Below are 62,416 nucleotides of genomic sequence, written 5' to 3'. Positions count from 1 at the left end.
ACACAAGCTTGGTCCCTGCATGTATGGACTGAAGCGCTGGGTTAGAAATCACAGTTCAGGCTCTGCACTTGACTGCGCCACCTGAATAAGTCACTTAATCTCTCTGAGCTTCATCTGCAAGATGGGGATAATGCCTGCCTTTTTCACTTCATTGATGTCTATCAGGTTCAAATGCAGTGATAAGTATGAAAGTGCTTTGTAAATTGTAGTAGTGTGGTTCACAGGAAAGAAAGAGAGCTCTCTTCTCATGCAGTCATCACAGGTTGGCTAAGGACATAATTTGGACATTAACTTGTTTTCTACAATGATGACGTGTGAGCCCACGTAGATGGACTTTGTGCTACGCATTGTTTTCCCCAGTTTTGCAAATGGATTTGTCCTCACCTCTGTATGCCCACCCACCCTCCCAACTCCCCTGCCCCTTCTGATCTGGGGTGGAGACTACAGGAAGTGCACCAACCCGTGGGTGAACAGTGAGGGACTGTGTTTACATTTTATGTGGGTCAAGGTTAAATGTGTTTTAGAGATAGAGGTGTGTGGGTGTGTTTCTGCACAACTGGGCAGAGCAGGTGAGAACATGACGTTGAAGGCAGTGGTGTCCTTAGAGAAGTCAAGCTCCCGGAGGGTATCTTTGCCTGGAGACTGGATACCTAGCCACTGGGACAGAGGCGGGGAAGCAGACAGTATCAACAGAAGTGCTGGGGGTGGAACCATTGATAAGAAGCCCAAATAACTGTCTTTGGTGGGCAAGCCAGTTTATTAATATAGAAATATTCAGAGATTTTCGTGTCTGCTGCTCCCTCAATCCACTTTTCCCTTTTATTGGTAATCAATTTATCTACTCCAAGTATATGGCAATCTCTTGACAAGGATGAGTAAGAGAGACTCATAGCAGTAGGTTCCAAACTCTTGGCTTTTTCAGAGTTACCTCACTGAACTATCCTCACAGTCCCAAGAGGTTAAGTGTGTTACCCCATTTTACAGATGGGGAAACTGGGCTTACAAATGCTAAGTAACATGTTCAAAGTCAGCCAAGAGGTAAGTGATTATATGTATCTACATTCAAACACAGATTTTCTAGTACCTTTTCCCCTGCACTGCTGTGTGTGTGTGTGTGTGTGTGTGTGTGTGCTTAAGATTTTTTATTTATGTATTTGACAGAGAGAGAGAGATCACAAGTAGGCAGGGAGGCAGGCACAGAGAGAGGGGGGAAGCAGGCTCCCTGCTGCGCAGACAGCCCAATGCCATGCGGGGCTCTATTCCAGGACCCTGGGGATCATGACCTGAGCCTAAGGCAGAGGCTTAACCCACTGAGCCACCCAGGCACCCCCACTGCTGTGTTTTTAAAGTGCCTCCTGCCCCCTACTTTCACAAATCTAATACTGAGTGTTTGTTTGTTGGGGTGAGGGAGCTTTGGGCTGCTTTTCTGCAAGAAAACACCTATATACAGAATTTCCAAGAGGGGAAGGGACCTTGGGGGCATTTAACCCAATTTACTTTGCAGATAGACATCTGAGGCCCAGAGAGGGAAAGTGATTTCTCCCTGGCTCTCTGGATTTTGGTGTCTCAGACTAGTGTTTTCCATTCCGACTCTTGCCCTGCACTCACTCTGGGGGAGCCAAGGTGCCTTTGCCTAGTAATACCTTTGCCAAAAAAAATTCTTCGACAAATATTTACTAGTGCCTACCTATCTGCCGGGAACCCTTAAAGGTGCTATGAATGGGATGAAGAGGAAACACTACTCTTCTGGAGCTAACGTGGTGAATGCAGGAGGTGGACCATAATCCGGTAAGAGGTATCTAAATAAGATAATTTCAGATGCTTGCAAGAAATAAAGAGGTAATGAAGGTAGGGAAGTGCTACAGATGGAGTCAGGAAAAGGCTGACCATCTGGAACCTGCCTGGTGCTGATCCTTTAATTCTCACAACCACCCTTAGAGGCTAGGGTCAGATCTCCGCTTTGCTGACAAGGAAGCTGACGTTCAGAGGGGTAAAGAGTGGCAGTCCGGTCCCAAACTCCTAAGCTCCACTTCCTACCAGCTCCCGTTGAGCGGCCACTGCCACCTTCGGGCCCTGGATGATGAAACCCCGGGCGAGGACTGCACCATCTCTCAGCCGTCTCCTCGCAGGTGCTCGGTAGTGGGTGGAGAGGGGGGAGGGGTCGTGGAGGGAGGGATGCGCTTCCAGACACACTGCAAAAAGCTCAGATTCGTAGGAGGCTGAAAGAACATTCCCTGGCCCAAACCCCCGCCCAGCTCCCCAGCCCCAGAGCGGGGGACAAAGAGCCTGCCCAGCCCCCGGCAGAGTCTGAAGACCGTTCCCGCCTCCGGCCCGGCCCCCTATCTGGCCAGCGCGGAGCACTATGGGACTTGTAGTTCAACCACTTTCCAAGTCGGCTCTGGAAGCGGACTGGGGAACTACAAGGCCCAGGAGCCAGTGGGCAGGCCCGGGGCGGACCCGCCGGCTGTGGGTGTGCGAGCGCCGGGGGCCGGGCGGTGCGGTCTCTGGGTGCTGAAATGCGGCTGCTGGCGCCGAAGCCCGGGGCCGGTTTCAGGCGCGCGCGGTAGCTGGGCGCAGCTAGGGGTGGCCAGGCGGCGGCAGCAGGCACGTTTCATTCGTGCATTGGGCGCAGCTTTTGCAAAACTGCTTTGGTTCTGCGGTAGCGCGGTGAAGGGTTCGAGTCGCCGGGGGATGGGCACCCGGCCCCGGAGCCAAGGTGGCTCCGCTCGCTGAAAGGGCCCTTTGGCTGGGCTTGGGGGTTGGGGCACTGGTGCCCGCCTTGGACTGTGCGCGACATGTTTGTTCTTTTTCTTTTAGTGTCAAGGTTCTCCTGGGCGGGCGCGCGATGCAGCGGGCAGCGGCACTGGTCCGGCGGGGCTGCTGCCCCCGGACCCCGGGCCCGTGGAGTCGTAGTCAGAGCAGCGCGGCCGCCGAGGCCTCGGCAGTGCTCAAGGTGCGGCCCGAGCGGAGCCGGCGCGAGCGCATCCTTACGCTTGAGTCCATGAACCCGCAGGTGAAGGCTGTGGAGTATGCGGTGCGGGGACCCATCGTGCTCAAGGCCGGCGAGATCGAGCTCGAGCTGCAGCGGGTGAGCGCGGGCGCCTGGGGCCGCGGGGCGGGAGGGCCCAGGGAGGCTAGGGTCGCCGAAACTGTCAGGGGTTGGGGAGAGGGAGAAGAGTAGTTGTTCAAGGCTGGGGTCCGCCCGCTGGGGCTTCCTCTCACTCCGGTGGCCAGCTCCTTCGTTCAGCCAAGGTTGGCTAAAACAAGAATGCCCTCCTCCTATCCCTTCACCCGCTGGTGCCCGCCCGGCACCTGGCACAAAGTAAGGCCCTCAGATACGGTTCACTTGTTGAATTGAATTCATCAATTATAATTGAGCGACCAGTAGTGCCAGGCACTGCACGTTATGTGGCTGTCCTACCCGTGGCGGAACCTAGGTCCGTGGGGAGAGGTTAACAACAACCAGTAAAGAAAGAGACAAGAGAATTTCAGATAGTGAATAAGTGCTTTGGAGAAAATAAAATGGAGGAATGGTGTAAGGGGGTGCTGGATGGGAGTGTTGGGAAGGATGGCATGTTAGGTAGGAGGAGAGGGAGGAAGGTTTTTTTCTTTCTGAGACCTTTTTGGTCGTTCTGCCGGTAAGGATTCCATGACAAGAGGGGAGGTGTGGAGGGGGGTCCTGAAGGATTCCTGCCTCACTGAAACCTTGATTGGCCACACATTTTGGTCTCTGGGGATACATTCCTCCCCAGTGGGTCGTCAAAGTCTTGAGCCTTTGGAGCCTTGGTGGGATGGCCCTGGACTTTCTTTGTCTTGGGTGGCTGGCTGACTGCGATCTTGGCTTTCGTTTGTAGTTGCATATAAAAGTGACTGCATGCCCAGGAGTGATTTCCTACAACCAGGGTGACTGGGTGTGTGTAAGAGATACCTCTGTAAGAAACCAATTCTAACCTGAGTGGAATTCAGGAGGCCGAGTGAAGAGAGGCAGTGTAAAAAAAAAAAAAAAAAAAAAAAAAAAAAAAAAAAAAAAAAAAAAAGCACACACTGCTAAGATTTCTAAGATCTGATGAAACAGCTGCTTGCTTAAGATAGTTCTAACCCAGAATGCGGGTGGGGGAGGGTTCCTTGATCTTGTGCTCTCAGAGGCTCTAGAACTGGGTGACTCTGGGGCGAGTTGATCACTTAGTGTCCCATGAGTGTATGGGAGGAAGCAGTGGTGGGATGCCCAGTTCTCCTGACTGAAAATAGTGAGCTGAACTAGTCAGAGTCCAGTGTCTCCCTCTGACTCCTTTCACGGCTAAGTTTAAGGTTTGGCTCACAGAAGGCTGGCTCGGCTTTTGTGCTTTCCTGGCCCGAGGTGTGAGGTGGGCCAGAGACAGAAAACACAAGTTTTGCCACTCTGCTCTGTGTGACTGGCCGACTGGAGTTGCCTGTCCTTGAGACAACAGTTTTCCCTGTTAAAGCAAAGCTGAGATTAAATTGTTCCGGGCTTATCACTTAAGCTAATTCCTCTGGTTTCAGAGCTGGTAAAGGCTCCAGGGATTCTCTCCACCTTTTGCTAAATAGCAGCTTGGGTGTGGGCTCCATGAAGTACGAGGATGATTAGGACAGAAAGGTGTCCTGTCTTTGTCTTCAGGAGGCTGACTGCACACCTATGGACCTGAGCCTCTCCCCACCACTTTTTTTAAGGACTGGTGGGATTTTTTAGCAGGCAGAGAAAAATGTGAGAGCATTCCAGGTGGGAGCTGTGAGCAAGGATGGAGGGTTGGGAAGTTCTGGCATTTGGGTCAGGGGTTGGTGCTGTTTGAAGAGCAGCGCTATGGCAGGAGGTTACAGGAGATGAATGAGACAGAAAAGGTGGGCTGGAGTTTGGGGGCTGGGCTCAGGACTTTCTGGTGCAAAGTGGGGGTTTTGGTGTGAAGTGGGGAACCATGAAGGGGTTCCAGTAGGGCACAGTTCCATGATTGTGGTGAACAAATTTCTTGATCATTTAAGCTGGAAGCACTGTGTGATTTCTGGGAGGGACGATGATGCACATTCCCATAGCCTACTCCTAAGTAAGTTGAGTTTTGTGTACACCTCCTTTCTGGTGCTTTCATTCAAACTTAACGCCTTCTTGTTTTATTCTCACATTGTCCCAGTCTAGCTGCTAGAGACATAGCTCAGCCAAGCCAGCATAGCCTCCCTTAAACCTTTCATTTTGGGAGACCCCCTGTATCTACTTTGCTAGCTTACACAGTGCCCCTTCTGAGAGAACCATATTTTTCCCAGTCTTTTTTTTTTTTTTTTTTTTCGTTTTTTGGCTTGGCTCTGCACAGCTTCATTTTTTTTCTACCTCTGTTCTGAACTGCAGTGATCAAAATGGGACTGATGTTATAAAGAGTTTGATTGGGTAGAGATGGGACGGGTGAGGATTTATAGGGTGACTTGGGGTGAATCTATCATCTCTTGGCTTTGGTCTTCCCTAAAAGGAGAAAGGTGGCTTGGTGGGCCCAGAGATCCGCCCCCCCCCCCCAATTCCCTGCCCTGACTTTTGTATCTCTTGTCCATCTGAAGGGGTCCTGGCTTTTATGCTGCCTTTTGGAATTATTTCACCAGGTGCTCTGCAGATAGTACTCACTGTTTGGCTGGACACGTGGTTCTGGTGTTTGACTTTGAGGTGGCTTGCGGGGCAAGTCCCATCCACCTTCCATCAGTGATAGGAGTGGAGAGTGCTCAGGAAGGCCTGAGGGAGGGAGGAGAAGTTGGTTAAGTGGGTGTGAAAGGGGCCATTCAACTCCAGTTCTGTCTGTGTGCTCTCAGAGAGGCCCTGTTTCTCCCTGACAGCAGCTCCAAGCTCCAAATGGGGAGAAACTATTAGCTTTTCAGATCCTGGTGTTCACTGGGAGCAGCACTTAAAAATAAGCTGCAATTAGTAGGAGTTTTGAAAAGATCTGTCAGTTCTTCCTCAACCTACTACTTTTTTCCTTTATTGCAGGAGGGGAGGAAGTTGGCACGAGTAGAGACAGGAATGGCTCTACTTCTGTTTGTAAAGTACACATAGTTGGAGCGAAACATTCATAAACAGAGGGAAAAACTGATTGTGACTGTTAAAATCAGTGTGTGCTGCATCTACATTGGTAAAAATGGAAGGTGCTATATAGCACATAGTTATAGTTACCTGAGAACTAAGAAACCCTGGTTGTGCCAAGCACAGGTGGTGAAATCTCATGGTCATTTTCTTCAACGTTCAATTTAAAACAAATTGGTAGTGCTGGCTTCTGATAGAACAAACCCTCCCCCACCCACCTTGTCCAGGTCACCATGGACCTACATCCTGGGCTTTGCTTTACATGCTGTAGGCCTCAGAGAAGTCTTTCAGAGCACCTTGTGCTCAGTTTCTGCCTCTGCAAAATGGGCCAATTTATTTCCTCTAAAGACTAGTTTGAGATGAGAACAGCTAGAAGTCAGAACTCTTAAGAGCTGGGGTGCCTGGGTGGCTCAGTGGGTTAAAGCCTCTGCTTTGGCTCAGGTCATGATCTCAGGGTCCTGGGATCGAGCCCTACATTGGACTCTCTGCTCAGCAGGGAGCCTGCTTCCTCCTCTCTCTCTGCCTGCCTCTCTGACTACTTGTAATCTCTGTCTGTCAAATAAATAAATAAAATCTAAAAAAAAAAACAACAACAACCCAAAACAAAAAACCTCTTAAGAGCCTTTTTCTCAAACTAATGAGAGTTGCTTGAGGAGAAGCACCAAGGAATGCCCTTTCCTTGCCTTCATGCTGAGCCTCTCTGGGTCTGGGAGTGCATTCTGCAGTATGTGCTCTGTCTTGCCTGGGCCTTAGCCTTGCTGTCATGAATTATTCTATTTGGAGCTCATCAGCTATCATTCCTGCTTCTTCCCTGTGAGTCTCTGTTCTCTTGGTGACCTTCCCACAGACCCCTGGAGTTCAGGGTTTCCCATCCCATGTGGACCTTGAGTACACAGACCCAAGAAAATAAATGCTCAGTGTTCCCAGACTTCTTGTCAGTGGGCCCTGAATTGGTTGAGCAGTGCAAGGGGCAGGCATGGGAAAGGCACATCAAGGGCTCTGTTCCAGGGAATAACTGTCCTACCCAGCCTTTCCCCCTACATGTCACATGAAATGACAGGAGCCATCCCTTGCTTAAGAAAACTGCCTTGGGCCTGTTGGAATCAGCTTTCGTCCCATCAACCTTCATAATGATGTTGGGCCTGTGAACTGGGAAGGCCATTGATAGTCTTTTTCCTTCTTGCTAACACCCTCTGAAATAGGTCGTCTCTTGAGCCAGAGGGCCTATTCCCATATCCCTACTTAAGCTGAACGGAGGGGAAGGAGTTCTCTGGGTCGGACATTATCTCAACTGCCTGCCCCCCACCCCCCCACCCCCCACCCCCCACCCCGTCCCCAAGCCTAGGGAGGCAGCACTGGGTGGGATGTAAGCAGGTGGATTATCTAGATGTGCTCCTGGATACTGTGAGAGGGAACGGGAATGCTATCTGCTGACCTGATGGCTCCTGGGGCTGGGCCGAGGCAAGGTCACTATTGGGTGTGCCGATCAGACCTGGATAAGTCACTGTGGGCAGGAGTCAGTCCCTGGCTCCTTGTTATTTCCCATCCTGTGTGGACCTTCAGTGCTTTTTTGGTGAGAGTCTGCTCTAGAACAGTCTCCTTTATACGGGGGCCTTTGGCTGGGCAGGCTGATCTGCTGCCCATTCAAGGGAGCCAGCTCATCCCCATCCCCACCCCCAGCTCATCCATCACAGCAAAATGTCTGGGGTCTGTGGGCACCTAGACCCAAGAAAAGAGATGCGCAGTGTTCCCAGGCTTCTTGTCAGCAGGCCCTGAACTGGGGGAGCAGTGCAGGGGGCGGGCATGGGAAAGGCACATCCAGGGCTCTGTTCCAGGCATATTCTCTCCCTGCATTGGGCTGGCTGAGGGCCCACAGCTGTGTGTTGGTTCCTGGCCCTCGACTGTGACGGATTTTATCCCTACCAAAGAATGAACTGTGCCCATACCATGGAAATTACCTGTGCTCAGCTGGCCAGGCCTAGGGGGCTGTGGCAATTCACATGCTGACAGAGGGACCCGTGCCAGGAGCTCAGGCCAGTGCCAATGGGGGTGAGTCAGTCCTACCCCTTTGTATACCATGGCCTGGCCCCTCCTCCACCCCCCAGCCTCCTGCCTGTGGGGTGAGCCCTGAGGCCACATGCCTCTCAGTCTGTCTCCAGGGTCCTGCTCTCACCCCTGTCCTAGCCCTGGAGCAGAGGGTGGTGCCACCCATGGGCCTTAGCCCTCAGGACACTTAAGCTGGGACCTCTTCGCATACTGACCAGCCCTGAAGAGCTGTGCAGAAGGGACACAGGGATTTAAAAGGCCTCTTTCCCCCCATAGGCGTTTAGAGACTTACCAAGCCCTGTTTATGAAGGTCCATGGCCAGTTCTGAGACACCCTCCCCAGCTGGCTCTGTCCCCCACCCCATGCCTTCTTGCTCCAGAATAGCCAGATAAATGGAAGGGTCTTGGAGGTGGCAGATGAGGTGGCAGAGAGATAAAAGCTACTTTTGTCCCTTAAGATCACTGTTTTTTACTTAAGGTGTATATTATTGATTTTGAAAAGGCAAAGTTTTCTAAAGGTGATTTAATTCACACATTGTGGGAGTTGGAGAAAAGACAAGGGTCAGAACCTTAGAAAACAGGGAGGCAAACCCTAAGAGACACTTAACTCTAGGAAACAAACTGAGGGTTGCTTCAGGGGGATAAGGTAACTGGGAGATGGGCATGAAGGAGAGCATTTGATGGAATGAGCACTGGGTGTTATATGCAACTGATGAATCACTAAATTCTACCCCTGAAACCGTAATACAATATATGTTAGCAAAATTGAATTTTTTATTTTATTTATTTATTTTTAAGATTTTATTTACTTTATTTGACTTTATTTGACAGACAGAGATCACAAGTAGGTAGAGAGGCAGGCAGAGAGAGAGAGGAGGAAGCAGGCTCCCCACCGAGCAGAGAGCCCGATGTGGGGCTTGATCCCAGGACCCCAGGATCATGACCTGAGCCGAAGGCAAAGGCTTTAACCCACTGAGCTGCCCAAGCACCCTGAATTTATTTTTTTTAAAGATTATATTTATTTGATAGATCACAAGTAGGTAGAGAGGCAGGCCGGAGAGAGGGGAAAGCAGGCTCCCTGCTGAGCAGAGAGCCCAATGCTGGACTCGATCCCAAGACCCTGAGATCATGACCTGAGCTGAAAGTAGAGGCTCAACCCGCTGAGCCACCCAGGTGCCCCAGCAAAATTGAATTTAAATAAAAATACATAGAATTTGTATTTTTAAAATTTAAATTTAACATGTCCTTGAGGAAAGGGCAGCTGGAGATGGGAAGGTGGCCAGGCTTTCCATCCAGGCCACCTCTTGGTCCTGCCTCCTCCTTGCCCCACAGCCGCCTTTCTCTGCCACGACCCTCCCAACCTCGTTCTTGGTCCGGCTTTGTAAGATGATGATGTTTGTACTCTGCCAAGTGCTTTCGTACTGTTTGTCTCAGCCACCCTGGGGGCGGGGGGGAGGGCGGTCATTGAACTTGCTGCTGATTCTTAACGCTTCTAGTGGCACATTCTGGACTTGGGAGCTCTGTGGAATCCCCGTATTTCCAGATCCCCAAAACCTCCGTCCAGAGTGCATTTTCTCATTCTCAGCAGCCGGGAGTCCTTTAGTCACCCCACCCCTGTCCCGCATGACGTTGAAGTTGGCAGGTCTCTGAGTCCCTCCTCTCTGGGACCTCCTTCCTGTGTTGAACACATTGCTCGGGCGGTGACTGAGAGTTCTGCAGCCATTCTTTGCATCTTTGGTGCTTTTTTTTTTTTTTTTTGTGAAAATCAGCCCACATTCTTTATTCTGCAAAACCAGGTTGCAAGGGAACAAGCCTAGAGATCCCTGCTGATTGGGGGTCTTCTGGAGGGGAGGGTGGCTCTGGTGCCCTGGCCATTTATTTAGGCTGTTGAGATGGAGCCGTGCTTGGGGGCAAGTTGTGGGGGCCTTTCCCTAATGTTTGGGGGCCTCTGCTACTGACCCCTGCCTCCCACCACTTTTGCCCCAAGGTCCTCTTTTTAGGCATCCTTCCCAGGCCAAGTTGGCTGGCAGGCCCTGGACCTGCAGCTGCCTCGGGGTGCTTGGTAGCCAAGGAGAACTCCTGCAGCCTTCTTAGAAAGTGGGTGGTGGTGAGCATAATGGTTGAGAAGAGTGATCTTGGAGTCTGGCTTCAAATCCCACTACTTGCATTTATCAATTATGTGATCTCGGACAAGTTGCTTAGCCTTTTGAAGCCTCGTTTTCCTCATTTGTAAAATGAGATTAATACTAGTTCTTCATGCGGTGGTGGTTAAGGTTAAATGGGGCGAGCCATGTCAAGGGCTTGGCACTATGCCTGACACCTGGTAAGGCTCAAAATAGGAGTGTTTATTAATATCCTGTGGGGGCATTGCTTGGCGAATCCAGGATCTCTGAGTCTCCAAGTAACCACCTGTTGCCTTTTCTCTGCTCAGGGTATCAAAAAACCATTCACTGAAGTTATCCGTGCCAACATCGGGGACGCCCAGGCCATGGGCCAGCAGCCAATAACCTTCCTCCGACAGGTAAGCTGGCGCTCAGGAGCAGAGGCTGCTGGGAGAGCAGGGATCGGGAGCTGGGGTGGGCCAGCCAGCTCCTATCATTCCTGCTTCCTCCCCTGTCTAGCCCCCTCGGGACACAGCAGGCGCCAGAGTCCCACAGGGGGGTGCCATGGAGAGTTCTGCACCCCTCCGGTGCCTGATGTGCCCTGGGCCTCTCCCTCAGTCTCCTCCCCTTCCAAAGTTGTCTAGAATGTCTAGACTCACTTTGGGGTTACTCTTGCGTATGAGGCTCCCAGGGATACCCTTCCATAGTCTGTGGTCTCGGATACTGAGATCAGAGCTTGGTTCATAAGCGTGTCAGAGAAGCAGCTTGGAGAGGTAGAGGCCCAGTGGGCTGGGAGGTGATACGTGGGGGTCCAGATACTTTCATCCCAAGTGAGACACCCCGAGTTTGAGCGTTGACTCTGCCACTTACCAGCTGGGTGGCTTTGAGTAAGGGCAAGTCACCAGAGCATTGCCTTGGAGGACAGCTGGGGGCCTCAGTGTGACATTGAGTATGAAGTGCTGACCCCTGGCCCACAGGAGAGTGTGCGGTTGGTAACCACTGTCAGTGCTGCTCTCCTGCTTGCCTTGCTGATGTGACCCATCTTGCTCCTGAGATCTCCAGGAGGTGGGGTTTAGTGTTTCCGTTTGGGCACCAACTGCAAGGATGCTGCATGGGCTAAAATTGTGGGATCGGTGGGCTGGCGGGAGAAAAAAATGCCAAGGGCCTCCTGAATAGAGGGAGAGACCAGCGTTGGCGAAAGCTGCATCCTATGGAGCAAAATGTGGTCCTTACATGGTTAAGGTTCGCAGGCTTGGGCAAGCAGGGCAGCTGAGCCCCGGAGGCCCCCGCCCTTTACGCCTGCTGCAGGGGCTGGCGTGGCGGGGGTGACCCTGCCCTATTCTCTGGTGGAGGGGTGCAGGGACCTGACTTAGCTTGGGGAGCTCACACAGGGTCTGGGGAAGAGAACCGAGGCTGGCATTGAGCCGAGGAATGTCACTGGGGCTCCCCTCCCGTGGCCACTGCTGGTGAGCTCAGGAGCATACCAGCAGCTTGTGAACAAATGAGGCCCCAAACTGGGCCCGAAGCTGGGGAAATGGATCAGACCAAACAGAGCAGCTCTGGTGGGGAAGCGGAGGCAGAAGGCTGGACCGCCCTGAGTGTCCTAGAGTCACACAGCTCTGGAGGAGAGAGTAGAAGCGGTTCCCCACACGTGCCTGGGGCTCTGGGCATGAAGAGGCTCCTGTTGACTCAGCCTCCTCTGGCTGGCTGACTTGTTCCCAAATCCGGCTCCGGCTCTGGCTGTGGCAAACCCAGCCTCTCCTACCTGGTGCTGGCATCCTGCAGCCTTCACACGTCTCTCCTCTTCACAAGTGCCCGTGGGAGGAGGGCAGGCCGGGTCCCTGCCCGTTGTACGCATGAACAAGTGAGGCACCAGGAAGCCAGCTCCCACCTGAAGTCACCCAGCTGGTGTCAGAGCCATGAGCCCTCGCTTCCCCTCAGGGCTCTTGGCACAGCTTTTGGGCTGCCAGCTTAGACTTGCCCGGTGAGCTGGGGTTTACTGGCACTTTTGCAAACACTTCCTTGCTTAATCCTCTTAATTTGTGAGGTTAGGGTGATTTTCTCTGTTATAGAGATGGGGAAACTGACCCGGCCTTTGGCCAGGAAAGGGGATGACGGTGAGAGAGGGGGCAGGGGTTGAGAGTGTGGGGGAGGACACTCAGTCTGTGCTTTAGGAAGGGGTCTGTGCTCCTTTCATTTGGGGTTCACCTGTTTGCTCAGCCCTGGCCCCTGCTCAGGAGCCCCCTGGATCTTGTGGCCTTGGGTGTGTGAACTGCCGAACTCTTTGGAAGAGTTAGGGCCAGGGACTGAGGGGCAGGCTCTTCTGTTCCCCGGCTCCTCTTCTGGCAGCTCTCCCTTTGGGTCCCAAGCCCAGGTCATGATGTATCCCACCTTTCAGCATCTCCTGCTGCAAAGAGCCCAGCATGCTCCTCCCCAGCCACCCCAAGCTCCCCGCAGGCTGGAGCCCTCGTGGAGAGGCATGTACCGGAGTTGTGGTCATCACAGTGTCCATGCTCAGGGTCCTCACGGCCCTCCTGGGGCTCTGGGGTTGGGGGTGCTGGGAGCCCAGCCCGCGCCTCTCTACCCCCAGGTGATGGCACTGTGCACCTACCCAAACCTGTTGGACAGCCCCAGCTTCCCAGAAGATGCTAAGAAGCGAGCCCGGCGGATCCTACAGGCTTGTGGCGGGAACAGCCTGGGTGAGCACCCTCCCCCCTGCCCCCCATAGTCAGGTCCCGGAGGGCATGAGATGAACATGTGTTCTGAGCGTGGGCTTGGGCCCTGGCCCCAAAGGAAGAGTTATCCATGTGAGTGTGTGAATGTGTACGGGATGGTAACACGCAGAGTAAATGAAAAACAGTCTTCCTCTTCGTGTCTGCTCTGTTAACCTCCTGTTAGCTGAGCAGTGAGGTAAATGCCATCTTTTGGAGGATCAGGGCACTTGAGCTGCAGGAGCCTCCCTTGGCCTGGAGTTTGGTTTCACACCTGGGAGCCAGCTTGAGTAATTGACCCTTCTGTCAGCAGAGCGTTGGTGTGTTTGTTTTAAAGTTTTATTTTTTTAGAGAGCATGAGCAGGGGCAAGGGGAGAGAATCTTCAAGCTGACTCCCCAGAACCCTGAGGTCATGTTCTTGGCCAAAGTAAAGAATCAGGGTAACCTGAGTCACCCAGACACCCCTCAGAGCAGAGGGTTTAACCCAGTGATGGGCCTCAGTGACGGGCTGGGTAAAGTGCGGTGCCTGGCTTTGTCCAGTCTTCTTGTCTGTCACCGCTATGGCAAGAGGTGACCAGTTATTGGGGAAGGGGAGTGCTGTGAGGTGCCTGTGAATCCTGTGTGATGGCTTCCTTCTTTCTGACAGTGCTGTCCACCCTCCCATTCCTTGTGTTCCCACCTCCCTGGCCTTTGGTCCCCTTTGCTGGAAGCCCACGCCCAGCCATCTGCCTCCTTAAGAGGGGAGCACTCCATGGAGGGAGGTCCTGGAATTTGGCCCCTGCAGATGTGAAAATGATACTCTCCCTCCCTTTGCTGTTGAGATGGATTTCCAGTCTCTGGGCCTCTGGCTCTTTGTTCTCATCTCCTGTTCTTTGTTCTGTTTGCCTTTGCCCCATTCCTTTGCCCCATGCCTACAGAGGGATCCAACTTTCCTCACCCCAGGAAAAATAGTTGTTCTGAGAGTTTTTTTAGGACACGTGCCTGAATGCTCTGGAACGTGGGAGAGGGATTCTTGTAGCTTGCTCAGCAGAGGGTCAGCTACCTTCCGCTTCTCTGCCACTCCCCTATCCCTCCCCTCCCTTTTTCTGCTCTTTCCCTTTAATGAGAGCCCTGTGCTTACTTTCCTTGCTGTGGTTATCCCTCCATGCTCTGCCCGAGTCTGGTCACTGTCCTTCAGGGTGTCCCTCTCAGGAAGGGACCAACTCCCCTTGCTTTCCTGCCTGCCAGACTGGGGAGGGTGTGGGCTAGCACCTCGTATGGCAAGGCCGAAACCACAAGCTGTCAGAGAACAACCCAGCAGGCCGAAGGCTCAGCCTGCAGGCTCCTCTCCTCCTGTGCCCTCTGCCCAGTCCACAGGACAAAGGCGCCAAGACCCTGTGGCCATGGGCCTAAGATTCCTGGAAGCTGTGAGGAGAGGCAGGGGAGGGAGTGTTTGTCGTCTGCATGCCTGATGGGAATCCGTCTGACGCCGCGGGGAGGGGGGTTCTCTGTTCCCGGTAGGAAGCTTCGAGTTTTTGCAACTTTGTCAGCCAGGGCTTTGGAAAGGAGTTGGGGAGGCCACTTGGGGTGTTGGCAGCAAGAGGAAAGTTGGCCTGCGTGTGGGGTTTTGGGGACTTGCACTGAGTTCTGAGGACCCTATGAGGATAGGTGAGGTGGGTACTCCCTGAGCCTCTCTCCTCCTCCTTGAGCTAGGAAGTACTCTACTCAGCTCCTGGGCTTTTGAAGGAGGTGGATGTATGTGCTAAAGCCCCTTGTCAGGTGTGGAGAGGCCCTGTCCTTGGGGGTCACCACCAGTCCCTGCCCATTGCAAGAGGTAGGGCAGTGTCATCCTGGGGGAGGTGTTCTGTCAACTAAGCCTACCAGCCCACAGAAGTAAGGGAAATAGAAAATGTCAGTGTGCCCAGGACAGCCCTGACCCAGGTCGGGATTATTAAATACATAACAAGGTCTTAGAGCTCATCTGGATGTGTTTTAATTGTGCCCTTTAAAATGACTTTTTTTGGGCGCCTGGGTGGCTCTTCCTTCGGGTTAAGGTTAAGCCGTTTAAGTTAAGCCTCTTCCGTCGGCTCAGGTCATGATCTCAGGGTCCTGGGATCGAGCCCCACATGGGGCTCTCTGCAGCAGGGGGCCTGCTTTCCCCTCTCTCTCTCTGCCTCTCTGCCTACTTGTGATTTCTCTGTCAAATAAATAAATAAAATCCTTAAAAAAATAAAATGACTTTTTTAAAATTTAAGATTGATTTATTTATATGAGAAAGAGCATGCACAAGTATGGGGAGGGGCAAAGGAAGAAGGAGAGATAATCTCATGCAGACTGGGTATTTTTTGTGCACAGAGCTGGACTTGGACCTCAGTCTCACAACCCTGAGATTATGACCTGAGCCAAAATCAGGAGTCAGATGCTCAACCAGCTGACCCACCCAGCCGTCCCTAAAATTCTTCGTAGAGTTCCTCATTTTCTATTTGAGGAGTAATTCAGTTCTCAGGTTGTATCTTGGATCTTAATAGGATTAAGGTGGAATCTAGACGTCCAGGGAGGTGCAGGTCCTTATCTAGCCCTCCCGGAGCACCGGAGCATCGCTCTAGGCCCTGAGGGACACTGGTGAACCAGGTGGATGGAATTTCTATGCTCACAAAAGTTCATGATCAGATTTGGGAGAAACAAACATTAAAAAGAATTCACACAAAAACTAATTTCTAGTTTTCATGAGTTCTTAGAGAAAAAGCAGAAGAGCTATGCTATGGGTCTGTAACTAGGGATTCTAATGTAGAGGGAGGGTTTAAGCAGCAAATATGATTCAAATTCATGGGGATGGTGAGTAATAGAGAACCTGCGAATGCATGCCAGACAGAAGAACTGTTTTGTGCCAAGGCCCTGAGGTTTGAGAACTGAGTGTGATCAAGTGAAGAGGTCTGGATGGGGCAGTGTGATGGAGCTGGGAAGTTGGGCGGTGGTGATGATGGAGGTTTGTAGGCCCTGGGAGGCAGGTTGCCATCTGTCTGAGGGCAGTGGGTCCTAAGCAGGGGTGTAGTGGGGTGGGCCAGGCAGGGGGATAGGTGTTCTAGCAGAGATGCACAGAAGAAATAGGTAATGGCCCCTGCCCTCAAGGAACATACATTCAGCATGGGGAGGCAGGCTTCATGTGTCTACAGTAAATAACTGGAGAAAATGCAGGTCAGGAGAGAGGCTCAGTATGGGTGGGTATCTTCATGACAGGCCCCGAGAGAGACTAGAGTTGTGCTTTGACAGACCAGTGTGGTTTGGAGCATAACAGAAAGGCTGAAGGAAAGGGTGGAAGGTGGGTGAGCTAGAGGCAAGAAAAAGGGAAGGCTTGGCTGGTGTGGGAATGGACAGGCCCCATGGACTAGAAGCGAGGGCATTGAGAGAAGGCAGAGGGAAAGGTTTCTGAGTATGGGAGCTCAGAAATAATCAAGTCAGTCACTCCGTAGAAGAGGGATTCTCTAATACCAGCATTTGTACCTCTCCATTATTTTAATTTGCAGAATATTTCAGATGCATTAGAATACTCCAAATAATGTAACAAGAGACCTTGAACCCACCACCGAGACTTGATTCATGTTCATGTTTGCCCGTGGGACCTTAGAGAATTAGTCTAAGCTCCCCTCCCTTCCCTCTCCATTTTAGCAGCTGGTCAGAAGGGAAGGCTGAGCCCAGTGATGCACAGACGTTGAGACAAATGAGGGCTTCCAGGGTACAGGGCCTAGACTGATACTCACTGAAGCCCTAAGCCTCCTGGTGTTGGGTTTGTAGTAGTCTTAGAAGGAATAGGCTGGATCTCTTTAAATGTGGCATAAAATTCAAACAGTGTCAAAGGATATAGAGTGAAAAGTTGGCCTCCCAGCTTTGACCCCTGGCCTCCCCTTCACTTCCCCAGAGAGCTCACCCTCACCACTTTGGGACTCCTACCAGATGTGCCTGCACAAGTATATATACTCAAATTCTTCCTAAAAATAGTGGCCTGACATTAAAACAAACAAACAAACAAACACAACACTCTTTATAGAGATATTAACAAACCTATAATAAAATGAACCAATATTAGTGTACAGCTTGGATAGTTTTTGCACATGTACACACCTGTGTAACCCTCACCAGATCATGACACAGAACTTGTGCAGTGCTGCAGAAGGCTCTTGCCTTCCCACAGGCTTCGTGGGAGCCTGTGCGGGCAGCAGTGATAAAGACACAGCAAGTCTAGCAGTAGCGATTTACATGTTAACAGAATGTGTATAAACCCCAGGAGGGTGGATAAAACAGGTATGGGCACATTTGAATGATTGGAAGCCAGGACCTGGAGTAATGCTTGACGTCTAACAGCTTCTCTGTGAATACTGAGTGTGTGAATGGGTAGGTGGGTAGACTGGTGGATGGGCAGGTAGACGAATGCATAGATAGCAGATGAGTGGATGGGTGGATGGATAGGTGGTTAAGCAGTGTGCCATGATTCCACAACCTAGAATAGTGGGAGTTGGGTCCTAAAACCCCTCCCACCCCCCTGTCCCCACCCCAGGTAATTACATGGGTGTCGCCAACTCCATAGAGCCAGTCATCCTGCCTCTAGTGACTATCTTGCTTGCTGTCTTACAGGGTCTTACAGTGCTAGCCAGGGCGTCAATTGCATCCGTGAAGACGTGGCTGCCTACATCACCAGGAGAGATGGCGGTGTGCCTGCAGACCCGGACAACATTTACCTGACCACAGGAGCCAGTGATGGCATTTCTGTACGTGTGAGGGTGGCTCGCTCTCCAGTGTTTACCCCGTGAAGAATAGCCTTCCTAGTTAAGGACAAGGATGTGAGCCTGTGCCAGAAGGGAGAAACAGGCCTGGGAGGAGGGGTTGGCTCTCTGCAGGTCCAGCTGGAGAGGAGCCATGGGCACTCGAGGGTGCCTGTCTTTCTGGTGGCATTGGCCTTTCTCTCGCTTAGTTCCTACTGGTGTTCCTCCTCTGCAAGGTGCTGTACCAGGTGCTTGGGAGACCGTGGGAACCGAACACACTTGGCCTCTGCTTACACCCTAGTGCCTGATCAGACCAGCATTGATATCACATAAATAAATGTCATATCACAAGCTTTCAGTTTCTCTTCTGGGTGAAGAGGACAGAGTGCCCCAGGAGGAGCAGCAGGGGGTGGGGGTGGTTGTGGGGAGCAGAAAGGTTTCTTCTCAAAGGATGACTGAGCAGAGATCTGGGGGATATGTAGGCATGAACGGGGAGGCAGGGGACAGAGTGTGTTCTGAACAGAAGGTCAACATGTGCAGAGGCTGTGAGCTGGAAAGAGGCTGTGCATTTGCAGAAGGAGAGTCAGAGTGAATGAGCACATGTAGCAAGGGCCAGAGTTTCCAGACGTGGTCTAGAGAGGCAGCCGGGGCCTGAGTCCTACAGGGCCTTAGTGGTCATGCTGAGGATTTAGGTCATTGTCCTAAGAACAATGTCCATTGAAGCATTTGAAGGTGGGGGGAGAGACAGATGGATAGGGGATAATTAGATTTATGTTAAGTTTTAACTTCGGCTGGAAAGGGGATGATGGATGTGAGGGAGTGTTTAGGAGATGAGGGAGGAGGTGGCTTGGGCTGGGGATCAGCTGTGGGCGGGGTGAAGAGGGACTGTTGTCAAAGTGTGCTTAGCAGAAGGGCTCTGAAGTCCCCAGTCTGAGGGAGCTGTGGTCTTGGAATCCTCTGAAGCATGCTCCTTCCTAAGCCTCATCAGTGCTGGTGCCTTCAATTCCTTTATTTTTTCTCCTCAGGGAGTGTGTGCAGACCCTTCCTTTGATGGGGTCATCTTGGTCTTTTGACCTCCAAGGCTCTTGGTTCTCCTGTTCGTTGAGTGCTTTAATCCTTTCAGATGCATTCAGCTCTTACTGGAGCCCAGGAAACGGGCCCAGCAACATTAAATGCTCTGCCGTCTTTAAGTCAGCCTCTTGTGACAGTTGGGGTTCCAGTGTTGGGGCTCAGGTCTCCAACCGTCACATCTTCCACTGTGTTGTGCTGTCAAGGCCTCTCAATTCCCAGAGAAGCCCACATACACGCAGAGGTCCTAGAGCAGCCGAAGGAGGTTTCCTCAGGATTTTGTGAAAAGAATCAAGTTGTTGAGCTTCTGAGTCCAGTGGCATTCTTGCAGCGAGGAACTGGCCTGTGTGTAAGGTGGGAACTCTTCCAGAACAGGGTTTGCAGTCAGTTATTGCCACCTCCACCCGTATCCCCATGGGGTTCAGGTGGCCTGGTTTCTCAGGAGTCCTGCAAACCTTGAGCCACACGGCCCTGGAAACAACCAGGTTGAAGCGCCACCTGGTGGTAGTACATAGGTATTTTATCCTGATTCGACAATCCCTTCCTTGTTCAGGGTCTGCCCAGCGGTGGGCACCAGTAATTACTAACAAGACAGATTGCTAGCCCTCCTCCCTTCCAGGACATACGGAATGAACTTAAGGGCAAAGACAGGGCCGGTTTGTGGACTACTGTTTCAAAAGGCCTCTTCAAAAAACATAGGCATTGAGTGTTTTAACTACCGTGTTAAGAACTTGAAAGCATTTCATTTTGCTTACTCCTCACAGCAGACCTCGTTTTAAAGATGGGGGGCAGCGAGACTCAGGGAAGTCAAGCAGCTCACATGGGGCTGCACTGAAGGCAGGCAGCGGGGTGGCTGGTAAAAGGGTTGGGGCTTCTGGGGGAGTCTTCCTGGCAGCCCCCAAAGGGTGGAGATGGGCAGTGTTCCTGGAAGCCGTGACTTTTCTGTTGCAGACAATCCTGAAGATCCTGGTGTCTGGGGGTGGCAAGTCACGGACCGGTGTGATGATCCCCATCCCACAGTACCCCCTTTACTCGGCCGTCATCTCTGAGCTCGATGCCATCCAGGTGAACTATTATCTGGATGAGGAGAACTGCTGGGCCCTAAATGTGAATGAGCTCCGGCGGGCTGTGCAGGAGGCCAAAGACCACTGTGACCCCAAGGTGCTGTGTATCATCAACCCTGGGAACCCCACAGGTCTGTGCCCCACTTCTTTGCCAGTTTCTTGGGCGGTAGGGGCAGGGCAGCTGGTGTCCTACATGTCTGGTCACTAAAGAGTTAATGTGATGTTCTCTCTGCTCCCAGCTTTCTTGCATTTGCCAAGACTCTCCTTGAGGTTAATTATGCACAGCCTGTCCCCATTAATCACAGGCCTCACTTTACCTTTACTCCTAGTTGTTTTGCTGAACCAGTCGTCAGAATGCTGGTGTGTGCGTTTTTGTTTTCTTTGACACAGCGTTACTTGTGTACTTTGAGACTTGAGGAGGAAATGCCTTGTTAAAAACGACAGCAAACAATCTGAAACACCCTGCTTCCAGAAGTCGAAAAGCACTCCTATTTTTATATATTTAAAAACAAAAACGAAAACCCCCACCAAACGCCCAGCCCTCCCTGGTTTGATCTTTCTGGGCCACTGGCTTCATTTGCCCCCACTGCTATTTGGATGCTGAGAACAAGGGCTGCTCTCTCCTCCTTTGTTGAGATAAATTGGGTCAGGGCCAAATCGCGTTGGAGTTGATTGTGGAGTCTGCTTCTTTGGAACATCAAATGATGCTTCAATCAGCTGAAAGCAGCACATGAATTCCAGAGTGCAGAAAATGGGTGCGGCTGGCTGGGACACTCATTTATGTACATCAGCTCCCTGGGGGTAGGGGCGCAGTCTAACCAGAATGCGGGAGGAAGGAAAATGACTACAGCTGGGCTCTCTATTGAGGTTGCACATTAGAATCACAAAGGGAGCTTTTAAAAAATGCCAAAGGCAGGGCTGCCTGCCAGAGTCTCTGGGCATGCACCGCCCCCCCGCGGCCCCACCCCCCATCAGTCAGTATTCCCTGTGCCTTGCATGAGAACCACTACCCTGGGACAGTGGTTCTCAGACTGTAGCTTGTTAAAAAACAAACTGCTGGACCCCTCTCCAAGGTACTCTGATGTTATCAGGCAGGGCTGCGGCTTGAGAATTTGTTTTTCTAAATGAGCTCCCAGGTGATGCTGATGCTACTGGTCCAAACTTGGGTTAGCAGGTCCTATATTTTGGGAAATACTCTGTATGCCTAGTTTCTATTAGAGGGTCGGTAACTTTGTAGCCAGGCATTTACTATATCAGCTGGCTGTCTGGGAAGAAATATTTTCATTAAAGACTTTATTATTTTAGGTAAAGGGATCATGTGAATGTATATTAATATGAGTAATTTTTAAAGAGTAACTTCATGAATGGGCAGAGGCTGGTTTTGCTCTCTGGGTTCTAAATGTGTGAAAGACCAGTCAGCTCTTGGAAGATGGGGGATGGAAAATAGAAACCTACCTGAGATAGCCGGGTATCTTGTCTGGACCACACGCTGTGACCACTTGGGCTGAAAGGTGTCAAGATGGAGTGGGATAATAAGCCAGGACTCTGAGTTTTAAGACAGAAATGTAGCTCAAGGCTGAAGGGTTTGGGTCCTAGAACTGTAAAGACCAGGGGTAAAGCAGTCCACCTGAATCAGCATCCTTGCCCTAGGAACCTCGATCCCTTCCCCAGGTCTGGGTAGGAGTCCTTCCCAGGAAGTCTCTGTCCTTGGAGTGACCTTCAGCAGCTCTAGCCCTGGTCTGCCTGCTGAGCGACCTCCCCGGAGAGCCTTGCCCAAAGTTTTAAAACAAAAATTCCAGGCCAGGTTCTCTTTGGCCCAAGTAGGTTCACCTGCCCTTCCTGAACCACTCAAATCACCAAGATTCTGGCCATGTATGTGTCCCATGCCCCTGCTGGAGTGCAGAGAGAGGCAATTCCCTGTAGAACAGCTGAGCTCTGTTACTCAAAGAACAGAAGGACCCTGGGCAGGCTCAAACAACAGATTTTCTCATTAGGTTTGGGGAATTGGCTTTGGTTTGGCTCAGCCTCTAGTGAGAGGCACCTGGAAGACCCTCTCCAGCCTTTCTGTGTCCAAGCCATCCCTTCTGTAAGGTGGCCTCATGGCTCCCCCTGCTGGGCACAGCTGTGTCCTGGTCCCTTAGACACCACCACATGTGTCTAACCAGCCGCTGGCTCTGGGGCATGTTCTGAGTGACTCCCAGGCACTGCAGAGAAACAAGCTGTCCTTGTCCTCAGGTCTGCACTGCACACCTCAGTGAAATTACTTGCATATAGTGGGTCTTTATGAGGCCCTGGTACTTACTTAGTTCCTCTTTTCACGCTCCTTGGCACTATGTGCCTGTGGTTTTGATGTTCTTGCTGCTCAGATCTCCACTTGCTTTCTTTCTTTTTTTTTTTTTTTTAAACATTTTATTTATTTATTTGACAGAGAGATCACAAGTAGGCAGAGAGGCAGGCAGAGAGAGAGAGGAGGAAGCAGGCTCCCCGCCAAGCAGAGAGCCCGATGCAGGGCTTGATCCTAGGACTCTGGGATCATGACCCGAGCCGAAGGCAGAGACTTTAACCCACTGAGCCACCCAGGCGCCCCTCTCCGCTTATAGGATACTCTGTGGGATCAGAGGCAAGCTCCGCAGGGTTGGCAGGCAGGCCCAGCCCCCCCAGGTAGCCACCACCTGTCAGTCTGTGGGAACAGTGGCTGGTTCCTTGTACAATCCAGGGCCGCTGCCTTTCCGGAATCCCAGAATGCTGAGCTTCATAGGAAGCCCGGTTTGGCATTTGTTTGGCAAGAGGAGAGTTGAACCTTTGGGAAAGGAATTGATTCATTGTTTGATAGTTCAGAGCTGAGATCGGGTTGAATCAAACCGTTCTCTCGTAAGACACAACTTTTTTCCAAACATGTTCTTAATATTCTCATACAGGGAAGACTGTAGGTATTTTTATTTTTACTTTTTAAAGATTTTATTTATTTATTTGAAAGAGATCACAAGTAGGCATAGAAGCAGTCGGGGGAGGGGTGGAAGCGGGTTCCCTGCTGAGCAGGGAGCCCGATCAGGGCTCGATCCCAGCACCCTGAGATCATGACCCAAGCTGAAGGCAGAGGCATAACCCACTGAGCCACCCAGGCACCCCAGTGTTTTTATTTTTAACAAAAATGTAACATAATCTACGTATTGCTCTGCATCAAGGTACATACATGCATATAAATAATGTGCATATTAGACACACACATACATATGCACATAGTTACAAGTAATATCCATAGGTTCACATACATGCATAGTAAGGAAGTAGCCTTCTTTGGTAAGTAGTCAGCAAGCTTGACTGTAGAGTTGTTCCCTGCAGGGTATGGGAGCAACTGTCACACTCCCACTGCCACACCAGTAGTCGGTGTCAGGAAATAGGAGAAAGTTTCAGACCATTTCCACCTTGCAGCATTTGTCCCTTCCCCACCTCAACCCGCGGTATTTCCTGTGAACTGGGAGAGGACCGTTTGGCTTTTTGTACTCATTTCTGTAACATGGGGGGGGGTTTAGTTTCCACTGTTCATGTTGAGTCAAGTCCTCCAGGGGAGACCTCGAAGGGAGGACTGCCACGTGCTCCCCGTCCTCAGTCAGCAATGCATAGCTCCCACGTGGCCCCTGACAGGAGACCCCAGAGCTGGTGCTCAGGCTGCTTCGTTCAGCACACACTCTGCAAATACTTCCTGAGCACCTGCTGAGTATTGGCTTTAAGGAAGCCGATGAGCCGCACAGACCTTGTCCTGACTCACGGAGCTTGTGTATGCCTCTTTGAGACGTTGTGGGAACTCTCCATCAGCCAGTGTGATCTCTCCATTGGCTGCTGTTGGTGTGTGGTAAGGAGTGGGGGCCGCAGAGCTGATTCACTGAACCCTTCAGGTTTGTTTGCCTGTTCTGGGCTCTAGCCCAGACAGACATTCCCCCCCATACACACACACATACCCCTCCCAAGTTGAGTGTGAAACACGTCTCCCTCCATGTGCCTGGCTTAAGTGAGTCAGACAGGTGGGGCCAACACTCGGGGTCCCTAGAGGTTGACTACGCCCTGTCAGGGGCAGTAACTAGGGAGGGTGATCCCAAAGGGTCATGTGGGAACACAGAACACCTGAGTGATTCTTGGTGGGGTTCATTCCAAGGGACAATTTAAACAGCATTACAAGCTGCATTCTGGTTTTGTTGGGGATTTTTTTTAGGTCAGGTACAAAGCAGAAAGTGCATAGAAGATGTGATTCACTTTGCCTGGGAAGAGAAGCTCTTTCTCCTGGCTGACGAGGTAAGAGTTGCTCAGCGTTCTCCTCTGTGGGGAGTGAGGCTGAGCTTTCTCTTCTAAGGGAAGGGAGCCAGACTTGACTCTTGTGTAGCCAGAGAGAACTTTCTAGGTGTTGGAGGAGTGACTCTCACCAAGGGTGAGGATGTGCCAGCCTATGAGACTGTGATCTAAATCATCTCTATATTGGTTTGGGTCTTTGGTTATAAACTTCAGAAAGTTAACCCAAACCATATTAAACTTAAAAAGGATGGTAGAGATAACAGGTATGTGTTAAGTCCCGGGGCTCAAACCCTATATCAGATTCTCTTGCCTTCCTTGTTGGCTTCACACATAACCCTGATTTCTTCCCAGCCTAGAAAGAGCATTTCCTCCTGGTGATTCCCACAAAAGTCTCAGAATCGAGCCTCATTGGTGCAGCTTGGGTCACACACCCCACGCTGAACCGGTCACTTTGGCCAGTGGTTGCAATATGCAAACTGACCAGGCCCCAGGCAAGGGGTGAGGTCTCTGCCTCTGAGACCGGGGGAGTGGTCTTCCTGAGGGCAAGTGGAGGGACTCTCTGGAGGGGAGAGTGGATGCTGGGTGGGCATACTGCTGCATTCGTGTGTCTGCGTGTGCTTCTGTGTTTACCATCCCATTTATAGCAGCCTGTTGGGGGGGAGGGGAATCTTGATTTCATGATTGCTGCTCCTCCAAACCCCAGTTGTGGAGCCGAGGCTGCCCATTCTTTTCCTGTTTTGTGAGGAAGAAACTCAGGCTTGTCAAATTCCATTTTCGTTTCTTCACTTATGCATAATTTCTGGTCAGTGGTAGCTTTTACCACATTGGTTTCATTTCTTTCCTCACTAGAGGAACACTCTGCAACCCCCAACACTCTCCAACCCCCACGTGCATACACACACTCACACTCACAGCTTATCCACTGAATGGTTGCCATGATTAGCAGATGGGTCTAAAGTTTTGTTTTGTTTTTAATTCCAGTATAGTTAACATACGGGGTTATATTAGTATCAGGTGTTAAAGATCTTCATTTCTGAAGGAGAGAAGGGGCAGCAGAGTGACCTTGGTGCGGTGTGCAGACCTCCTCCCCTTCCGCTGTGGGAAGGGGTGAGGGGAGGAAGAGAAGGAGGGCTGTGCCTAGCTTGTTGAAGGTGGAGCTGGGCTGACTCCCTGTGGGCCCACAGGGTCCCCGAAAGCCTCAGTTCCCTAAGCTCCAACATGAGTGTGGGAAGCTCATCTCCAAGGGCAGAGCAGGGTGCTTGCCTGCTGAAGGTAGACTATATGGACAGGAAGGAAGTATGCGTGGGCGTCGCTCATGTGTACAGTCTTGAAGGCTGGCGGTGAGACGGACAGAAAAAACAGAATGGTTCCAAATGAGCATGTGGGCATGATGGGCAAGAGAGCAACACATCGGCTCTTCAAGTGGGGACAGGGTCAGAGGACAGCTACATGAACTGCTTTCATTATTAGTCTTATGGAAAGAGGGTAAACATTGAGGGAGAAAACTTGCTTGGGCTGATAGGAGTCCCTGACGCCATCATAGGTCAGATGAGGGAGAAAGGTCTGGAGGTTGGGTGGAGTTGAGTGTGGGTGAATGGGAGAAATCAAATGGACACACAGCCCAAAGCCTTTCCTCCTGACGTGTTCTGGAAGGTTCCTTTGGTATGGCTCGTTTTGGAAATAGCATCAGAGGTTGGGCTTCATAGCATACTAGGCTGAGCCTGAGCACCCGTGCCCTCCCTGGTTGGCAGCCTGCATGGGCTCAGGCCTCTTGGGGAAATTGGGTGACTGTCCTTGTCCTGTCCTCTCCCCCAGGTGTACCAGGACAACGTGTACTCTCCAGACTGCAGATTCCACTCCTTTAAGAAGGTGCTTTACGAGATGGGGCCCGAGTACTCCAGCAACGTGGAGCTTGCATCCTTCCACTCTACCTCCAAGGGCTACATGGGCGAGTACGTCGGCTTCCACCACCCTCCCGCTGCCTCTGGGCCTGCCCCGTACCAGCGCTGCTCAGCCCTGCCCCACAGCCAGTGAACGCCCTTACGACAGCCTCTGCTGATCCAAGAAGCAGGAAGGAGTCAGGCCACATCTCCCCACCCGGGAGAGCCCTGTGGTGTGAGGACGGCCCTTGTGCAGAGAGGTTCTTAAAAAATAGGGTCCTGCTTGAAAGAAACTTGAGCACAGTAAATGATGCAGATGAAAGCCGGGCCTACAACAGCTTCCGGTGCTAGTGTTTTCTGCCAGCCCTGTGGCTGTGGCTCCAGCATTGAAATCTTGAGTGGCCTGGGAAGGCAGGTTAAGTGTGTGAATGCCATGAGGCCAGGGAAGCAAGCTGTCTGTGCCCCCCACCCTAGCACTGGGGGCAGAGTCTGCTTCACTCCTGTCGTGGTTCATCCAGCTAATGCTTACGGATGACCTGCTGTGAGTCCTATACTGATCTCGGCCCTGAGGGGACAGCAGCCAGCAAACACCTAGGGCCTAGTGAAGAGAGAGAGGCAGTAGACAAGTAAAGTCATGTGTCAGGTGGACAAAAACCGAAGAAATGGGAGTGCCAGGTGGTAGGGGCAGGGTCGCTGAGGAGGAAGGAGGGAGCTGTGCAGGTATCTGAGGGAGGAGCGTTCTAAGAGAGGGAACAGCGTGTGCTTTAACCCTGAGACGTGCCTGGAATGTTCAGGGAAATGGGGCTGAAAAGCAGTGCATGAGGGGGAAAGTGGCAGTTGTTGAGACCAAAGAAGTCCTGGGAGTCCAGATCACTGGGCAGGATGGGAGCCCTTGGAAGATGAGAGCAGGGTGTGAACTCACCTGACTGAACGTTTTACTAAACGCTGTCTGGTTGCTGTGTCGTAGAGGCAGGAACAGAGACTTGCAGCCAGGTGAGGTACTGTGGGCCAGGACAGAGAGGCAGGGGAGACCCTGGGTCCTGATGTGTTTGAAGGTGGAGTGGATTTGATGGAAAAGACGATTGTGAGAGAGGAGGCAAGTTTCATTCCCAAGTTTTTTATTATCCAAACAACAGGGAAGATGGAGTTGCCATCAGTGGATGAGGAAGGCTGTGGCTGAAGCAGATTTGGGGGAAAGATGGGGAGTTGTTTTTTTGATCTGTTAAATTTTCAAATGCCCATTGGATGTCCAGGTAGAGATGGATGTGTGAGTCCCCAGCTCAGGGCCAATAGCCTGCTGATTGAAGTTTGGGAGATGGGGTGAGTGCGTTGTTAGATCTCTGAGCCTGGACATCCCACAGGGAGGGAGTGTAGATAGACAGGAGGTCTAGGGACTAATCTAGGCCCTCACTGCTCAGAAGGTGGGGGAGAAAGGGGGAAACTGCAAAAGCGCTGAGAAGGGAAGACTAGGGCATTCATGCCCCCGCCCCACTGGTGGAGGAGGGTTCTTTTATGCACCAGGTGTAAGGATGGGGGAGGGGTCTCCCTTGTTAAGCTGGAAGCCAGTGGAACTGTGAAGCTGAGAAAAATATTTTGGCCAGATGGTGGGAGCTGTATGTACCTTTGGGATGACCGCCGAGCTGGCTTTATTTGATGTGGGCAGGGGTTAATTCATGCTGGTCTTCTGGTCCATGTCCTAGCAGTGCTTTATCTTTGCTAGACTCATGTGCTATGTAGCTCTTTTCCTAAAAAAGTCTGTTCTCTGTGAACTCATTTTTCACGCTCCAGTCTTTTTATCACATAACTAGCCATCTGTCCGTCTGTGTTATTGATTACCCTTTTAACAGTCTCCTGGACGTAGGCATCCTGAGTTAGGCCCTGCAGTCCTCAGATCTGCTCACCTGAGATTAGACTGCTCTTCTCAAGTGGATTTTCTGCTCGTCAGCCGAGGATTAGGCAGGAAGTTCTTTCTTTCAGCCTCTGTTAGGGCAAACCTCTCTGAGATTCCAGAATTTATCTTCTTGCTTCCAAAGACGCAGCTGAGAGCTGAGATGGGAACTTGCCTTTGCCGGGTCAGTTCTGCAGGCTGATTCCAGTGGCATTTTACTGAGTGTCTCCGTTGGGTCAGGAGCTCTGAGGCTGAGGGTGTTGGGTATACAGAGGAGGGTGAAACTAGGTTCCTGCCTCAGGGAGTCTGCATTTCTGTGGTCATTCGTCTGAACTTACCCATCACAGGCCAGAAGAGGGGGCATGGCTCTGGAAGGTGTGACTGCTTGGGCTGAGTTCGTTCTGAAAGGTTTTTTGTTTTTTTTTTTAACTCAGTGCCTATCTCCGCTCCCATTCATGTGACTTGACTCTGTATCAGTCAGGATTCTTGTGACAACTAATGGAAAGTCCACTCAAACTGACCTATACCAAAGAGGCTTTTTCTTTTTTTTTTAAATAATGTTGGCGAGAAGCCATGAGTCTTGAAGATGCCGATGGGCCTGGTCTCTGATCTCTTGCTTGGTCTCATTGTCTTTCTCCGCTCTGCTGTCCTTTGGGTTGACTTTGTTTTCAGGCAGCAGGAGGTTCCCCCAGAAGTCTTCAGGCTCTGATCATGGCCCCAGTGAATCTGGACCCGCCCCTGGAGCCAGTGTGGGCCTGAATAGTGGGCTGTTGTATTAGCTAGGCCTCAGGCGGAGCTGCTTTAACAAAGAGGCCCCTAAGTACAGGGGCTAAAACAAGGTGAAAGTGTATTTGTCTGTGACGTAATAGCCCAAAGGCAGGGGAGGTCAGGCCAGGCTGACCTTGAGGTCATTCACGGAGGCCTCTGCCTTGTCTACATGCGGCATCTCCAGACTGAGGCTGCTCCTCTAGCATCTCCATGTCTCCGGACGTGGGAAAAAAGCAAGAAAAAAGAGGGGAGAGCATGCTTTTTCCTTATAAGGAAGTGATATGGACTTTGCCCATGTCACTGGCGTTCACCTTCCATTGCCAAGAACTCAGCCACACCTGGCCACTCAGTGTTAGGCATGGGGATGCTTACAGAACCTTCTGGCTGACCGACTGCCCGTAGTTGAGGCCTCTCTGTGACTGGTGGATCCTTCTCCCTTCTTCAACCCTGCAGGTGTGGCTACAGAGGAGGCTACATGGAGGTGATCAACCTGCATCCTGAGATCAAAGGCCAGCTGGTGAAGCTGCTCTCCGTGCGGCTGTGCCCGCCAGTGTCCGGGCAGGCTGCCATGGACATCGTCGTGAACCCCCCAGTGCCTGGAGAAGAATCCTTCGAGCAGTTCCACAGGGTGAGTCGCCGTGTCCTGTGGCCCCTCTGTGTCACTGCCACAGCTGGGGTCCTGAGCATTCGCGTTGGACTCTGGGTCACCATGGCCAGCCTCTCTCCAGATGGCCTCCCGGGGGCACTCATGGCTCCTCTTGCACCTGAACCAGGTTAATTAAAACGTGTGAAGATGCTCTGAAATGGAGGACCTCTTCTTTGTCACCTGTGAGCACGTGGACACGGGCAGGCCGACACCCCGAGGGAAAGGCCTTGCGTCGTGAGAAACCTGGGCAGGGGCTTCTGTTAACTAAACCGAAAAGAAGAAATGATGGGCCTGGCATTGCTTCCAGGCCATAGGCCTGCCTTTGGCCTAACCGCTGTCCTTGCAGTTCGAAGTGATCCACTCAGATCCTTTGAGCTGCAAGAGAAAAAAACCCAGCCAGCTAGTTTAAACAAAATGTGTGGGTCATGTAACCAAAAGTCGGTTCCCAGCTGTTCCAGGCTCACATTATTTTAAAATGTGGTAAAATACATAGAATGTAAAATTTACCATTTTAACCATTTTTAGCTGAACAGTTTAGTACATAAAATCCATTTACACTGCTGTACAGCCGTCACCACTGTTGATCCCCAGAACCTTTTCCTCATCCCAAACTGAAACTCTGTCTCCATTGAACACCAACTCCCCATTTCCCTGTCCCCCCAGCCCCTGCTAACCTCAGTTCTGCTTTCTGTTTCTATGACTGGGACTCTTCTAGGTACCTCGTCTCAGAGGACCCATACAATATTTGTCTTTTTGTGACTGGTTTATGTCACTCAGCGTAATGCCCTCAAGGTACATCTGTGTCATAGCATGTGAGAATTTGCTTCCCTTTAAAGGCTGAATGATACTCCCTTGTATGTGTGGACCATGTTTCATTCACCCGCAGGCCACAGCTTCATGCCCCGGTGCAGCAACAGTCCTGGAAATGGTTCACCTCTGAGCCAGTCACTGATTTGCTTTGCCTGGGTCACATGCCCTATGCACACCACACAGATTGAGAATGGCGCCCAAATAAAGAGTTTGGGCCATCTCCTAGAAGCATGTTCTAGAGCATTCCATCCAAGGCCAAGTCCATTCACACTTCTGGGCTGGGATGGGGTTTTCTTGTTTTCAGGAAGGACCTCCTATACAGGAACAGAAGCCATGACACAACCTATGTAGGATCTACCTATTGCCTAGAACCCCCTGTACTTGGGTGCTTTGTGGGCCCTGGGGCTGTGGGCAGCCTTCGGGGCTGAGCACCCAGGGAAGAAGTTCCTGGAGATGGATGTGTTTTGCCCACCTCCCTGGTTTGCTATGTTCATGCACACACGAGCTCACTTTTCACCCTGCTGCTCCGTTGCCCCCGCATTGAAGGGACCATTTCTAGTGGCTGGAGCCATTCCACGATACCCAGAGATATTCTGACTCCTGTGTTTTCTGTGTCTCCTCAGGAGAAAGAGTCTGTGCTGGGTAATCTGGCCAAAAAGGCTAAGCTGACGGAAGACCTGTTTAACCAAGTCCCGGGAATTCATTGCAACCCCTTGCAGGGAGCTATGTACGCCTTTCCTCAGATCTTCATCCCCAGCAAAGCCGTGGAGGCAGCTCAGGTCTGCGGTGCTGGGCTGGGGCACACTTGAGTTTGCTTGGAATTGCTGGGTTGGGGGCTGTTCTTGTCTCAGGGAGCAAAAGTGCTGGCTCTGGGGACTTGGAATATTACAGACTGTTCTACCAGCTGGTGCATACAGCATAAAGATGGCAGGCTCTCGGAAGCCCAGCCCTGCAGCATGCTGTGGTAAGGGGCAGAGGTGAGGTCAGCCCCAGGCGGGCAGACCCAGCGGATCTGGGCTCTCTGAACTCCAGTGTTAAGAAGGCAGGTGCCCCACGTGTGACGTGATGCATTTAACGATGAAGAAGCCATGACAGCTTCTGCTCTGTGCAGCGACTGCCCTAGGGCAGCACGTGTCCAAACTGGAATGTGAACACAAAATCACCTGGGGGGCTTGTTACAGTGCCAGTGCTGGCGCAGGAAGTCTGCGGAGGGCCCGGGATTCTGTGTGTGCAGCATTTTCAGGCCATGCCACAGACCGTACTTTGAGGATCAAGGGACAGAGCAATATATATATTTTTAACTTTATTTTATTTTTTCAGTGTTCCAAGATTCATTGTTTGTGCACCACACCCAGTGCTCCACGCAATACATGCCCTCCTTAATGCCCACCACCAGGCTCATCCATCCCCCCTGCTTCCCCTCCCAAACCCTCAGTTTGTTTCTCAGATTCCACAGTCTCCCGTGGTTTGCAGGGTATTGCAGTATTTCTGGAAGTGTTGTCCTCATGGCCCCCAGACCTCCTCAGTACCCACTAAACATTCAGAATCTGGGCCCTCCCCCACTCAGCCCTACTGAGTCAGAATCCCAGGTGCTGGAGCCCAGGAACCCATTCAGCAGGTACCGCAGGTTGTCCAGACCAGAGGGGAGAAGCTCTGTGAACAAAGTCCCTGTGGAGCTGATCTCTGAAAGCCACCCTGGGCGCAGCGCTCGGGGCCTCGTCATCAGAGGCGTATGTGCTCAGCATATAGGAGCCGCCAAATCCTGCGGCCAGGGTGTGGGGCCCAAAGGAAAGAAAGTGTCAGTCCCGGGCGAGGAACAGAAGTACCATCGCCTGTGGCCATCCTGAAGTAGGCTTCAGCTTCCTTGTTCCTTGCACCTGCTTCCGGCCACGTCCACTGTCCTGCCTCGATCCTTGCGGGGAGGGGAGAAGGGCCCCGCTGTGGGGGAGAGCCTGCCGCTGCAGTGGTTACTTGCCTTCGGGTGTTCAGTGGTGTGTTTTACAAAGCCATACACGAACCCTGAGTTCTGCCCTGCTCCCACAGGCCCATAAAATGGCCCCCGACATGTTCTACTGTATGAAGCTCCTGGAGGAGACCGGCATCTGTGTCGTACCTGGCAGCGGCTTCGGGCAGAGGGAAGGCACCTACCACTTCAGGTACCTCTGTCTCTGCACCATGGGGCTGGTCCAAGGTTGGTCTTGGAAAACTTGGGCATCTTATGGCAGAGCACAGGCTGGCTCCAGAGATGGCAGTGTGTGCAGTTCACAGCCCTGCTGCAGACTCCCCGCCCACCCCCATTCTGCCTTGCTGCAGAGCCATGCTGAGACCTGGGTCTAGGGATTCAGGAACACTGTGGGTAGATCCCAAGGTCATCTGCTTGACCACTCTTGCCTCCCCCAGCCCGCCCCGTCTCCATCTATATTGTACCATCTGAAATACTCCTGGTAGGCTGTTTCGTTTTATCTCCCTGTCCTTTCTCAGTGGCACGCAGTAGCATACGGTGTCCAGGTGCTCAGGACCTCATCCAGAAGTCTGCAGAGATGTTGCGTCTGAAACAGTGGGATGAGTTTTGCTTACTGAGCCGCACTGCACAGTGTGTGCCGACCCTGCTGGGATGGCGGCCTGGGGAGCAGGGATTTCCCCACCAAGGCCTTTTCTATTCAGAACAGCACCTTCTCCACTCACAGTGCTCTCGGATGTCTCCTGCAGCAGATGCTAAAAAAAGAAATGTCATGAGCTTAGTTAGCACCTTGGAACCAAGACCTGACTCAGGTCGTGGGCTGTGTGCCCCGGATGGACAGACGTGTGGTTCGCCTCTCCCCCCTAGTTAGGTTCACCTTGGCAAGCTGTGACTCATTCAAGAAACAGTTAACTGGAGAGGGCTGTCTTTTGGGGATGGGGAGCATAATGGCAGTATTAGAGGAAGGAGTTAGTTACCATGGCAACTTGGGGAGTTCCTTTGGAGGGAGACTTGTGACAGAGGTTCGTTCTCTCTCTAAAATTTTAAAAGGGCCTGCCTAGCAGGAGGAACAGCTCGTTCTGTATCTGTAGGAAAATGAAGTCATTCTCTAGAGAAAGTCGTATGGACCGGTCAGAATGTCGTCCTGGCCTGCCATCACAGGTGGACATGTCAGGGAGCCTCTGCTGCCATCTTACTGCTTTTGATCCTATGTGTTACTTGGGTAGAAAGAAAACGTGTGATTTGGGGGTGGGGGTGGTTCAACAAGTTACAAGTTCTGTCCTGGGGCTGGTGCTTTCACAGCGAAGACTAGCATCCCCCTCCCACTGCTTTCCTACACCTCCTCCTCTCTACAACTCAGGTGAAGGAAGGAGCTGCTGGGTTCCTTCCTCTCCCTTTTTCCAGAGGAACTTGTGTCCAGGCTAACTGCTATCCTATTTCCTGACAGAATGACCATCCTCCCTCCGGTGGAGAAGCTGAAGACGGTTCTACAGAAGGTGAAGGACTTCCACATAAAGTTCCTAGAGAAGTATGCATGAGGACTGCTTGGGCCCAAAGGGAGACCCGCTAGTCAGGCCTTCCCCGTGATGCCCACCCACTCCAGACTGAACTTGCCTTCCCTGGCGACTCTGCCTCAGGCCTCACAAAGGTCACTGGTCGCTTTCATTGTCATTCTGCCCCAAGAGACTTCTTTCTTTGTGCCTTGATGTTGGGAGCACTTCTCTTCTGAGCAGTGTGATTGGGGATATCTCACAAGTCCTGTTTTTTTGAAGCAGCCAAAGTAGAGGGGACTTGCTCAGCACATGTGGCCGGCGTTCTCTGAATCCGTTGTTGTTCTTCTGGAAAGGTCATTGGAGTTTAAAACAACCAGGGTATGTTGGGCGAGAGATGTTTCGGATCTGAAGAAACAAGGTGTGGGGAATGTATGACAATCATGGCGAGGACTGGAAATCCTAAACTCACCACCGTGATCTGTGAAATAAAACCCTTAGTGGTGTGAAAATCTAGTTCTTCAAACAGGAGAGGCTGGAAGTCCACTGGAGGCTCAGAAAGGGCCCACCATTCTGGCCTGCAGGCAGGTGGCCTGTCTCTCAGACAAGAATGGTGAAAGTAGGAGCAGGCTGGTTACACTGGGTGCCAGAATAGGTTGTGACAGGTACTGGGGGCTACGGCCAAGGTTGACGGGTCCTGCAGGGGAAGAGTGGGTGTGAGCCAGGCTCCCAGTTGAGCCAGGTCTCCCCTTGGGAGCACACAGCAGGTAGTGAGGACTCTGCACAGAGAGCAGCAGGTAGTGAGGGCTTTGAGGGTGAAGCAGGCTTAGGCTGGGACCCCCATCTGACAGTTCTCCCTGGACTTTGGGGATGCAGTGTACAGCCCAGCAATATCCCCGTCGGGTGACAGATCTGTCTGCTGTTGTGTGGATGCATCCTGCTGCTAGCCGGAAGCCAGTCTCTACCAAGGGCTCCCTTGAGCCTTTACACACATCGCCCCCTGTTGGTGACAGCGGGGACAAGGAAACACTAAAACTCCAGATGAGGGAGGGGCATCCTCAAGGACTTGAACACAGTCAAGCCCTCGCCACCAGTCCCCTCCTGTAGTGTCTGTTGTTTCAAACTGAATTCAGCCCATTTCCTAGCTCACAATTGGCCAAAGTGCCTGGTAGCTTGGCTGCTGTGGACAAGTACATGTCATTGAATTGGAAGTTTATCAAACTATTTTAACTTAATGCCAAGTGTTTTGCCTCCACGTTTGCTGCTGGCTCCCCTCCCAGACTCTGCATACTCTCCTGGGGCATCAGTCCTTTCTCCAGCCAGGGGAGTCCTTTCTCCACCAAGCCTGCCACTTCCGTGGCATTAGCAGAGCTGGGTGGGGCGCTGACCTGCACTCCCCAAATGTCGGGGCTCTGGGAACAGCAGGCTTCTCTGAGAGCCCCTTCCCTTAGGGCCCCCTCCTACCAGTGGCCTTCCCCAGTAGGCAGTGAGGGAAGCCAAAGCCAGCTCAGGAGCCTGGGGACCCACAAAGTCCCAAACGAATCCAAGGCACCAGAGACACGAATATGAAGAGGCATGAGCTTTGAAGGCAGCCTCCTACGCTGAAATTTCTGTGCTGGGCCCATGCAGGGGAAGGCATTAGGAAACTGCAAACTGTCCCTACTTGCTAGCATTATAGTCCCTGTGAAGAAAGTAGCCACAGTCCCAAGTAACAAAGGGAATGTTTTGGAACTTTTCCTTCCTTAAAAATTGAGAAAATTGCACTTGTGCGTGTTGGATGGTACATAAAAGCAGAATGTGCCCCAGAGTTGTGAGGTTTCTGGTGGAGAGGTTACATAGTAGAAGCTAGTCTATTTTTTATATTTTTGTAACAACTGCTTTTTTCATGGGGGGACAAGGGGGCTAGTATTTGTAGTCTTAACAAGTCCAGTAGTTTTTTTATGAATCTCTTCAGATTATAAATAACACCTAAAAACTTTGCAACGTTTACAAGACTTTTTAAAAGACGCTGTATGCACTTGGTTTGCTTTTAAAATAAATAAATAAAAACGTAAGAAGGTCAGCTGGCTTAGGAGGTTAACTTCATCCAGGGGAGGAATGCTGATCGTGATATATTGGGTACCGCCAAAGAAAGTCATTTGTCATTTGGGGTCGCACTTTAAATCTATACCTGCAGAGTTTCATTGTTCACCTAGATCCACACATGGGGGATGCGGGACTGTACCTTGAGTGGCCCATCACCTCGTACCTTGAGACCCAGCTGGTGGTTGTCCCAGTGTTATGTGGTTTTGCAGGAAGAGCTGACAGGCCTGCCTGTCCCTGTTCTCTGACTTAGATTCCCATAGGCATCTCCTGACAAAGGTACTTAATGCTAGCTCTGCTGGAAATTTCTATACAATAAAGTACATGTCCAAAATGGTGACTGTGTTCAGTTTTCCTTGTAGTTCACGTCTACCTAGCAGATCCCAGTCTAAACGCAAGCAGATGTCACCAATTATACGTCTTCACTCTGTAATTTACGTTTCTAGCACTCGAATGAACATTTTCCCCCAGTTCTACAGACTTCAGTCACGGCTTCTCAATCTCCATTTCCTTCTAGATGTCAGCCCCCCACCCCCCGCCTGCTTAGGGCTTTCTCTTGTTTGAGGTGGGAAAATGTGGATTCTTTAAATGCGATGGTGTTAAAATGAATGCAGCCTTGGCTGTCCAGTGAAAGAACGATGAGCTGTGAGGCCAGTGGGGAAAGGAGGAGTCATCTATACGGGGGATTTCATTCCTTTTCCTCAGCCTCTCCCAGATCCGCATCAGTTTGGATGTGAGATTTTGAAATTCAAAACTTATTTTTCACTAAACTAAACTAAAATTTGTATGTCTTTATTAAAGAAAGATTGGGAAATGGAGAAGGAAAAAAAAAGTAGGATTCTTTCAGCTGGAAGAAATGGAACCCTTGGGGCGCCTGGGTGGCTCAGTGGGTTAAAGCCTCTGCCTTCGGCTCGGGTCATGATCTCAGGGTCCTGGGATCAAGCCCCACATCCAGCTCTCCACTCAGCAGGGAGCCTGCTTTCCCCTCTCTCTCTGCCTGCCTCTCTGCCTACTTGCAATCTCTCTCTCTCTTTCTGTCAAATAAATAAATAAAATCTTTAAAGAAAAGAAAAGAAAAGAAAAGAAAAGAAATGGAACCCTGAAGTAGGAAAGAGGAATTTATTCAAGTCATGGAGGGAAGCTGGCTTAGGTTTCCCTGTTCAGTCTGTTAAATGCAAAGACTGTCTTGTCTAGCTGCGTGTTGAAAAATTCCAGGAAGGGACGTTGGCTGCCTTGGTCCATGTGCCCTTCCCTGCATCAGTCTCTGTGGCCCTGAGGGCTTCGGCTGGCCCTGTGCTTGCTCATGGAGGTAGAAAAGGGGCTTGGAATTGCCAGCCCCATCAGAACCATAGGACAGGGGTGCCTCATTTACTATAGGTGGCTCTTTAGAGAGGGACTGGGGGAGGGAATAGTGTGTGTTGGGTGGGTTGGTTAAGGGCCAATACTGGTTGATAACCAAGGGGACTATCTTCCCTCGTCATTCATACTCTTTGGGAACGTATACATCTTGTCTGGAGACTAAACTTGGTGTAGTGTATTACATAGTTTATTAAATAGATGGGGATTAGACTATTATTTCTGGTATTGATTTGCTGTAACACACCTAGAAAGCCTTCAGCAAATGTTTGATAAGTACCCATGAGTTACAGACTCCTAGGGAATGGGGAGTTAGTAAGTTAGTAAGATGTGGTCACTGTCCTTGAAAAGCCATAGATAGAATGGCCACCAAGACAGTTCAGTACTCAATTCTATCCACCCACTGTGCTGGGCTTGAAAGCAACATGTGGGTCAGGCACAGGAGAAGGGGGTGATGCTGTTCTCTACTGATTTAAGGAACATGCCTTTGCCCACCTCTCAATGCCTTTGAGGAATGCCAGATGTCTTTTGCCTTCATCCTTCCCCCAAGTCAGGAGATACCCTTCTCCCCAAGAAAAAAGAAGATGGAACTTTCAGCCAGGTTCCCACCCAACTCTCTAAAGAGGCTCAGGTCAGCTGGAGTTTCCTACTGAGATTCTTTTCTCTCACTTAAAACAAACAAGCACAAAAGAACTTAGCATTTTTTTGTCTCCTACGCAATTTCATCTGCCTTTGCTCTGAATGCAAATACTGTGACCATCCCTTTGAAGTCCTTTTAAAGATACTAAATTTGAAGATTTTTTTTTTAAAGATTTTATTTATTTATTTGAGAGCAAGACAGTGAGAGAGAGCACGAGCAAGGAGAAGGTCAGAGGGAGAAGCAGACTCCGCATGGAGCTGGGAGCCCGATGTGGGACTCGATCCCGGGACCCCGGGATCATGACCTGAGCCGAAGGCAGTCATCCAACCAACTGAGCCACCCAGGCGTCCCTAAATTTGAAGATCTTAAAAGATTTTGAAGATTCTTAAACATCTAGAATCCTAATGGTAACTGACAAGTTCAGACCACAAAAGTATCCATTACACAAAGGTGTAAAACTCAAAAATACTCTGATTATCAAAGTAAACATTCATGTGGAAAAGCTAGAAAATGAAGAAAAGTTCAGAAAATTTGAAATCCCCTTAAGCAGAGTTAATCAAGCCTAGCATTCTGGGAGATTTCCTTACTGTCCTTTTCCCGAGAATATATATATTTTTTTAAGATTTTATTTATTTATTTGAGAGAGAGACAGTGAGAGAGAGCATGAGCGAGGAGAAGGTCAGAGAGAGAAGCAGACTCCCCGCGGAGCCGGGAGCCCGATGCGGGACTCGATCCCGGGACTCCAGGATCATGACCTGAGCCGAAGGCAGTCGTCCAACCAACTGAGCCACCCAGGCGTCCCTCCTGAGAATATTTTTAATGTGGTTGAGATGTGTATGTGTGTGTGGTTTGGATCCTAACTTTGTCCCCGTTCAGCATCATAGCATGCTAATAAAATGCCTAATGAGAAGTTTCCATGGCTACCTCATCTGCTCTACGGATTATTCCATCATTTAGTTAGCTGCACTCATAAGCATTTAGATTGCACATAATTCTTGGTTTTTAAAAATAATGATGCATAGGGATGCCTGGGTGGCTCAGTGGGTTAAAGCCTCTGCCTTCAGCTTGGGTCATGATCCCAGGGTCCTGGGATCAAGCCCTGCATCAGGCTCTCCGCTCAGTGGGGAGCCTGCTTCCCTCTCTCTCTCTGCCTGCCTCTCTGCCTACCTGTGATCTCTGTCAAATAAGTAAATAAATAAATAATCTTAAAAAAAAATAATGCTGCATAATCAGCATCCTTACCTTAAGAGGGTATCACACCTCCCTCACCCTTGTATTTAGGCTTATTGGGGAACATTCTTAGGACTGGGTGTTTGCCATAAGTTTCAAGGGCCTCACCCCCAGGCAGAGCCCAGAATGTGAGAGACCATGGAGTATACCTTACTGGTTACGGGATCACTGAGCCCCTGTTACCATCTATAAAATGGAGGTAATAAAATCCACTTATGGAGCAATAGGATAAATTATAAGCATTATATAGGGAAAAAATTGAGTGTGAGACAGAGTGTGTGAGAGTGATTTAGAATAGTTCTTGGCAAGCAGCGCTTCCCATGATTATCTCCATTTTAGAGCAGTGCTGATAGAATACATGTTTGATGATGTTGAAATTGAACGGGAAAATACGCCCTTGATATGCCAGATGCAATATGAAAATGACATTTAGAAGAAGTGAGGACCATTTGCCAAAACTTCAGAACATTCTGCTAGGCAGAGTACACTGGTTAGTTATTTTTTTTGTCAGTGGTAAGTTTGTTTTTCGGTTTTGTGGGTGTTTTTTTTGTTTGTTTGTTTGTTTGTTTGTTTGTCTTTTGGTCACAGTTTCTGAAATAGAAATGCCTTGAGTCCAGTTACACTAGAATCTTTTTTTTAAAGATTTTATTTATTTATTTGACATACAGAGATCACAAGTAGGCAGAGAGACAAAGAGAGGAGGAAGCAGGCTCCCTGCTGAGCAGAGAGCCCGATGTGGGGCTCGATCCCAGGACCCTGGGATCATGACCTGAGCCAAAGGCAAAGGCTTTAACATACTGAGCCACCCAGGCACCCCAGTTACATTAGAATCTTTATGAGATATGTCCAATTTAAAAATCACGTTTGACAACTCTAGAGTAACTTGTTTTCAGTGTGGGTCCATCTTGACTGGCTGACACCAATTAGGAACTGGGGTTACTAGACTCCTCAGTATTTAGATGGGACTGTGCTCTTCCTCACAAGACTTCTGTGGGCCTGTATTTCTTTACAGTTAAGGTAAGCTGCTATTTTCCATTGCTGACTTTAAACTTTAAAACAGGATACCCTCAGTCTTTTTGGTCAGCACCATGGGATACACATTGGGTACCAAAACCCCACTCAAGGAGATAGAGTATGTAAGTTAGGATTCTTTGGGCTCTACATGACAGAAGAAGAAGTTAAGAACGGGGTAAATCAAACCTGTATTTCTCAGCCTCCCTCGCTCCTATATGTGGGCATAAATGCCATAAAAAGTGGCCATAAATTTAATAGGACATAGTGTCAGGTGGTAGCTGCTGGAAACTTCCCTTGCAGAAGGCTACCTCACTTTTGTCCCTTTACTTCCTTGTCCTCTCCTGTAGCTGCTTGGAATGTAGCTGTAATGGGGGGCATCTAAGCCATGACAACAAGGACAACATGTCTGTGTGTAATATATACTGTGTGATATTTAGCTTTCATTGTTGCTATTGTTTTACTCCCCCCTAGTCTGAGGACACGATCTTTCGGGCTTTCAGAAATGTTTGCCTAGATGGCTTGATTGTCTCATCATAATGTTATTTACTAGGTGAGCTTAATAAGTGTTTGCAACATTCATAGATAGCTTAAAGCTTCTCATCATTCATGCTGGGTACATTGCTCAGTCATGGAGACACAGTAGTGAACAAGACATAGACCCATGATTTATAAGGTTAAACAATGACCCAGGCTGGTAAGAGAGAGGAATGAATTTGTACAACCTTTTGGAAGGAGAATTTGACACTGTCAACATTAACTATGTACATGCCGACTTTAAAATTACAGGAACCAAGACAGTATGGCATTACTGAAAGGACAGATGAAATCCAGAAATAGACTCGTACATTTATCACTGTAGCTTAAAAAAGACCACACACACACATACGTACATATATATCTTTGATACACTTGTATGGACAACATACTTCTCAGTACAAAGTATCAAGTGGAAAGAAAAGTCTCATCAACAGATGGTGTCACAGCAAAATTTGAGATGGATCAAGATGTGAGCTAAAACTATAAATCTTCTAGAAGAAAATAGAATATCTTATGCCACTTTGAGGTAGGTAAATATTTCTTAGCACAAAAAGGCAGAGATCATAAAAAAATTGATAAATTGAACCACATCAAAATTAAGTAGTCTGCTTTTAAAAGATCACCATTAAGAAATGAAAAGACAAGCCACAGAGAGAAGACATTCTCAGAACATAAATCTCATAAAGGACTTGTATCAAGAATATACAAAGAACTTCAAAATGTCAGCAACAAGACAAACAACCCAATTAAAAAACAGAGGAAAGACTTGAACAGACACTTCACAAAAGGAGATACACAAATGGCCAATGAGCACATGGGAAATGCTCGACATCATTGGTACTTGAAGGAATGCACATTAAAACTACTGAAATACCATTCGAGTGACTAAAATGAAGAGTATTGACACTACCAAATGTCGAGGAAGAGGAACAACCACAATCTTGATCATGGGAATGAAAAATATTCCCATCACTTTGGAAAACCAGTAGCTTCCTCCAGGGTTAAACACATCTACTCTCTGTCCCAGCAATTCCACTCCTAGCTAGGAATTTACCCAAGGGAAACAAAAACACTTGTCCATGAAAGCCTTGTGTAAGAAGGCTTTGTTTGGGATTCCCCTCCCTGCAATGTGACCTAAATAAAACCTCTTGCTAGGCAGAAAGCTGGGGCACCCTATAGCCCACTTCATTTGTTTCCCATCTCTCAGGAAACACTATCTTGTGTTACCTATTGTTTAATGTCTGCAAACTACTATTTGATGTGGGTTTTTTCCTCAGCTCTTTAGGTTGTTTAAGGTAGTCGGGTAAATCCAGTCCCTGTTACTCCATCATGGCCTGGAACAAAGTTCTATTTCATGTCTTCAAAGGGCCATGGGTTACACTGGTATACTCGTGTGTCTAAAACATACTGAACTGTCCGCTTACGACTTGTGTGTATTTCACTATATGTAAATTATAACTCAATAGACTTAATTGGGGTAGGGGGAATATGTATGTCCCTTGATCTAAAAATTCTACCTTCAGGAATTTATTCTAGAACATTTTCTCACAAGTGAAATATATATGTCTAGGGATGTTCTATGCAGCATTGTTGGCCATAGAAAAGGGGTGGGAAGACCTAAGTATCCATTAATAAGGAATTGGTGTGTCTCTTCAAAGGAATATAGGAATAAAGGAATATAGCAATACCATGTAACTGTTCATCCAGATGAGTATATCTACCTCTACTGACATGTGAAGTCATTCAGGATACACTATTAACCGGAAGCACCAGTTGCAATTGCCTTACATGGTATACGGTGATGGACAGTATTATCTGATCAGACTCACCTTGTCTCTATTCTTCCCTGGGAATATTCTTCCCTCCCTCAAGTAAGGGAGCTGCCTTACTCTTAAGTCTGTAAACCTCTGATCTTGGATGGGTCAGGAAGTCCATTCTGTAACATGAAACAGAGTCTAATTCTCCAAAAACTGTAATTATTAAAACAAGACCATGGAACTCAAGCCCCAAAGACAACATGAATCTTGTTTCATGGAGGAAGAGTGGTCTCATCAGAACCGACGTTCACAGAGAATCCGAAATGACAGTCCACGGCCCAAAGACTCATCTCTAACTCTGCACTCCTGATTTCTAGTATTTTGAGAGCTGGTAAATCCTCCCATTTGCCCGCGTTAGCTGGAATTCAGTTTTTATTGCTTGCAGGCAAACCACATCTTCGTACATACACAGGGGAGAAAGGAGTTACCTAGATCTGGATTGTAGATGCTTAAACTACTCAGCTTGTTTTTTAGCAAAGAGAACTGGCAGGAGGAAAGGGTATGGCCACAGCTGTCCACAGCTGTAGCCAGTTTTGTCAGAGCAGGAACTGAAGCTGGGTCTTCAGCTGTTTAAAGGTAGGTCATGTGGAATTTTTAAATTACTATTATTGAAGTATAGCTGATGTGCCACATTGTGTCAGTTTCAGGTGTACAACAGTGAGTCGACAATTCTGTTCATTACTCAATGTTCACCCCAATCAGTGTACTTACCACTTACCATCTGTAACACATAAAGTTATTATAATATTATTGACTATATTCCCAGTGTTGTACTTTCCATCCTTGTGATTTACTTATTTGATAACTGGAAGTTTGTTCTTCTTAATTCTTCTATTTCACTTATTCCCTTATCCTCTCCCCTCTGGCAACACCAGTTTGTTCTCCGTATTTATGAGTCTTTCTGTTTTTTGTTTGTTCATCTGTTTTTGAGATTCCACATATAAGTGAAATTATATGGTATTTGTCTTTCTCTGTCTGACTTAGTTCACTTAGTACAATACCCTCTAGGTCCGTCCATGTTGGTGTAAATGGCAGGACCTCGTCCTTTACCATGGCTGATGGATATTCCATTGTATATATCTCACATCTTCTTTATCCATTCGTCTATGGATGGATGCTTAGTTTGCTTCCATGTCTTGGCTATTGTAAATAATGCTGCAGTAAATATAGGGGTGCAAATATCTTTTCAAATTAGTGTTCTGTTTTCATTGGAGAAACACCCAGAAGTGGAATTACTGGATTGTGTTTTGAGCAGGGAGCAGGAACCTGAGGGGGAACCTTGAGATAGCACTGTACCTCCACCGTGTCTGTTACAGAAATCAGTCTCTCTCACTTTCTCTCTCAGTCTCTGTCTCTCAGTCTCTGCATCTCTCTCTCTCTTTTTAGAAAGATTTTATTTATTTATTTGAGAGAGAGAGAGAGAGATGAGAAGGGAGAAGGTCCGAGGGAGAAGCAGACTCCTGGCAGGCCTGGGAGCCCGATGTGGGACTCGATCCTCCAACTCCTCCATCAAAACCCGAGCCAAAGGCAGTGGCCTAACCAACTGAGCCACCTAGTCTCTGCATCTCTCTTAAAGACAAGGCATTTCCCCCCATAATGTTGTTCTGTCCTGAATACTTAGGCGGCAAATCCTTGAGAAGAATTCTGAGGAATTCTGAAGAATTGTTAAATTGGTAAAAAGTTGCAAGCTCTTATTTGTCATCAGGGTATTGTGTATCCGTCAGACTTAGTATTTAATTGCTTAATGTAATCAGTGTGTTCCGGCGGGGTGGGGAAGGAATGTGTAAATCAAATAATTTTTCAGTTTTTAAAATTGCTGCTTTTAAATAATAGATGTTATGTTTATCATAAAAATTAGAAGACATAGATTAGAAAAAAGAGAAAATTACTCATGAAAATGTGAATATAATCTGGGTAGTTCAGAATGCAGTTTGGTGTTCATTTTGTTAGGTGTGATAATGGTATTGTAAACACATAAGAAATGTCCTTTTTATATTTTTAAATTTATTTTATTTTTTAAAAGATTTTATTTATTTGAAAGAGAGTGGGGGGAGAGGCAGAGGGAGAGGGATAAGCAGACTTTGGGCTGAGTAGGGAGCCTGATGCAGGTTCAACCTGGGGCTCGATTGCAGGACCTGAGCCAAAGTCAGGATCATGACCTGAGCCAAAGTTAGATGCTTAACCAACTGAGCCACCCAGTCGCCCCAAAATGTCCTTTTTAAAGATGCATGTTGAAGTATGTAGGGATAAAATCCAAAGATATCTGATACTTGCTTTAAAATACTTCAGGAGAGAGGTCAGTTTTTAAAAAAAGAATAATTGAAGCAAGGTCAGCCAAATGTTGATAATGAATGACCTAGGACAATGGATGCAGAGCAGTTCATTATATAATTCTATTTGGGTGTATTTTTTGTAATAAAAATGTTTTTAAACATACATAAATGTGAAACACAAAGAAAACCATCATTTTCAACTTTGTGTACCTTCTATCTGAACACTTATGCAGGCATGTATTTTTATTTTATTTTATTTTTTTTAAAGATTTTTATTTATTTATTTGACAGAGAGAGATCACAACTAGGCAGAGAGGGAGGCAGACAGAGAGGAGGAAGCAGGCTCCCTGCTAAGCAGAGAGCCCAATGTGGGGCTCAATCCCAGGACCCTGGGATCATGACCTGAGCTGAAGGCAGAGGCTTTAACCCACTGAGCCACCCAGGTGCCCTGCAGGCATGTGTTTTTTTTTTTTAAAGATTTTATTTATTTATTTGATAGAGAGAGATCACAAGTAGACAGAGAGGCAGGCAGAGAGAGAGAGAGAGAGAGAGAAGCAGGCTCCCTGCTGAGCAGAGAGCCTGACGCAGGACTCGATCCCAAGACCCTGAGATCATGACCTGAGCCGAAGGCAGCGGCCTAACCCACTGAGCCACCCAGGCGCCCCCAGGCATGTGTTTTTAAAACAGTACCATACTGAAGGCATTTTCTATTACATAATTAACATCATGTCATAAAACATTCTTTAAAACATTGTGTTTTAACAACTACATATGATGCACTGAATGGATGTAACAAAATTTAATGGGGGCATTTTCGTGTAATTTCCAGTTTCTCACAATCATGAATGATCTTTCAGGGAACATTCTTGTATTGAATCTTGTTGCACAGCCATCATTTCCCTAACATAAAGGTCTCAACAGAGATTTCCAGCTGGAGAAAATGTTTAGCACCAGGGGGAGCTGGTCACCTACAGGATCCCCACAGCCAGTGTTTTTTTCTTGTTTGTTTTGTTTGTTTGTCTGTTTGTTTTTTAAAGATTTTTATTTATTTATTTGACAGAGATCACAAGTAGGCAGAGAGGCAGGCAGAGAGAGAAGGAGGGGGGAAACAGGCTCCCTGCTGAGCAGAGAGCGAGATGCGGGGCTTGATCCCAAGACCCTGGGATCATGGCCTGACCTGAAGGCTGATACTTAACCCACTGAGCCAACCAGGCAACCCTGTTTTTGTTTTTTTTTTAAAGCAAACCTTCACCCTCAAACTAAGCAGCTGAACCCATCTGCAACTTCCTATTTCAGTTCTATGTGATGAAAGTGTGAAGGTGGGTGCGGGTGTTGCCTGGGTGGCTCAGTCGTTAAGCATTTGCCTTTGGTCCAGGTCATGATCCCAGGGTCCTGGGATCAAGACCTGCATTGGGTTCCCTGCTGAGCTCCCCGCTTCTCCCTGTCCTGCTCCCCCTGCTTGTGTTCCCTCTCTCGCTGTCTCTGTCATATAAATAAATAAAATCTTAAAAAATATATATATAAAGCAGTGCCTGGGTGGCTCAGCCGATCAAGCTAAGCTTTCAGCTCAGGTCATGATCCCATAGTCCTGGGATCCACGCAAACAGTGGGCTCTCCACTCAATAGAGAGTCTGCTTCTCCCTCTCCCTCTGCCTGCAGCTCCCCCTGCTTGTGCTCTCTCTCTCTCTGTCAAACAAATAAAATCATTTAAAAAAAAAAAAGTGCCAAGGCACTTGAACGATGCCTGGTTCCCAGGAACTCTTAACAGAGGCCCTGGACATATACCAATTATATAACTATATTGATCTGGAGATCCTGTGTATTGAGGGGGTGAAATGCGTGGTGGGTGGGGTGGACATGAATACCAGAATCTAGTGAGAGGTGAACTTGAACTTGTTTCCTTCCTTATTACTTAATTGATTTTAGCCTATAGATGATTCTTTCTGGCACATTCCTGTACATTCTCATAAGCCTTGTGGTTATTTTGATACTTTTACTGGTTTTGAGGACTAAATCAGACTCGAGCAGAAGGAAACTGAGAGATGCCTTGCTGGCTTAGTTGCTGGAGCATAAGACTCCTGATTTGGGGCTTGTGGGTTTGAGTCCCACATTGGATGTAGAGATTGTTTAAAAATAAAATCTTAAAAAAAAAAAAAAAGGGAACAGATGTTTAACAACTGACTTTGCTCAGAGATTGTTGAGATCCTAATTCAGAGTGCCTCAGGCCCAGGTGCTGCCTACGAGTCCTATCCCTGATGGATACATGGTTCTCTGTCAGAAAAGGTGCTCTAAGGATGACGTCTCAACATCTCATCTGGTCAAAGATGATAGTGGAAAAGGACAAAAGCACCAAGGCCAGGAGCAGAGACAACACCGACTCCCTACCCACCCCCAACAAATGTGGACAATTGATGTTTCGCAAACCCATAAAAGAAAATGCGGTCACCTTCCATTCCTTTCTATATGGAAATGCTGGCACTGGCATTGTCTGGGTCATGTAATTTAGGTGAGCATGGCCCCATCTCAGGCTCACAGTTGGGCAGGCCCAGCATCCCTGCCCCCAGAGATGGGCTCAAGGATGGCGTATGACCCACATAGGACAATAAGTGCCCCACAAGGGACTTTTGCTGGCAGTGTGGAGAAAGAGTTGCTGCTTTGATGGGGTTGCTGACTTGGTTGTATAGCATCAGGTTGAAGGCCAAGTCCTTCTTGGAGTTTGGACTTGAATGAGAATGCCGTCTTCATCACTTATTGGCTATGTAATCTTTATGAAATTCCTTAATATCTCTGAGATTCGGTTTCCTTTTCTATAAACAGGGGCAACAATAATTTCTACCTTCCAAGGTTGGTGTGGGGTTCATATGACATAACATATGAAAACACTGGCATGTACCAATCATTCCATGATGTTGGTTGGCTGTTACGGCACCATCCACACCCTGGGATGTGGAGGCAGCAAGCTTCCATCGTGTTCAACCTGTTCCTCCACAGCACTGTTGCTCTCTCACCAAATACATATGTGTCTATGTGTATCCTTTTATACTGTGTGTATACACACACACACACACACACACACACACACACATACGTATACGTATATCAACATATATATGTCGATGAGGCGTCACCAGATGGTGACAATACACCTGGGATTTTAGAGGAAACCAGTTTCAAGTATTTGATCCTGTTGATGGAAAGCAAGTGGCAGCTTCTGGCCACAGGAGCATAGTTCCCATCCATCTACAATACAAAAGGATCATTGCTGCTCTTGTCGTGTGTTTTAAGCCCTGTCAGGAGATAGATTTAAGCTGGGCCACCTTTACATCAGGTAGGACTCAACTGGTTGCAAAGTGACAGAAAACCCAACCCAAATCAGCTCTAATCACAAGAACTGAGAATGAGGAAGGTAGTTGTTTATTGGACCAGAAGTAGGCTAACTTTTCCTGCATAGGGTCACATAGTAAATATTTTAGGTTTTATAGACTATATGGTCTCTGTTGTGACTGCTCAACCCTGCTAGTGTAGCAGAAAATCACCACATAAAATATGTAAAAGAATGAGTATGGCTACATTCCAGTAAAACTTTTTTCACAAAAACAGGTGGTAGGTTAGATATGACCCATCGGCTGTAGTTTGCTGACCGCTGGTTTTAGGGGAAAACCAGAGTATAAGTACCCAGAGGAGATAGAAAAAAAGTAGCCAAAATATAGAAAATGCCCATTATAAGCCTTTAATGCTCCTGACATAGCCTTCATTTTCTGTCCTCTTCAAGCTAACACAGGAAAACGATGTTGACTAGCTGGGCTAGGGATTAGTCTACATGGAAAGAACAGAGAGATTCTTTCTCTCTTGAGTCTACTATATCAGGAGTTCAAACTCAGGACCTGAAAGAAGGGTAGACTGCAAGCTGGGGAGCCTATGTGCTGAGGTTTTACTTCTTAATAAGCTGATTTCGTTCTTCCTTTTAAAGATTTTATTTATTTATTTGACAGAGATCACAAGTAGGCAGAGAGGCAGGCAGAGAGAGGAGGAAGCAGGCTCAATGCTGAGCAGAGAGCTCGATGCGGGGCTTGATCCCAGGTCCCTGGGATCATGACCTGAGCAGGAGGCAGAGGCTTTAACCCACTGAGACACCCAGGTGCCCCAATAAGCTGATTTCTTTTGTGCCAGTTCTAATTTCTTAGGCAGACCACTGGAACCATGATTGTCCGTGGATCAAGACTCTTGGACTTTCAGTGATAGGTTATTATGGACTCCTCCCCCTCCAGAGGGGTCTCACTGCTTCTTATGCCTGGTGTGTCTTTGTTAATTGCAATCACAAAATGCTTTAGATGTAAGTATGTAAGTATGTACTCATCAGTGTTAGCAGGACGTTAATCAGCCATTGTACACTCATGTTTTGAAATGTTTTGGTGAGATAAACATGTACACCATTGGCAAAGGCATTCTAAGGATTTTATGTGGACAATGTATTAAATAGTTTAAGGAATCTTGTGTTGAACAAGTGTAGTCATTAGTCCTCTGTGAGTAACTATGCGGAAGGACAAGGAAACTCGGTGGACAAACTCTTTGAGACCAAAGCTATTCTAATAATGAGTCAGAAGGTTTCCAAAGGAGATGTCAGAGCCGGTTAGTGGAGCACTGCTTCTCCATCCTTGAAGTCTTGGATCTTTCTCATGTCTGAAACATAAGCTGTGACAAGACCTAACCTATGGTTGAATCTCTTCTCTTTGAGAGCAAGAAAGGAAGCATCCAAAGCATAAATTCCTGTAATGAGGCCACTATAGTGGACGTCTCTAGATTGTTGGGATACTCAGGGAGGATCCAACACTGTCTTTCTGGGTACCCAGCTACCAACCCTCTAGGATCAAGCCACAGAGGACCTAGAATTTAAAGAGCTTTAGCTATAAGACATCCTTGGACCAGGATGCCTGGGTGGCTCTGTCAGTTTACCGTCTGCCTTCAGCACAGCTCACAGTCTCAGAGTCCTGGGATTGAGCCCTGCATCAGGCACCCTGCTCAGCAGGGAGTCTGTTTCGTCCTCTCCTTCTGCTGCTTCCCTGCTTATGCACTCTTCATGCTCTCTCTCAAATAAATATATATTTTTTAAAGTTTATAGAAGAAAGACATCCCTGGACCAGTGTGATGAGAAAGAGAATGGGATGAAGTGTCACCATGTCTGTCATGCACAGTGACCCATATGGACAGAGCTTGGTCATTGAGAGCGCTGGGGCAAGGTCTCAACTATGCCTTCAAAGAAATAGCTCAGCTCTCAATCTGCTTTTAGATGCCTAAGCAAGGCCAAAACCTTGGAGACTTGAGTCTAGCTGTATTTTTTTTTAACATTTCATTTATTTATTTGACAGATAGCGATCACAAGTAGGCAGAGAGGCAGGCAGAGAGAGGGGGGGAAGCAGGCTCCCTGCTGAGCAGACAGCCCCATGCGGGGCTCGATCCCAGGGCCCTGGGATCATAACCTGAGCCAAAGGCAGAAGCTTTAACCTACTGAGCCACCCAGGCGCCCCTTGAGTCTAGCTTTAATCAGTTGTCCATGAGGGAAGCCCAATTTCCACTGGTATTAGGATTAGCACATAAGGCTTGATGGGTAGGTGTTTCCCTGGAACAGTACCTATACTGTCTCAGGAAGTGGCATTCCCAGGCTTTCTCCTGACGGACTCTTGTGTCTCCTAAAGTTAAATATATGTTAAATATAGATCCCCACTTTAAATATAGATCCCTGTTTTATGGATTTTGGTTCTACAGGGAACTACATCACAGATTTCAGGACTGAAAATTATGCCTTAATAAAGTAAAAAAGTAAGTAATCATAACTTATTTGGCGAGGAAGATATTTCAGCATGAGATCTTTGGTACTGAAGAAGCTGAGAAACTCATTTTGGTTCTATCCTCCAATTCTAACAGGGATCTATTATTTTTTTAGAGTCCTTTTTCAGATTTAGGTCATTATTTCATATCTTCCAGATTTTAGATTAGGTTCAAAGGTCAAGAGGAACTCGTTTCATTCAATAAATATTTATTTAGGTTCTACTATGTGCCAGTGTTTTATGCATTAGAAGCTTAACTTTGTAATCTGTGCTTTGTGTACAAATGCACAAAGACATATTTATGAAGTTATTATCCATATGATTGTTTGTAATAAGAAATAATTGGAAGCAGCCTAAGTATCTATTGTGAAAATTAATGATGGGAAACCTCATTTAGAATGGAGTCTGGGAAGGATTCCTGGCTGGCCCAGTCGAGAGAGTGAGCAACACTTGATCTCGCAGTTATGAGCTCAAGCCCCGCACTGGGTATGGAGATTACTTAAAAATAAATAAACTTGGGGTGCCTGGGTGGTTCAGTTGTTAAGCGTCTGCCTTCAGCTCAGGTCATGAACCCAGGGTCCAGGGACTGAACCCCACATCGGGCTGCCTGCTCGGTGGGAAGTCTGCTTCTCCCTCTCCCACTCCCCTGCTTCTGTTCTCTCTCTCACTGTGTCTCTCTCTGTCAAATAAATAAATAAATAGAATCTTTACTAAATAGATAGATAGATAAACAGACTAAAAAAAAAAAAAGAATGGAGTTGGGAAAACTTGAAGGGGGAGCTCTCACAACAGTTTACTTTACATTCCTGAGCAAGAAGTTCACCTTACTTCCTCAACAAGAGGGTGGAAAATTACCTCCTTGCCCACCAACACCCCAGCTAGTGAGAAACTGTCACAATTCAGCCAATAAGAAATCATCACCACCCTGAACTCTTGCTTTCCTCCAATAGACTTTCTTTGAAAGCAACCCCTCTTAGCATCTTCATTTTTCTCTACAAAGTAATATTTCTCTCCTTTATTGTCCAGACTTGCCTATGGTTTGCCATTGTTTGTATGTCACGAATTGTTAAGTCTTCTGCTATTTCCCAAATGAACTTGATTTGTTGGTAAAATAGCTGGCTATTTGATTTTTGAGGTCAACATTACCAGTAAAAGATTAGATTATGGTCCATCCAAACATCAGGACTGTGAGGTCATTGAAAAGACGACATAGATCATTGTGTCAGTATGCAAATATGGCAAATGAATAAAAATACCTAAGAAAAGTTGTTAAATAAATTATATCCCATTTTCACATACACAGTCATGAGAAAATGGTAAAAGTACATCTGCGAAGAGGACTAAAGATGGGAGGTTTGCTTCTATATACGTTAAAAAAATCTTAAAGAATGAAGACCAATCTGTTTGCATGGATAGTCTCAGTATGGGATTTGAGAAGGGGATTAGTCATTTTTCAAATCTCATTTTTTAAAAAGATTTTTATTATTTGACACAGAGAGAGAGATCACAAGTAGAGAGGCAGGCAGAGAGAGAGAGGGAAGCAGGCTCCCTGCCAAGCAGAGAGCCCAGGACCGTAAGACCATGACCTGAGCCGAAGGCAGAGGTTTAACCCGCTGAGCCACCCAGGGGCTCCTCGAATCTCATTTTTTAATGATCATGGGCTGCCTAACAGAAAATAATTTATAGATCACAAGAGGGGATTGGCTGTTTACACACAGATGGGTAAAATACATCACTAATGAAAGTCCTCAACTTACCACTGTTAAAGAGCTTCTTCAGGTCCTTTTCTTTAGCCTGACTTACAGTGGTACTGGCAATTGGTTCACTTTGACCAGAGATTTAACTGAACTTCCAGAAATTAAAAACAAATGGCAATTATACTAACATTCTCTAGAAGTCTGCACCAGACTATGTGGGATTCAGAGTTCTATCAAATCCCTTGCAACTGGGGATGAATTAATCACAAGACTTTTGGAGTAATTATTAGATTACATGTATTTCTTTGTAATCAAACTCCTGCTGTTAATACTAATATAAAACGTGTTTACTTGAAACCGAAAGAACGTAAGACTTGCGAAGTAGCAAGCCAAAAAAGGAAGTCTGGGTTTATGGATCTAACTTACTCTGTGTGGCATTAAGTAAATGGGTTGGCAAGGAGAGACAAGAAAGTGAGTCAGTATAATTAGTACTTCCAGCAAAATACATAAGACCTAATTGATACAATTGTTAACAGTAACTTCGTGTGGGTTTCCCAAGTAAACTATCAGTTACCAGGTAGGATCCACAATGTCCTTCCTACTCCTCAGAACCAGATGATTATTGTATGCAAAAAACCAGCTACTGTACCAAAATAGACACTGAAGGTTCCATCCCCAGTGTTATACATTTTAGTTAAAATTCCAAAAGCACAAGTAACAAAAGAAAAAAATAGATAAATTGGACTTAAAATTAATAATCTGTGTGCTTCAAAGGATACTATCAAAGTGAAGACAAGGGGCACCTGGGTGGCTCAGTGGGTTAAGCCTCTGCCTTCAGCTCAGGTCATGATCTCAGGGTCTTAGGATCAAGTCCTGCATCAGGCTCTCTGCTCATTGGGGAGCCTGTTTCCCCTCTCTCTGCCTGCTGCTCTGCCTACTTTGGCCTCTTTCTGTGAAATAAAAAAAAATCTTAAAAAAAAAAAAAAAGCGAGGACAATCCACAAAATGGCAAAAAAAATTTGCAAATCAAAAATCTTGATAAAAGATAAACTGTAGGGGTGCCTGGGTGGCTCAGTTGGTTAAGCGCCTGCCTTTGGCTCAGGTCATTTCAGGGTCCTGGGATTGAGCCCCGTGTTGGGTTCCCTGCTCAGCGGGAAGCCGCCTTCTCCCTCTCATTCTACCACTCCCCTCCGCTTGTTCTCTCTCTCAAATAAATAAATAAGATCTTAAAAAAAAAAAAAAATCAACTGTGGTATACCCGAAAAATAGAATCTTACTCAGCAATGACAAGAAATGAGTTATCAAGCCACAAAAAGATATAGATGAATCTTAAATGCATATTAAGTGAAAGCCAGTCTGAAAAGGCTACATGCTAACTATATCACTCTAATTATATGAAATTCTGGAAGAGTGAGAAACAGAAGAGGTCACCATGGGTTCAGGAAGGGTGAGGGGGGTTGAACTGGTGAAGCACAGGGCTTTTTTAGGGTGGTGAAACTATTCCATATGACACTGTAATAGTAGATACACGACACTATGCATCTGTCAAAACACAGTGAACTTTATAGCAGTGACCCTCAATGTATGCAGATTTGAAAACATCATATAGAGGTGGTGGGGGGGTGTGAAATGCAGAATATGCAACACAATCTAACTACATGACAACATAGTAACAATCTCCCTGAAGGCGGTGAGGTTACTAACCTAAGTCACTTTGGAAATGAAATCTGTAAAATTGAAAGAAACTATTCTTAGCACTGTACACTAGTTCATAACTTGTTTCCCAGGTGGGCATTGGTTTACAGTTCTGCTATCACCATCCACGTATCATCGTGGAATTCAACAACTAAGCACAAATGGTAGTAGGTAAATGGCGGGAGCAAGCTTTCTCAATGTTTCACTAAAATAACACCAGACTGATTCATGCAAGTCGGCCAGTTAGAAACAAGTTCTATGCATGTGCCTTGAGAGTTTTAATGTTCTGCAGTGTTTCACTGAGGTAACACTGTGAAATTGTGATAGAATAAGAAATACACATTTGGTCTTTATTCCTGGTTCCCAGCACAGAGCTCTTAAAACCCTTCAACTTCCTGATAGGGGTGGGAAGAGTGTCTTTTTTATACATAACAAGATCTTTTCACCCATACCTGATTTTATGCTAATGAGATAAGTCTTGAAGGATGGAAGCTGGTTACCAGAGGAACCAACTGTGTGATTAGAAGGTTGGAACTTTCAGCCTCACCCTCCAGACCTCCAGCAGGTGAGAAAGGCTGAGGTGAAGCTCAATCACAAACGGTCAAGAACACAAACAGTTCTAAGACCATTCTTTCACCACTGGTTAAGACTGGAGTGGCAGGTAGTGGGGATAATATTCATTTAGCCTGGGGTGCCTGGGTGGCTCAGTGGGTTAAGCCGCTGCCTTCGGCTCAGGTCATGATCTCGGAGTCCTGGGATGGAGCCCCGCATCGGGCTCTCTGCTCAGCAGGGAGCCTGCTTCCTCCTCTCTCTCTGCCTGCCTCTCTGCCTGCTTGTGATCTATCAAATAAATAAATAAAATCTTTGAAAAAAAAATATTCATTTAGCCTTCTGAGCTTTCTGGGCATAGTTGGCGACTTTGCCAGCTCCAGCTGCCTTCTTGTCCACTGCTTTGATGACACCATTTAATGGTAAAAGACCAGTTAATGATAATACATTGTAAAACCAGGACAGTGTTTTGTGAACCATTTTGTGTGTGTATATGTGTGTGGCAGTTTCAGGTTATTAGTTTTTTAAAATCAGTACTTTTTAGTGGAAACAACTTGGCCAAAATCTGTCACTGAATTTTGAGACCCTACATTAAAACAAAAGGTTAATGGGACAAACAAAAACAAAAACCCCATAAATGGCCGATGAATTTAATCAGTTGTGCCTATGAATGAAACCTCCACAGAAACCTTGAAGGAAGGGGGCCAGAGAGCTTCAGATTGGCGAACACATCAAGGTGCTGGGAGAAGGATATGCTCAGAGGCATGGCAACTCCACATCCCTTGCCTTGGGCATCTCCTCCCTTTGGGTGTTCCTGTGTTGTATCCTTTATGATAAACTGGCAATCTCGTAAGTAGTATTTTCCTGAGTTCTATAAGCCATTCTGGCAACCCGAAGACGGGGTTGTGGGTAACGCTGATGAGCAGTTGGTCAGAAGTGTAGGCAACAACCTGGGACTTGTGACTGACACCTTAAGTCGGGCAGTCTAGTGGGACTGAGTTCTTAACCTGCGGGGTCTGCCCTAACTCCAGGTAGTGTCAGAAGTGTTATGAGCAGAGGAAACAGGTTTTTCAACATTATACAGATTCATTCCTGCAACTAGTGCTGTGAGAAATTTTACACATATAATCAAGGGACATTCTGCAAGAGCTGACCAGTATTCCTCAAAACCATGTAGGTCTTCAAAAACAAAGGGAGTCTGAGGACTGTCACAGCAGAAGAGCCTTTGCAGATATGACTAAATATAATGGGATATCCTGGAACAGAAAAAAATAAAAACTAGGAAAATCTGAATAAAGTATGGGGTGGAGAAGGATTTGAATACATTTCTCCTAAGATATACAAAAATCAGTAAGCACATGAAAAGATGGCTAGTATCATGAGACATTGGGCAAATGAAAATAAAAACTGCTTCATTACCCACTAGGATGACAGATACTAACAAATGTTGGCAGTTAAAGTGGAAAAATTGAAATCTCATACATTGCTGGTAGGACTTAAAATGGTATAGACTTTCTGAAAAAGTTTTGGCAGTTTTTCAAAAGATTAAACACTTACCATGTGACCCAGCAATTCCACACCTGGAACAGATCTTAAAGAATTGTAAATATGTCCACACAAAAATTTATACATGAATGTTCATAGTAGCATTATTCCAATGGAAAAAGCCCCAAATGCCCATCAACTGATGGATGGTCAACAAACGCATGGTATTGCTAGCTACACAACAGATTATTACAAAGTACTGATCCATACTATGACAGGGATAAACCTTGGAAACATTACTAAATAAACAGCTTGCAAAAGGCCACATGTTGTTATGAGCCCATTTTATATAAAACGAAACTAGCTTAGTACTAGGGGCTGGGGAACAAACAGAATGAGTAAATGCTAATGGATTTGGGTTTTTTCTTCTGGGGTGATGAAAATGTTCTGGAATTAGTGGCAATGGTTGCAAACTCTGTAAATATACTGGAAACCACTGAGTTGTACACCATTTTTTAAAAGATTTAATGGCACAGGAGTTATTTCAATAAAGTTGTTAAAAAGACTCTTTGTAATTGTCAATACCATACATGCTTATTCCGTATACAGGTGCTCGCCAAAGCAGAGCACGGCCGAGTGCATAACAGATTTTAACCAGGTTGGATTCTCCTTCCATATGGTTTTCACTATGGCCAAAAAAACCTGGGTAGAAGAATTAAAAAAGACTACACTGAACAACTCTAATGTTTTATAAACCTTTATTGGAAAGGCTACAAACTTTATATTGCCACTGCAATTCTTACCCTTAAAGTGGTTGTGGGGAAGTAACCTTGGATACAAAACTACTATGCTGTTGAATCTTGCCCAGGCTGGTTGTAAAATATTTTTTGTACAATGGAGGTAGAGAGGATAGGGCAATAATTTAAACCTCACAGGCCTTGATTAATGCCAGGACCCTTCCCACCCCCACCACACGCCCCCATTCAGGTTATGGTAGACCTAGAAATAAACTACAAGTACTGTGTTGAGGCTCAGGGATGGCATAATACATTTTTAAATTTTAGTTTTCACTTTTCCCTCTTTGTTCTTTTACAAATGTAAAATGTACAACTGATGTTTCTTCTCCCTAAAATTAAAGTGTGTTCTAAAAATATCTACTCTGGGAATGAAAAGAAGGTAATAGAAGATGGAAAGAGCAACACAACATCCTCTTCACAGCAGTTTTACCTGATTTTTCTCATACCAGCCTACGAGTCTTACTTTTCTATAAAACATTAGTAATCAATGCTTCCCCCAATCTCATATATTCAACTTAATGGAGACAGAGAATCTTTAACTTAACATTTAATGAAAACAGCATTTTAACAGGTTCTATGCAGACATGGTTCTAATATTGATTTGCTGTTACCTTATTTTTAAAAGGGGTGGTGGTGGGGAGATAGAGAGGCTAGGTAAACCTGGCCCCTATGCTCAGGATTGTAACTTGTGAGTTACATAACTCAGATGTCCTTGACTGTACAAAGCATCAATTGAAGCCAATAAAGCCTGTTTCTACCAACATACCAAACTTTCTTTTTGCCTTTTAATACTATAAAATGGGCACATACCTGAGGCATAAGCTTCAGGCCAATGGGTTTTTAAGGGCTGCTTAAGAACCAGAATGAAGGATACATTCTCCAGTTTAAGGATACATTTTACAGTTCAAAGTATGTTCTTCCTTCTAAAAATGTGACACAAAGAATAATTTATACCAACTGCTTTTTATTATCGAGTTTCAGAAACCTTTCACAAGATGGTAAAAAAAAAAAAAAGTGGGGCGGGGCTTTACAACCACAGCTAATGTTATTTTTTTCCATTGTTCCCAGTCAGCTCCAAACCCATTGTGTGCAAAGCCCATTTTTCCATGCATCTAAATGATAGATACAGGCTATGAAATTCTTTATTCTATTTGTAGCAGCTTACGCAGGTGCAGCCAAACACAAAGCTTCAGGACAAATTGTACACAAACTTTACAAGGTGGGATTTGGATTTAAAATATGAAACATAAAATCTACACAAAACTGATAAAAATCAAGCACGGATACCAGGACTGAAACTTATAACCCATGTGTGAAAGGGAGTCTTATCTCCTTTCAAGTGCTTTATTCTGCTACAGAACAGTCAAAATGAAGATGTAAAGCTTTGTGGTTAGTTTAAATTATACTCTGTAGATACTATACCAATTTTAAAAGTTACACATAGACCAACAGATGTCCATCAGTTCATCTGGACTGACCAGACACTCCAGCTGATCGCTGAAAGCAAACCGGGCAAATGTGGAAAGAAAATCCACCTGTGCAATTTGTTTGCAGAGTTTACTGATGGGCACATTGCACTCCTGGTCCATGATGGCTGCTGCTTTCTTCATCAGAGCTATCATTATAGGCTTCACGCCTCTGACCACCTCCCGAGCCCCGAGTGCTATCAAATTCTTGAAGCTCTACCTCCTCTGTGTCTCCAATTATGTTTGGAACTTCTGGTCTAGACGGCAGAAGATCTTCTAGTTCCTTCACGAAAATCAAAATGAAACAAAAACGTTAGTTTGTGAGCTATCGCTTGGCCTTCCCTCTGGATACAATCCAAAATATATGCTTCTTTGAGAGTTAAATAAATCTAGTGTACTTTAAAGCCAGAGATGACTAACTGATGACCCACAGGTCAAACCTGCAGACATCTTTTGTACATCCCAATATTGCTTAGGACACAAAACACCAGAATTAGTTGTCAACAATTAAACACTGGAAAATTTTACCTAAGACTCGCCTTCCTGCATGGAATAACTAATGCTAACCTAGGAGGCTGCCTCTTCAAGTAAGGGATCTGGTGTTCGGGGTGTCTCGATCCTCCTACAAACTTACATCCAGTCTGCTTTAATTCTTTACTATTCCCTGCTTGGCACCATCAACGTTTACACCAGCAATTTTTTTTTTTTTTTTTTTTGTGTGAGGGAGAGAGAGAGGGGGAGGGCGGGGGGGTGGGGGAGAGAGAATCTTAAGCAGGTTCCATATCCAGCGAGAATCCTGACATGGGGCTTGATCTCACAATCCAGAGATCATGACATGGGCTCAAACAGAGCTGGATGCTTAACTGAACCACATAGGTGCCCCAAGCCTTGCCTTTAATAATCACCAGGTCGGCCCAACGATCACTCAAATGTTAAAATAGCAAAATTTTACAAATTACATGTTCTAATCTTAGCACCAAAAACAAATCAAAGGTGACAAAGGACCACCTCATTATTAAACTTTTAAGTAATTTGTCGCTTATATATAGAGAGAATACTCACAGAAAGCTTGTCTGGGTTGATCCAGTTGTTTTCAGGAAACTGCACATCAAACTTTATGTAAAGATCACCTTTTTCAAAGGGATTACGATACTGTGGCATTCCTTCCCCTCGAACTACACGGACACAACCTATTATTTGAGTAAGTAAAAAGAAAACTATTAGAATTTTAACCAAGAAGAAAGCTGCTCTTTCAGTCACCTACTATAAAAACTTACTAACTGCAAAAACAAAACAAAACAAACAAAACAAAAAAAAACCTTCCACATGGAATCCTGGATCAGACAAAAATCAAGACTTACCTGGTTCAATTACTTTTCCAGGGGGGTATTTCACCACAATCTGACGTCCATCAAGGTGCTTAAATGTGAACTGAAATCCACACAGAGCTTCAACAAGTCCTATCTTATATGTCATGTGCAAATCATTCCCATCTCTCTGGAACACCTATAAATAAAGCAAACAAAACACATTAAAAAAAAAAAATTATGGAGCCATACCCTGTTGTGCTGTATTCCTTGAAACGATTTCAAAACCTTCATTCTACCATTCATTGTAAAAGCCAAACTGTCATCATCCCTAATTCCATAAATTTATATAAGGAAACCGAGCTATTCTCATGTAATATGCTAGAAACACCTATCAGAAACGCGTTGGAGTGACACCTGGGTGGCTCAGTCGGTTAAGCATCTGCCTTTGGCTTGAGTCCTGATCCCAGGGTTCTGGGATCAAACCCCAAGTTGGGCTTCCTGCTTGGTGAAGAGCCCTTTTCTCCTCCTCTGCCCATACCTTCCCTCACCCTCCACTGGGCTCCTGCCCTCTCTCTCAAGTAAATAAATAAAAATCTTAAAAAAAAAAAAAAAAAAAAAGAAAAGCAACTGGAATTGGGAAAACTGGCTGATAAAGCATAGCTGAGGCTCCAAAAACCACAACCAGGGATATTCTGCAATTGTGGCTTATTTTCTGGCCCTGCCTCTGAGCAAAAGGTGTAGACAGTCCAGGTGGATTCTGTAGAACAGATTCACCAGACCTGATCGTAACAGGGGAAGAAGAGAGCTTATGTTCAACATAAAAAGCTTAACCAGGGGGCACCTGGGTGGCTCAGTGGGTTAAAGCCTCTGCCTTCAGCTCAGGTCATGATCCCGGGGTCTTGGGATCGAGCCCCACATTGGGCTCTCTGCTCAGCAGGGAGCCTGCTTCCTCCTCTCTCTCTCTGCCTACTTATGATCTCTCTGTCAAATAAATAAATAAAATCTTTAAAAAAAAAAAAAAAAAAGCTTAACCAGTAATGCTCGGCCACTAAATGGACTCAATATCATGCTTTACACATGTTTAAGTTTTACATTTAACTCTGTAAATGTGAAAAATTTGCTTAGATGAACGTAAATCAAACAGCAGTGCTAACAGTGACTAATTACACTATTAGCCTATGGCCTAAGTAATGCAAAGATAATTTAATAAACATCAAGTATGTTTCTGAGCTTTCAGTGTGTAGCAAAAATACATCCAATTGCACAAATACCTAACATAATTTTTGCTTATTAGAATTTACAACTGGGGCACCTGGGTGGCTCAGTGGGTTAAGCCTCTGCCTTCGGCTCAGGTCATGATCTCAGGGTCCTGGGATCGAGCCCCGCATCGGGTTCTCTGCTCGGCAGTGAGCCTGCTTCCCCCTCTCTCTGCCTGCCTCTCTGTCTACTTGTGCGCTCTCTCTCTCTCTCTCTGTCAAATAAATAAATAAGTAAAATCTTTAAAAAAAAAAAAAAAAAGAATTTACAACTATCTGTAGTTAGCTCTTGAAATTTAAGATGAAGCAAAATTGCAATGGAAGGTCTCACCTAGATTTTTTTCAATACGAAATAGTCTCTCCTCCAAAGAATAAAGCAGATGAACACAGGGAAAGGGAAGGAAAAATAAGACAAAAATAGAGAGGGAGGCAAACCACAAGAGACTCAGCAACAGAAACAAACTGAGGATTCCTGGAGGGGAGATGGGATAATTGGGTGATGGGCATTAAGGAGGTCACTTCATGTTATATGCAACTGATGAATCACTGAATTCTACCCTTGAAGCTAATAATACAGTATATGCTAACTAAATTCAAATTAAATAACTTTTTAAAAAAGATTTTATTTCTTTGACAGAGAAAGAACAGTGAGAGAGAGAACAGAAGCAGCGGGAGAGGGAAGGGGAGAAGCAGACTCCCTGCCGAGCAGGGAGCCCAATGTGGGGCTCAATCCCAGGACCCTGATGAGCCAAAAGCAGATGCTTAACTGAGCTACCCAAGCACCCCAAACAGGATGTTTTAATGTTTTTATAACTGCAAAATGCTAGTGTTTCTGAACATATTGTAACATTATTGTTCCAGATGGCTCAGTGGGTTAAGCCTCTGCCTTCGGCTCAGGTCATCATCTCAGGGTCCTGGGATGGAGCCCTGCATCGGGCTCTCTGCTCAGCAGGGAGCCTGCTTCCCCCTCTCTCTCTGCCTGCCTCTCTGCCTACTTGTGATCTCTGTCTGTCAAATAAATAAATAAAACCTTAAAAAAAAATTATTGTTCCAAGAACCATCTATAACCAAATACCCTTTGGTTAACGCTACATCAGAAGTAGGGAACAAGAGGCACCATGTTCTTAGAAGGGAGCTCAACTTAAAATGATTCCAATTGAAGATGATATCAGGGTTGTTTCAGTGGGCAGGGAACTCTGGTGGAGGGGTGAGTAGGACAGAAAATTTGATGCTAAAATCTGAACAGAGAACAAACAGGAATTCAGGGAATTTTTGAAAAACCAGGTTAATGAGGAGGAACTACCAAGAACCAGACAGTAAAAGACTTAAAGCGATGATAATTTCTGGAAAACAAAGCATAAAGAAGGGAATAACATCACCAGATACTGTGGTTCCTTGCTGTGCAAATGCACAACTGTAGCCATTATCACCAAAACATACATACACCTGTACTGAAAGACGAATATACAGGATATAAAGCAGTCTCAAAATTGAAATGTTTTCTGACTGGAAGATTTGTATGTTTTGGCTATAGCACTTACCCTAATCTCATGGCCTGACAACTCCTTTAGCACAACTGCTGGTAGTGGAAAAAAAAAAAAAAAGCCCCAAAGTAACTATAAGCTTTTTCATTAACTACTTGAGACTAGCCACATTTTTTTAGAAGGTTAACATTTTCTGAACCACCCAGGCACCCCTGAAATAAATTTTTTTAAAAACTGCAGAACCTTTTAAGAAAAGGTCACATGGTAAACCCAGAATGTAAAACAAATCATCAGGGCACCTAGATGGCTCAGTCAGTTAAGCATCAGACTCTTTTTTTTTTCTTTTTTAAAGATTTTATTTGACAGACAAAGATCACA

The 62,416-nt window shown here is 47.1% G+C and overlaps 2 protein-coding genes across 3 annotated transcripts in view; one reads left to right on the top strand and one right to left on the bottom strand.

Moving 5' to 3' along the window:
• Window positions 1–2,511: 2,511 nt before the first annotated feature.
• GPT2 (glutamic--pyruvic transaminase 2) lies at window positions 2,512–35,947 on the top strand. Of its 2 annotated transcripts, none has more exons than XM_032854573.1 (12): window positions 2,512–2,604; window positions 2,818–3,088; window positions 10,547–10,636; window positions 12,808–12,916; window positions 17,537–17,670; window positions 19,684–19,927; window positions 24,007–24,086; window positions 25,899–26,035; window positions 29,073–29,247; window positions 30,699–30,854; window positions 32,119–32,231; window positions 33,483–35,947. In XM_032854573.1, exons 2-12 carry the CDS (start codon window positions 2,846–2,848, stop codon window positions 33,571–33,573), a joined length of 1,572 nt encoding a protein of 523 aa, XP_032710464.1. In that variant the 5' UTR covers window positions 2,512–2,604; window positions 2,818–2,845; the 3' UTR covers window positions 33,574–35,947. The 2 variants fall into 2 exon arrangements, with proteins under 2 accessions (XP_032710464.1, XP_032710465.1); XM_032854574.1 differs by lacking the exon at window positions 2,512–2,604 and adding an exon at window positions 2,647–2,716.
• A 20,522-nt stretch (window positions 35,948–56,469) lies between these two features.
• The window catches only part of DNAJA2 (DnaJ heat shock protein family (Hsp40) member A2), a 15,809-nt gene continuing 9,862 nt past the window's right edge, over window positions 56,470–62,416 (bottom strand). The window contains exons 7-9 of the mRNA XM_032854572.1: window positions 59,350–59,494; window positions 59,051–59,178; window positions 56,470–58,271 (exon numbers count right to left, since the gene is read on the bottom strand). Of these exons, the coding sequence (XP_032710463.1) occupies window positions 58,080–58,271; window positions 59,051–59,178; window positions 59,350–59,494 (465 nt within the window). The 3' untranslated portion in view covers window positions 56,470–58,079. The remainder of the gene's footprint in view (window positions 58,272–59,050; window positions 59,179–59,349; window positions 59,495–62,416) is intronic.

Source organism: Lontra canadensis, unplaced genomic scaffold (genome assembly GCF_010015895.1).
Source record: "Lontra canadensis isolate GAN:19392208 unplaced genomic scaffold, GSC_riverotter_1.0 scaffold8, whole genome shotgun sequence".
NCBI lineage: Eukaryota > Metazoa > Chordata > Mammalia > Carnivora > Mustelidae > Lontra > Lontra canadensis.
Note: the sequence above shows the minus strand (reverse complement) of the source record. Positions and strands in the feature narration are given on the sequence as shown.

Coding starts and splice junctions, on each gene's coding strand:
- GPT2 (XM_032854573.1), top strand. CDS start 2,846: ATGCAGCGGGCAGCGGCACTGGTCCGGCGGGGCTGCTGCCCCCGGACC. Junction 12,917..17,536: donor TTGTGGCGGGAACAGCCTGG/GTGAGCACCCTC, acceptor GCTGTCTTACAG/GGTCTTACAGTGCTAGCCAG. Junction 24,087..25,898: donor TCTTTCTCCTGGCTGACGAG/GTAAGAGTTGCT, acceptor CCTCTCCCCCAG/GTGTACCAGGACAACGTGTA.